The sequence below is a fragment of the Artemia franciscana genome, chromosome 15 (genome assembly GCF_032884065.1).
Source record: "Artemia franciscana chromosome 15, ASM3288406v1, whole genome shotgun sequence".
Classification (NCBI taxonomy): Eukaryota; Metazoa; Arthropoda; class Branchiopoda; order Anostraca; family Artemiidae; genus Artemia; species Artemia franciscana.
The window spans coordinates 348,542-420,630 of NC_088877.1; the positions used below are offsets into that span (position 1 = coordinate 348,542).

The 72,089-nt window shown below is 35.2% G+C and overlaps 2 protein-coding genes across 3 annotated transcripts in view; one reads left to right on the forward strand and one right to left on the reverse strand.

The window, feature by feature from the left end:
• Nucleotides 1-14,199: 14,199 nt before the first annotated feature.
• On the reverse strand, nt 14,200-53,495 carry LOC136036669 (probable phenylalanine--tRNA ligase, mitochondrial). Of its 2 annotated transcripts, XM_065718977.1 has the most exons (7): nt 53,197-53,492; nt 52,901-52,986; nt 42,653-42,815; nt 33,366-33,497; nt 29,494-29,654; nt 23,228-23,353; nt 14,200-14,423 (listed from the first exon to the last, which is right to left on the reverse strand). In XM_065718977.1, exons 1-7 carry the CDS (start codon nt 53,453-53,455, stop codon nt 14,256-14,258), a joined length of 1,095 nt encoding a protein of 364 aa, XP_065575049.1. In that variant the 5' UTR covers nt 53,456-53,492; the 3' UTR covers nt 14,200-14,255. The 2 variants fall into 2 exon arrangements, with proteins under 2 accessions (XP_065575049.1, XP_065575048.1); XM_065718976.1 differs by having other exon boundaries at nt 52,901-53,495.
• A 7,011-nt stretch (nt 53,496-60,506) lies between these two features.
• The window catches only part of LOC136036672 (spermatogenesis-defective protein 39 homolog), a 16,733-nt gene continuing 5,150 nt past the window's right edge, over nt 60,507-72,089 (forward strand). Inside the window, exon 1 of the mRNA XM_065718979.1 lies at nt 60,507-60,634. Within this exon, the coding sequence (XP_065575051.1) occupies nt 60,595-60,634 (40 nt within the window). The 5' untranslated portion in view covers nt 60,507-60,594. The remainder of the gene's footprint in view (nt 60,635-72,089) is intronic.

The following is a 72,089-nucleotide window of genomic DNA, read 5'->3' on the forward strand; positions in this document are numbered from 1 at the left end:
ACTAAGAGTAATGAAGATAGACTAGTAAGAGTGGCATATGAAGAGAAGTTGAAATGTGGTTTAAAAACCTCGTAGACATCCCAAATTAAATCATTACTAGAAAAAGTAGGAATGCCTTGTTTATGGAATAATGGTCTTTGCTCTCGTGATGTACCAACAAATTTAGAAAGCCAGGTACGATTTATATTAGAGAGTCAGGAAATTCAGCATTGGCAAGGGCTAGTTTTTGATTCTACAACCCTACAACATTATAATCAGGCAAAACCTAGTTTTGGGGAGGAAGTTTATTTTAAATTTAATTTACCGGCTATGATTCTACGTCGTTGGATTCAGCTTAGGGCAAATTGTCTTCCAATCCAGAACAGGCAAAAAACTTTCGACAAAAATAAAATGATAGTTGGTCCTGATAGGCGGTATGTTTTTTCCCCTTTGTAAAGATGATGATGAAGACTTGGATCATTTTCTCCGGAAATGCCCGGTGCTCTTGGATTTACGGGAAATTTATTTGCATGGGATTAATTTGATGCTTCCGGGTATTCTACAAAATAGTAACCCAACCACAATATTTCGAGTGGGAGTATATATAGATAAATCTATATCTATATTTTTGAATTTAACAATCGAGGGAATAGTTGTGCGAAAAGTGGAAGTCATGGCCCATTGTAGAAAAAAGCCAAGACAGATTGTTGAATTAAGTGGGCAGCCCAGTCAAGGGTTAATTTTATCCGTTGGATTGCCGTTGTTACTGTCTGCCATTTTATGCTACACCTTTCCGTGCAAGAAGAAAAAGTTTCATATGATTAATTTCTTTTGTAGTTAGATTAGGTACTTTTTGCGTTGAATTCTGTTTTTTTGTGCGTGTTCGTACTGTTGTTAATTTCCTTGCTTGTTTGTTATTTATTTATATTTTTGTGTGTATATGGCCCACGGGTTTTTGAAATACACCTATCTATCTATCTATCTATACTATTTTACTGTTTTAAAAAGTAGAGCTGAAAGAAAGAGTCAAACTTTTGCGTAAAGAACGGTGCGTTGAGGAGGGAACAGCCCCTTTCACATACGGAGTAGTTTCTGTTCGTTTGAAGTTTTAATCTCGCTCCTTACTTTCAGTTAAAAAAAACTCTTTTTTTTATTTAATTTATCTTACTGAGACTAAGCTAATTATCTCCGAATGCAGACAGAAAAACTGATTTTAGTCAGATTATTAACTTGCAGTTCGTGGTAACAAACTAAAAGTAAGGATCAACCCGATTCAATAGTAACCGAAACTCTATATAGATACCAATAGATACATCAAAAGAATTGGATTTTTGTGGTGATTTCAAATATATAAGTTTCCTCAAGTTTAGTGTTACCCATCAAAAGTTGCGAGCCTAAGAATATTTGCCTTATTTTCGAAAAAAGAGAGGAAAGCCCCTCTTAAAGGCATATAACCTCAACGAGAATCACAGCATTAGATTTAGCGTATCAGAGAACCCTACAGTAGAGGTTTCAAGTTCTCATCTGCCAAAATGTGGAATTTTGTAATTTTTGCCAGAGGAAAGATCACGGATGCGTGTTCATTTACTTTTTGTTGTTGTTGTTTTTTTTCTCAGGGGTGATTGTACCGACCCAGTGGTCCTAGAATATCGCGAGAGGGCTCATTCAAAAGGGAATTATAATTTCTACTGCTCTTTTTAAGTGACCAAAAAATTGGATGGCAACTAGGCCCTCTCCCAGGCTAATTTTTCCCAAAGTCGTCCAATGAAAATTTGAGATCGCCATTTTGTTCAGCATGATCGAAAAATATAATAACTATGTCTTTAGGTGTAAAATGATCCCCCACAGTCCCCGAGGGAAGGGCTGCAAGTGTGAACTTTGCCCATTGTTTACAGATAGCATTTATTATTGGGAAGTGCAAAACTATTTTTTTTGGGGGGGGGCTACGTTTGGGATTGATTTCTATGGGGAGAATTTTTCTTAAGGAGGAAAATTTTTGTGGAGTGAATATTCCAGGGGAAATGTTACAATGGGGGTTTTTGACAAAATTACTACACGAAATTCTTTTTAATTGTCTTACATTCTCTTTGCCAAATTTTTAGGCGAAGATACTCCACGGGAATTATCCAGGTTGTATTGCTTTCTGGTAAATAATTTTCATGGAAGGGGGCATTCCTGGAGCAATCGAGAAACCGATTAGAAGTTAAATCTTATTCTAACGAAAAAATGCTAAGGAGAATTTTTCAGGGTGAATCGTCCACAAGCAGTTTTACAGGGAGGGGGGATTCTCAGCGATTATGGAACATTCTGGAGGAAATTTGGCGAGGGAGGAGGTGCACTTTACGTTGGATAAAATTTCCACGGAGGGTTTTCTGTGAGGGAGAGAGGTATATTTCATAGAGGGTGAACCAGATTTGCCGGCATTTTTGGAAAAATAAACAGATATTATGCCATATGTGAAGGGTTAAACCCTCCTCAATACCTTACTCTTTATGCTAAAGCTTGACTCTTTAATAAAATTGAAACACAGGGGCCGTTTAATTAGAATAGGAAGCTTTTTAAAAAGTCTTAACAGCTTTAACGTGAAGAGCAAGGTATTGAGGAGAGGGCAACCCTTCATAACCGGAATGAATCTACCAAAATTAATATGCAAATTTTGTTTTAATTTTTCTGGTGCGGTGATCCAAATTTGAACCTGCATTAGTTGAAAAACGTTCAGAAATTAAATTTAAAAAACAAGTTTTTATAGCTGAAAGTAAGGAGTGACATTAAAACTTAAAACGAACAGAAATTATTCTGTATGTGAAAGGGGCTCTGCCCTCCTCAACGGATTTTTTCTCAATGAGGATTTAATACAATGGGGTTGAGCTAAATGGGGCTAAATTTTACAGTCTTCGTCATTAGTATAGTATATTTGCGTGTTGTTTCAAGTAAACCCCTATGTACGCACTTGCCTAAATATCAATTTGTTAGGCACGTTTGTAGGAAAGTTTAACATATTGGGATGCGGATTATTCCGAAACCTCCTGAGTACTGTGAATAATACGGAAAATATAAGAGCTTCTGGGGATCAACGCAAAATAATGAACACGTTGAGGAGGAAGGGGAGATCACAAGATTCCAACCATTCGTACATTTTCACACTTTTTTAAATTTTTTACAGCCTAAGACAGTGGTGTCAATTGGGTTGAGAGAGGAGGGAATTGCCGCCCAAAAGTTTTGCTTCCTTCCCATATTTTAAAAAATACTTTTTTCTGGTACTTTCACTTAAAAAATTATAAGATTCGTTATAAGAAAAAAAATTAAGACCTTTTTAAGATTTGTAGTGATTTTTGGGATGTAAATTATGTTTGAGGGCTTATAGGGATACTCACATGGTAAACTACCATTGATTTTACGGGAGTGTCTTATCAATCTACGGTGAATTGTATTATTAATAAATTAAATAAGATACCCATTTCCGAAAAGTATGCCCCTGATAAAGTTTAGCTCTTCTGTGATGTAGGAATCAAAACAAATGCTTAAGGCACGATCGACGAGAGGGATTACGGTAGCTCTTTTAACCTGTGGGGAGGTGGTTTGATTTAAAATGTAAACATCTATTGTTTTGTGTTAGTTTCTGTAAATAGTACAATGAAGTTTATCTAAGCTAAGAATAATAAAGACATCTAGGAATGAGATTTTATTTGTAATTTAAATTTCTCGGGTAAAATTTAAATTTCTATCATACGTATTAAGGTGACCTAAAAAACCCCTAAGCTCATTTTTCCCATAATTCCAAAGTAAAATTACGTCATCCATGTAACGTGGTACCCCACGTGGTCCCCAAGTGGTATGTTTGAAGAAATATGAATTTATCGCCCAATTTTTAATATGCTCTGCACAAATATTCACCAATACATTGAAATGCATTGAATACTTGTTACAGAGTTTAACCAAGGTCATTAAGACCTCGCAATCTATTCCTGCTGCTGAGACTTCTATTAAATGAAAATTTTCGTTTATTTTATTTTCTAAAAATTGCTCAGATACTGCTACATCAATATTTGTATACATAGAAACAACGTTAAAACAACTTATAATTGTATTTCCGAGATACTTACGTTTTTGAGTTTTTCCAACTAAATCAACCGAATTACACATGCATAATTTTTGAGAATAAAGCAAAGGTTTGAAGGCTGTATATATTGGAGCGAATTTGACCGAATTTGACCGAGCTAAATCGACCGAATTACATATATAAGATTTTTGAGAAAAAAGCAAAGGTTTGAAGGCTGTACATAACCATTTTCCAATGTTGGAGGCGGGGGCTTTCGTACAAGCTACGGTGGGCCTTAAGGGATCGCCTTGTTTATGTAATTTTGATAGACCATAAAATTCTGGAAAAAAGCTACCCCTGGGCGGGGGGGGGGATTTACTATATAATTGCGAAGTAATTTTACCATTTTGTTTGGATTTTTTAATTGATTTATAATTTTGTTAGCAAACTTATCAGTATGATTTTGGGTTATAGTTGTATATGTAGCTTTGTCATTTAGATGTGAATAAATTGTTGTGTCATAATCTGTCGTATCAATGACTACCAGAGAATTGCTTTTATCTGCTTTAGTCAAACAGTTCGTGGTAACGAACTGTAGTAAGGAGCGATCCGGCTCAATAGTAAACGAAACTTTAAAAAATGGGATTTTGATATTAATAGATGCATCAAAAAAATCTAATTTTTATGCTGATTTTAAATATATAAGTTTCATCAAATTTCTTGTTACTTATGACAAGTTAAGAGCCTGAGAAAAGTTGCCTTATTTTGGAAAATAGGGAAAAACACCACCTAAGTCATAGAATCTTAATGAAAATCACACCATCGCATTCAACGTATCAGAGAACCCTACTGTAAAATTTTCAAGTTCCTATCTACAAAAATGTAGATCACGGGTGCGTGTTTATTTTATTTTTTTCCAGGGGTGATCGTATCGACCCAGTGGTTATAGAATTTAGCAAGAGGACTCATTATAACGGAAATTAAAAGTTCTAGTGCCCTTTTTAAGTGACCAGAAAATTGGAGGGCACCTAGACCCCTCCCACACTCATTTTTCCCAAAGTCAACGGGTCAAAATTCTGAGCTAGCCATTTTGTTCAGCAGAGTCGAAAAACCTAATAACTATGTCTTTGGGACGACTTACGCCCTCAAAGCCGCCGGGGGAGGGGCTACAAGTTACAAACTTAATGTTTATTGAGAAGTGTACAGACGTTTTCAAGGGAACTTTTTTCTTGTATAAGAAGAGGGTTGAGGGGAGGGGGCTACGTGGGAGGATCTTTTCATGGAGAAATTTGTCATGGGAGGAGAGAATTTCCATGAAGGAGGCGCAGGATTTTCTAATATTATTTAAAAAAAACAATGAAAAGAAAAATATGGAAAAGTTTTTTCAACTGAAAGTAAGTAACAGCATTAAAACAAAACGAGCGGAAATTATTACGCATATGAGGGGTTCATCTCCTTCTAAATATCTGCTCTTTACGCTCAAGTATTTTTAGTAATTTCAACTATTTCTTCAACGGCCTTTGTGATTCAGGGGTCATTCTTAAAGAATTTGGACAAAATTCAAGCTTTAGTGTAAAGTTAATTCGGAAGTTAAGTATATTTTTTTATTAATAACAAGAGCTAAGAGCTCATATGGCACTTGTGACGAGGCAAGAAGAGCTAAGAGCCAAGAGATCATATGGCATGAGCTCTAACAAAATTCTATGAATCGATAGATTGAATTAAAAGGAAAATCAGAGGCTTAATGCCGGTCAGGATTTAAAATAAGAGCTCTGAGTCACGATGTCCTTCTAAATATCAAAATTCATTAAGATCCGATCACCCACTCGTATGTTATAAATACCTAATTTTTTATAATTTTTCCTCTCCCTTTAGCCCCCCAGATGGTCGAATCTGGGAAAATGACTTTATCAAGTCAATTTGTGCAGCTCCCTGACACGCCTACCAATTTTCATCGTCCTAGCACGTCCAGAAGCACCAAACTCGCCAAATCACTGAACCCCTCCCCCCAACTCCCCCAAAGAGAGCGAATCCAGTACAGTTCCGTCAATCACGTATCAAGGACATTTGCTTATTCTATCCACCAAGCCTCATCCCGATTCCTCCACTCCAAGTGTTTTCCAAGATTTTCCCCTCCAACTCCCCCCAATGTCAAAAGATCTGGTCGGGATCTGAAATAAGAGCTCTGAGACATGAATTCCTTCCAAATATCAAATTTCATTAAGATCCGATCACCTATTCGTAAGATAAAAATACACCAATTTTCACGTTTTCCAAGAATTCCGGTTTCCCCCTCCAACTCCCCCCAACGTCACAGGATCTGGTCAGAATTTAAAATTAGAGCTTTAAAGCACAAGATCCTTCTAAATATCAAATTTCATTAAGATCTGGTCACCCTTTCGTAAGTTACAAATACCTCAATTTTCAAAATTACCCCCCCCCCACCAACTCCACCAAAGAGAGCAGATCCGGTCCGGTTATATCAGTCACGTATCTTAGATAGGTTTCTATTCTTCCCATCCAGTTTCATCCAGATCTCACCACTTTAAGTATTTTCTAAGATTTCCGGTACCCCCCCCCCCAATTACGCTGGATCCGGTTGAAATTTAAAATAAGAGATCTGAGTTACAAGGCCCTTCTAAATATGAAGTTTCATGAAGATCTGATCACTCCTTCGTAAGTTAAAAATACGTCATTTTTTCTAATTTTTATGAATTAACCCCCCCCCCCCCAACAGAGCGGGTCCATTCCAATTATGTAAATGAGACTTCTGCTTATTTTTCCCACCAAGTTTCACCCCAATCCCTCCAATCTAAGCGTTTTCCATGATTTTAGGTTCCCCCATCCCAAGCACCTCCCAATGTCACCAGATCCAGTCGGGATTTAAAATAAAAGCTTTGAGACACGATATCCTTCTAAATATCGAATTTCATTGAGATTCGACCACCCGTTCGTAAGTTAAAAATCCCTCATTCTTTCTAATTTTTCAGAATTAACCCCCCCCCCACCCAACTACCCCAAAGAGAGCAAATCCATTCCGGTTATGTCAATCATGTATCTAGGACTTCTGCTTATTTTTCCCACCAATTTTCACCCCAATCCCTCCAATCTAAGCGTTTTCCATGATTTTAGGTTCCCCCACCCCAAGCACCCCCCAATATCACCAGATCCAGTCGGGATTTAAAATAAGAGCTTTGAGACACGATATCCTTCTAAATATCGAATTTCATTGAGATTCGATCACCCGTTCGTAAGTTAAAAATACCTCATTTTTTCTAATTTTTCAGAATTAACCCCCCCCCAACTACCACAAAGAGAGCAAATCCATTCCGGTTATGTCAATCATGTATCTAGGACTTGTGCTTATTTTTCCCACCAAGTTTCATCCCGATCCCTCCACTCTAAGTGTTTTCCAAGTTTTAAGTTTCCCCCTCCCTACTCCCCCCAATGTCACCAGATCTGGTCGGAATTTAAAATAAGAGCTATGAGACACGATATCCTTCTAAATATCAAATTTCATTGAGATCCGATCACCCTTTCGTAAGTTAAAAATACCTCATTTTTTCTAATTTTTCAGAATTAACCTCTCCCCCCCCCCAACTACCCCAAAGAGAGCGGATCCGTTCCGGTTATGTCAATCATGTATCTAGGACTTGTACTTATTTTTCCCACTAAGTTTCATCCCGATCCCTCCACTCTAAGTGTTTTCCAAGAATTTAGGTTTCCCCCTCCCAACTCATCCCCCCTTCAATGTCACCAAATCCAGTCGGGATTTGAAATAAACATCAAATTTCATTAAGATCTGATCAACCCTTCGTAAATTGAAAATACTTCAATTTTTCTATTGTTTCCGAAATAACAGGCCCCCCAATCCCCCCCTCAGATGGTCAAATTGGGAAACGACTATTTCTAATTTAATCTGGTCCGGTCCCTGATACGCCTGCCAAATTTCATCGTCCGAGCTTACCTGGAAGTGCCTTAAGTAGCAAAACCGGGACCGACAGACAGACAGACAGACAGACCGACAGAATTTGCGATTGCTATATGTCACTTGGTTAATACCAAGTGCCATAAAAACGTTCGTAAAAAATTAAAAGTTCTAGTTGCCTTTTTAAGTAACCAAAAGATTGAAGGGCAGCTAAGCATCCTCTCCCCCCCCCCCTCAGAGCCAAAATCAAAACATGCATTAATTCAAAAAAGTTCAGAAATTAAATAAAAAAAACAAGTTTTTAACTGAAAGTAAGGAGCAACATTAAAACGAACAGAAATTACTCCGTATATGAAAGGGGTTGTTCCCTCCTCAACGCCCCGCTCTTTACGCTAAGGTTTTTCACTGTTTTAAAAAGTAGACTTGAGAGAAAGAGTCAAACTTTAGAGCAAAGAGCGGGGCTTTGAGGAGGGAACAGCCCCTTTCATATACGGAGTAATTTCTGTTCGTTTTAAGTTTTAATGTCGTTCCTTACTTTCAGTTAAAAAAAAACTTGTTTTTTTATTTAATTACAATAATGGACGGGTCTTTGCGGATCTAAACTTTTTCAGGGACACATAAAATCAATGGTAGTTTACCATGTGAGAATCCCGATAAACCTTCAAACATAATTTACCTCCTATACATCCCAAAGGATGTATTACTTTATCAGGGGCATAATTTCTGGAAATGGGTATCTTCTTTTATTTATTAATAATACCATTAACCATAGACTAAAAGACAATCCCATAAAATCAACAGTAATTTACCATGTGAGAGTCCCGATAAGCCCCAAAACACAATTTACCTCCCATATATCCCAAAAATAACTAGGAATCCTTAAAAAGTCTGCACACAAAATAATCTGTATGTAGTATTTACTAGTAATTCTAAAATCAGAAAATTTCTAAATTCTGGTAAAGATAAAACCTTAGTTACTCGCCAAAGAGGGGTCTATCAAATACCATGCGACTGAGGGAAATACTATGTAGGTAGAGCTCACCAGAATTTAGAAAAACACCTACAGCAGCATAAAGTTGATATCACTAAAGTTCTAAATTCTAATATTGCTACTGTTTCTTTTAATTCTGCTTTAAGCAGCCATGTATTTGAAAATCCTAGCCACAAAATACTTTTTGAAGAATCTGCCCTAATTAACAATGACCTAGGCATAAAGCAAGTAGTTCGAGAAGCAATTGAAATCAGACTTAAAATTAATAATAATATTTTCTTAAATAAGAACTTCGGAGAATATTCACTAAATCCTCTATGCACAAATTTAATTAAAACGATCTTGCAAAATATTTTATAAAACCAGTATCACAAAATTAGTCACAAATCGACCTTTGAGGTTAGCAGCCAAAAAAGCAAGATTAGCACTGAAAACGTGCTTTTAATTATTCTTCTTTCATTTCAATAAATTACCTTGTTTCATTTCTATTTATTTATCAGTCCTAGTTGAACTTCGCTGAATTAAAGATGCTGGGACTATTTTTTACAAAATTTTCATTTTAGTTTTATTGGTCGTATGTTGTTGTAAATTTCTTCTTTTATATATTTATGTTTTCTTGAGGACGGCCCTTGAACATAGGGCCGAAATTTTCATCAGATTGGAATTACACTGTCTTACGAAAATAATTCCCTATTGTTCTTCCAGTTTTTGATGTTTGTAGTGGAAAGGCAGTGTGGTCTTCGTCATTACTTACATTACGATAAGGTTCAAATATACAACAGGCTGCTTGGAGGGGAGGTGATAATATAAGACACTTTATTTAGAGTGTTTACAGCATGAGGATCCCTGTCTGGCAAGATGAGGTCAATAAAGGGGTTAGATGGGGGAATTTTCTGGTCGTACAGAGAGAATATTCCAAATATTCTTGTTTCAATTGTTGCTGTATGATTTGACACGGGAAATTAATATATTTGACTTTATCACCATTTTTTGTATCTAAGAGATTCCGAGAGGGGTGTGTTGGAGGAGGGACAAGTTTGAGCATTATAGCATGAGGAGGGGGAGGTAGTAATATATCACGCTCCGTTTAATGCGTCTATAGCACGTGTGGCCATCTCTGGTTAGAGAAGGTGTAGAAGGGATGGGCAACTTTTCTGGAAAGGGTAAGATGAAGGGGGCGGAGAGATACATGTTCCAATTATTTATCTACGAGTTAACAAGTGAAATTATTATCCTTTGTCTTTTTTTTAACGCTAAGCCTAACACAGGCGAGGCTATCTTAATAATTTTTGCCCTTTCTGTCTTTTGGGGGAAACATTTTTCTTTTGTGGCAGAAAATGACAGGAAGTGGCCGAAGAAATTCAAGAGTGTTGGGTAGAGTTTCTTCACGGGGTTAGATAATTGCAGCAGCTTAGAATCATGAAGTACTAAAAATTTGGCGACTCGGTGCTAAGACATATAATAAACCATTATAAACACCTCAAAGTTATTCCGGTTGGTTTCAGGTAGTCTTTATATAAAATGGAAATAAGTACAGTTGATAATAATTAAAAACTACAATAACTATTAGAAATGCTTTTAGTTTAGGCCTCACAATAGTACAGATTGTAGTTAAGTCTGTCTAAATAGACCCTATTATGGGATGTCTTGCATTCAATTTTTTCAGCTTTAATTTATTATTATTTAATAATGAATCAATCTATTATTCTTTTATAACCATGTTTCATGTTCTTGAAGCAAACAGCTACTTATGGAACACACTCATCCAGGGATGTACATGGCGGGGGGAGGGAGATAATTCTCGATTTTTCAATCGTGACAGGAGTAAAATTTGGCTTCAGCAGCCAGATTCTCAGTCAACCAGCATGAAAATATTCCAGACAAATGTTCCTTTCTGTTCTGTTTGAGATTGCAGTCAAGGATTTGCTTCCCCCAATGGTAAAACTGTGTTTAAATTAAATATCTACTAAATGCCCATCAAACAGTTTGTGGTAACGAACTGTGAGTAAGGAGCGATGCGGCTCAATAATAACCAAAACTCTAAGAATCTGAGTCTTGATAACAATAAATACATGAAAAGAATCAAATTTCGACTCTTATTCAAAATGTATAAAAACCACTGAGTTTAATGTTACCCATCAAAATTTGAGAGCCGGAGAAAATTTACCCGATTTTTGAAAAGGGGGAGATAATGCCAAAAATCAAGTGATATTGATGAAAATAACACCATCAGATTCAACATATCAGAGAACACTACTGTAGAGGTTTCAAGCTCTTATATACAAAAATTTGGGAATTTGTATTTTTTTTGCCAGATGAAAGATTATCCAACAAGTGATCCTAGAGTATCAGGAAATAAAAAGTTCTAGCGCCCATTTTAAGTGTACAAAAAAATTGGACGGCAGCTTTTCTCCGTAGTCGTTCGACCAAAATTTTGAGATAACCATTTTGTTCAGCATAGTTGAAAGATGTAACAAATATAAATTTGAGGATGACTTGACCTCCGGGAGCCACCGGGCCTGAAAGCTATGAACTTTGCCTATTGTCTACATACAGTATTGGTCGTGGAGATGCACACAGCTAATTTTTTTTGTTAGGGGGGTTCCTGGAGGAGGGAGGGGTGAAGTTGGGGAATCTTTTCATAGAGCAGTTTTTCGTGGGAGAAGGAGTCTTCCCTGGAGGAGGAGCCGCATTTCCCGGCAATGCTTAAACAACGGTCAGAAATTAAATAAGAAAAACTAATTTTTCAACTGAAAGTAAGAAACAAAATTAAAATTTTAAACAAATAGAAATTATTAAACATACGAGGAGGGCTGCCCTCCTCAATGCTTCGCTCTTGACTTTTTGTCCCAATTTTTTTACTTTCAGTAGGAAAAACTTGTTTTTTATATTTAATATACATATAAAAATATACAGTATTGGTACTGTTTCTTAGACATAAAATGTCTTTTAGGCCTAAAATACAGATCTAAGATATTATTCCTATTTCGAAAAATTCCCTATTTGAAGACTCCATAGAACCTCTTTATGGTTATTAAAAAAAAAGTGTTCTCAAACCCTAGTGGTGGCAATTTTGTCCTTCTTTCAACTTTTTTTCAATGAAAATATGAAAAAAAAGTTTTTTTACTGAAAAAAGGGCGTTCATCAACATTTATGAGGGGGAGCATAGAATCTAGGGATCAATGAACCATCATCCACCAATTGGCACCTCTGATGGGCAATCATGACAATTATGCTTGAAATTTGACCACGGTCCAACTCACCAGATTACAGACGAGAGACATCTTTGTCACTGAAGCTGTGCAACTACAGTTTGGTTTGGAGGACATTCCAAGGAAATAAAGAGCTCCACCCTTCCCGTCATCAATGGAGAGCAGAGCATTAAAACTGCCAGAGCATCAATTGGTAACAGCCTTTTTTCTTTTATTCTAAGGACTTTTCGTATCAATACAACCATTCGGTATGAACACATCCCATGGGTCTCCATCACACAGGTATGAGTATGGTTATAATACTCGGTCACAAACAAAAGAATTCTGGCATAATGGTGCTTCGGATGAACTCCTTTTCTGGCAGCGTTTTTCAATAACAGCGAAGTGGAGGTCCCTAACACTGCCATTTTAACCTCTATTTATGGTAGAATGGAACATATTTATATGTCACTTCCAGTCGGGATGTAGGAAAGCCCAATCCCCGAAGTCACCGTTGTTGGAAACCTCATATTATATTAGAGCCCACATATGCCAGTGACCTGCATGGCCTGAAGGCTTCACTTCAAACAGAATGGGGAGATTACTACGCAAATTTTAGCCTCAGTCTATATTGGTGACAATTCATGGACATCCTATTTGCCTCCGAAGGCATAGGTGGGTCTAAGCTAACCTCCCTTAAATACATTTTAGGATTCATTGAATAGGCTATAGCTAAAGAGGTAATGTTTTTCAAAGTCATCTTATAAGACTGTTCACCATCATAGTTCTGATTAGGGATGGAAAAGTAGACATACCTGTGTCTGTGTCAAGCAGCTTTGTGTCTTTGAGAGGAACCTGACTAAGACCGACCGACTGACTGACAAAGATATAGCTCAAGGGGCAATGTTTCTCAAGCTCATCTTATAAGACTGTTTACCATCATAGTTCTGATTAAGGATGGAGAAGTAGACATACCAGTGTCCGTGTCTAGCGACTTTGTGTCTTTGAGAGGAACCTGACAGAGACTGACTGACTGACTAAGATATAGATAAAGGAGCAAAGTTTCTCAAGGTTATCTTATAAGACTGTTCACCACCATACTTCTGATTAGAGATGGAGAAGTAAGACATACCTGTGTCTGTGTCTAGCGGCTTTGTGTCTTTGAGAGGAACCTGACTAAGACTGACTGACTGACTAAGATATAGCTCAAGTGGCAATGTTTCTTTAGGTCATCTTATAAGACTGTTTACCGTCATATTTCTGATTAGGGATGGAGAAGTAGACATAGCTGTGTCGATGTCAAGCGGCTTTGTGTTGGAATAAGTTGTTAATAGTTTTTACGCGAATACTGAAACAAATAATCTAAAATTTTCAAAATTGAACGTCCTCGATGATGCTTTCTGACTACAAAGGTCATTCCAACCACTGCCTACACAGATATCTCTAAATTTAACAACATTTTAAGGTCGCAATACTGCACAAAAAACTCAAAAGCAAACTGGCCATATGCTTCACATTTAAAATAAATACATAAATTTTTATTTTGTACATGAACCTAACCAAACTAGCCTACTAACTATATTTGCAAGGCCACATTTTTGTAAAAATTGTCTAATACTTGTGCGACTGAAGTAGTGTCACCTAACTGATCATAATTTAAGCTTTCAATCGGCTTTCGATTTCGCGACATACGGGCAGAATTTACTAGGTCCGAACTTTCATCCGGAATCGTCAAAGTGATTCCGACACCTTAGTCGGACTATTAAAATAAACTATTAAAGGTCCTTCTTTTACCACTGTAGTTGGTTGAAACCAATTAAGTTCGAATTCCTTGTCCTGTATTACCAACCAGACATCAAAAGAAATGCACCACCACAGTCTATATATGAAGGTATTTTATACTTTATATCTTACACTTCATATCTAGAACGTATATTTTAAAAGTTCAATACAGTAATATTTTAGATTCGTGCTTGTGCATTATCACCCATAATTTCAACAGTAGAAGGTGGCGCAATGGCATAACTTCACGCCAGTCAAGATATGCTCTTTAAATACACGACAACAGATGTTTCAACAAGTTTGACTGGCAGTTTATACAACAATATCATTACAAAAAGGTTTAGCTTATCTTATTTTTACTTCTAAACTTCTTTCTGCGGCTTCTTCTACGAGACGGTGTACTTTATTAACTTCTTCTTGAGTTAAGGTTTTTTCCATGTGCCTATAAACTATACGATATGTACGACTGTAGAGTTTCTTCTTTGGATGGTAGAACTTGTCAACCAAATTAACCTATAAAAAAAATAATCATGGATAGCTGGCTAGCCTACACAATACTTACTTTCGACTTACTCTGATACTATTTACGGTAAAAATTCAACATAAACAACTATATAAGTAACTAATAATATAACTTTAACACAAGCTATTACAATAAACGACTATCATATAATTATAAGATATATGATAAATAACTATAAAATATAAACAGTCCAAACATTTCTTTAACTTAAGTACATGCTAATTTATAGTACATACTTACAATTTATTTTACTTCTTTGCATATGATTCATTTTACTTCTTGATACTTCTTATTAAATTAGATCGATATCTACAATCACTTTTGACTCTCAAAAAGGTCACTAGAAATTCGAATTTCCAATCAAATGAACACCCTTCAAAGTTTCTACGACAACTCCTTCTATACGAGGTTTCTTGGTCGGATAAAAAAAAATTAATACATTGTGCCCACATCGTTTTTTAAGTAGGCGGTGCTATTTAACTTGCTCTTTGCGATTGTTACTTGATTAGCCATAATTCTGGATCATCAAGATGTGACAGATGAGTAAGGCATTTTTCCTACGGGGGAGGGGTTGGTGGTCAAAATCTGAAAAGGTTTCTATTAGGTCACCATTCATCAAATTTTAAGGATAACGACGTCTATAAGTGAATATGCTTTCGATGAAAAATTAAGTTCCCGACTGTTCCTTATATAACTAGCTGATTCTCCAACTAATACAGACTTGGCTAGTTGGGAGTTTCAAAGGCCACTTGCAATCTCGAAATACAGAGCAATTTCGATGTCATTGACAGTTTCATCTCATAATATATATAGATATATCAAGTTCATTATCTACCCTTGTTCAAACCAGTGCTGCAACAAGTACTCCGAATTTTTACTTAAGTATCAAGTATTAAGTACTCATTGATATTTTACTTAAATATCAAGTAATAAGTACTTTCCGAATTCTTACTTAAGTATCAAATATCAAGTACTTGCCAAAATTATACTTAAGTATTACTTCAAGTACTACTTCAAGTATTTATTCTATGTATATATATATGTATATATATATATATATATATATATATATATATATATATATATATATATATATGCCTTTTTTTAATATATACCTTTTTTTACCCATGCTACCTTTTTTTTAAAGCCGTTCTGAAAGCTTCTTAGCCCCTTCCCTTACCTATAAAATGTCCCCTGTCATTCCTCTCTTGGAAATCTTAATCAAGAACCAGAATTTCCGTTTTATCGTTTTTAACCGTTTCCCTTGTTCGGCTGGTACACACCCAATGAAGTCCAAGAAAATAATCGTAACCAATTTTCAACACAACGGCTTGAAAGGAAAAGACTATCAAAACAATTAAGTGCAGTCAAAAAACTTCTGATTGGATCAGACAGGTCACATGACAGGATTAATACAATACACGTAGAGTTGAACTTCTGGCGATTAGTGTTCAGTCAAATCTGGCACGTTTGAAAAAATACAGGGTTATTCTGAAACATGCCGGAATGGTGGGAAAAATATTGAAAATAGAAAAACAAACTTTGGATTGGCTTTAAAACAGATAAAAGGTAATAAAGTAGTTCATTCTCTGATTCAATAAGTAAAAACCTTAGCAACAAGAAAACTCAAATTTAAAAGTAAGGAGCAAAGTGAGTCAGTTGGAGACTTTTTTAATAACAGAAATCAAAGCTCAGTAAAAAGGAGTAGCGAAAATCCACACTTTTGGCAGCTAGCTCAAGGTCGCTGGCTCTCAACGTGCTGAAAGAAAAGAAGAGTATGAAAATGAGCACCTTTACAGGGAAACTGCCTCAAGTTTTCAAGTTAAATTTCAGATACTCTATGAAAATGTACGGCATCTATATCCTTTGGCTGGTTTTCACTCAAGCAAGCCGCGTGCTGTGTAATCAATTTGGATGGTTGGTAAAACTCCCTATAAACATATATTATAAAATAACGGGCCTGCAGCAAACCCGCTGATTCAGACGCATTGCATACGGCTGGTCAAACTGCAGAATGAATGAACGAAGGAATTTTATTATCCGTAAAAGTATGAAAAAAAAACAAAGTACGGAGTATTATAAATAAACAAAAACAAAAACGATAAACAGCAAAAAAAAAATTCAAACTGACAAAAGACAACATGGACTAATTAACCAGTATCAAAATGGAAAAAAAGGCTGCAGAGGGTCGTAAACGTGAATAAAGTAGAAGCTCTTTTTACATGAATCATCACTGGAAGACCGAATCCAAGAAGGCATATCTATTAAACCAAATCGAGCAATTATTTTTCTGTTTTGGTGTCATCTAGGAAGCCGGAGGGGGAATTTGCAATATCTGAAATAAGCCGCACGTAGAGTATGGCGATTTTTCTTACGAAATAGATGAGCCATGCCTGATAAAAACAAAAGCACAGGGGCGCAATAAGCGTTATAAGTCATGCACAAACTGCTGCAGTTGTAACGGCTTTTGTTTGGGGATATTTTTCCGTAAACGACGCGTAGGTTTTTCACAGCTTGATTCACTAGGGATGAAATGGTAGTGGAAAGTGTTGGACCGACACACAGACCAAGCCAACTAACTAAAGAAGAACATGGCAGAATTGCAGTCCCAGCAACGAATGGAGCGACCGCAGAATGGCTGTTAAAACAAATAAACTCGCATTTAGACGCATTAACTGACAGTCCAATCTTAGATAGTTCATTGGTTAATATAGTAAAATTGAACAAGCAAAGCAATCCACAGCGAGTCCGGGCAACAAGAAGAACGTCGTCTGCATATGCAACAGAAGACAAACCAATATTACCCTAAGAAACAAAACTTTTAAGGGGACGCAGGCACGATGCAACACACATTTAAATATACTAGAAGACAATACGGCAGAAGTTGCAACCTATCTATTTCTAGCAGCAGTTTTCACAGCATGAAGTGGCAAAAACCATGAGACGAAGTCGAAAATCTTCTGAGAAAAAAGGAATAAAACAAGAGCTAAGAGCTCATATGGCACTTGTGACGTGGTCGGAAGAGCCAAAAGCTCATATAGCATGAGCTCTAGCAAAATAATAAGAATCAATAGATTAATTTAAAAGAAAAATCAGAGGCTTAATGCCACTCGGCATTTAAAATAAGAGCTCTGAGATACAAGGTCCTTTTAAATATCAAAATTCGATAAGATCCGGTCACCCACTCGCAAGTTAAAAATACCACATTTTTCTAATTTTTCCTCTCCCTTCAGCCCCCCCCCAGATGGTTGAATCGGGGACATCAACTTTATCAAGTCAATTTGTGCAGGTCCCTGATACGCTTAACAATTTTCATTGTCCTAGCACGTCCAGAAGTAGCAAAATCGCCAAAGCACTGGACCCCCCTAACTACCTCAAAGAGAGTGGATCCAGTCCGGTTTCGTCTATCACGCATCTACAACATTTGCTTATTTAATCCACCAAGTTTCATCCCGATCTCTCCACTCTAAGCGTTTTCCAAGATTTCCCCCTCCAACTCTCCCCCAATGTCACCAGAACAGGTCGGGATTTAAAATAAGAGATCTGAGACATGTTTTCCTTCTTAATATCAAATTCAAAAATACCTCACGAACGGTCACCCGCTCTTAAATTAAAAATACCTCAATTTTTGTAATTTTTCCAAATTAACACCCCCTCCAACTCCCCCAAAGAGAGCGAATCCATTTCAGTTATGTCAATCATGCATCTAGGATTCGTGCTTATTCTTCCCACCAAGTTTCATCCTGATCACTCCACTCTAAGCATTTTCCAAGATTTCCGGTCCCCCCCCCCAAATCGCCCCAATGACACTGGATCCGGTCGGGATTTAAAACATGAGATCTGAATTACGATGTCCTTCTAAATATGAAATTTCATCCGATGAAATTCAAGATCTGATTTCTCCTTCGTAAGTTAAAAATACCTCATTTTTTCTAATTTTTCAGGATTAACCCTCTCCCCAACTCCCCAAAAGAGAGTGAATTCGTTCTGTTTATGTCAATCACGTATCTAGAACTTGTGCTTATTTTTCCCACTAAGTTTCATCCTGATCCCTCCACTCTAAGTATTTTCCAAGATTTTAGGTTTCCCCTTCCAATGTCACCTGATCCGGTAGGAATTTAAAATAAGAGCTCTGAGACATGATATCCTTCTAAATATCAAATTTAATTAAGATCCGATCTAATCTTTGTCCTCCCACTCCCCCCTCAGATGGTCGAATCGGGGAAACAACTATTTCAAACTTAATCTGGTCTGGTCCCTGATACGCCTGCCAAATTTCATCGTCATAGCTTATCTGGAAGTGCCTAAACTAGTAAGACCGGGACTGAAAGACCGACAGAATTTGCGATCACTGTATGTCACTTGGTAAATACCAAGTGCCATACAAAAGTAATTTTTCTCGGGTATGGAATATTTGGTTGAAGGTGTGCTTCAGTATAACTTATTTTGGAAAAGGGTTATTTCCAGGCCTTGGGCAAGCCATGGGTGGAAGTAGTTATAGGCCCTACTAACCTGAAGGAAAACTCGACTTTCTTAAAACTTGAAACCCCCTCCCCCTCGCCCTATTTTAGATAGGGCTTGTGATATCAGAGTTCGATATGAGCCCTGATCCTAGTCATCTTTGGTTTAGCTTTCATTTGGATCCGTTGCTCCATCTGCAAGCTATACTAAATTAAACCAAAAGCTTGACTTTTTTCAGCAATTAAAACCCACTCCCCCTCGTTCTATTTGAGCTAGGGTTTTCATCTCAAAACTTGATGCCTGTCACGGTCTTAGGCACCTTTGGTTCAATCTTCGCTGAGATCCATCAGTCTCTCGCAAGTTACACTGAAGTAAATGGAAAACTCGACTTTTTTTTAGCACTTAAGGCTCCCTCCCCCTAATTAAGCTAGGATCTTCATGTCCAAACATTATATGTCTTATGGTTTTGGCATCTTTGGCTTGACTTTCATTAAGATCCATTACTTCATTCACAAGTTAATTTGAGTCAAACAAATAACTCAACTTATTTAGCAGTTAAAGCCCCCTCCCCCTCGCCCTAATTAAGCTTGGGTCTCCATCCCAGAACACAATGCATATCATACTCTTAGGCATCTTTATTCAATTATCATCGAAATTCATCTCTCCATTTGCAAGCTACAGTGAATTAAATGAAAAACTCGATTTTTTTTTAACACTTAAAGCCCCATCGTCCTAATTAAGCTCAATTTTAATCCAAATAGTTCATTTTTTATACAAATCTGACTGGCGGATCTCCCGCTATACTCGATTGCACAGACGGGCGGACAGACAGACAGATCTCAAAAACCTATCTTGATGGATATTTTCCACTATCCAAATAGGTGATGATGCCTGGATGATGATATGCTAATGTTTTCCCTTTTTTTGGATCCCATAAGCCAACATGGCTACTTAAGCCGTTGCAAAATCCGTCCGTCCGTCTGTGTAATCACGTATAGAGAGAGAACCGCTGGTTGGATTAGGATACAAATTTTGATGGCCAGATTTGGTGCCAAGGATCATGAGACACATCAAGTTGAAAGATGAAGACCCTAGCTCAGATAAAACAGGGGGGAGAGGGCTTTACCTGCTAATAAAAGTTTTTCGTTTAATTCAGAGTAACTTGCGACTACAGTGATGGATCTGAATGAAAATTGAACCAAAGAGGCCTAAGATCGTGACACATATCAAGTTTTGAGATAAAGACCCTAGCTCAAATTTAACAAGGGGGAGTGGGTTTTAATTCCTGAAAAATTTAAGTTTTCTGTTTAATTTAGTATAACTGGCAAATGGAGTAATGGATCGGAATGAAAACTAGACCAAAGAAGCCTAAGATCAGGGCTTATATCAAGTTCTGGTATCACAAACCCTATATCAAATAGAGCGAGGAGGAGAGGGTTTCAAGTCTTAAGAAAGTTGAGTTTTCCTTTACTTTAGTAGGGCCTATAACTTATGAATGGAGTGACAAATCTGAAGTCAGATTCGTCTGAATACCTGAATTTGCTGGAACGAATTTGACAAAATACCAATGCATTGGATCCAGCTAGAATTCCCTAGACTTGTTTATTGCAGACAACATTTAGATGGGCAAAGATTCATAGCTTCAGTAGTTTTACCAATAATATGGTCCTGAAGATGATGAAATAGTAGAAAACTGATTCAGTTGACGAGATGACAAAACTTAAACACTGATGTCAGAAATATAAGCCCAAATGGACTACAGTATGCAACATTTAGCACAAAACAAGGGATTCTAGCTCACTGTCGACCAGTGAACTGTGAAATAATTTCAATTTTCTTTGTTATATAACTTTTAAACAAAAATTAAACCAAGTGTTAATGATACTATAATTTTTTTTCGTCAAAAACAAATACCTTATTTCATATCCAAAATTAGGGCATGGAGCTATATCTGAGTTTACTCTAAATCTAAAGGATGATGTTTTCTTGTACATTGCCAAAGCACACACAAAATTTTCGTGTCAAAGGTAAAGTATTTGAAAAAAAAAGTACATTAAAAGTATCTTAAGTAATAAGTATTTCGTAATCTTGCCTAAGTATCAAGTAATAAGTAAACCCTAGAGTTTTTACTTAAGTACAAGTACAAGTAATGGAAAATTTTACTTAAGTAGTACTTCAAGTAAAAGTACTTCAAGTAAGTGACAGAACTGGTTCAAACCATCCGAAGCAGCTTAGGGGTCTTTGCAATTGTTTATTATATGTTTTAGCGCCAAAGCCCAGATTTTTAGTACTTCATGATTCTACACTGCTACAACTAACTAACACCGTCAAGAAACTCTCCCCAACACTCTTGATTTCCTTCGGCCACTTCCAGTCATTTTCTGCCACAAAAGAAAAATGTTTGCCCCAAAAGAAAGAAAGGGCAAAATTTTTAAGATGGCTTGGTCTGTGTTAGGCTTAGCGTTCAAAAAACAGAAAAGACGGATGATAATAATTTCACTTGTCAACACGCAGATAAATAATTGGAACATCCATCTTTCCGACCCCTTCATCCTACCCTTTACAGAAAAGGCCTACTTGCAATCTGGATTTACAGAGCAATTTCGACGTCTGTGACGGTCCATCTCATTATATATATATAAATATATCATATTCATTATCTACCCTTGTTCAAAGCATTGTAATACAAGTCTTCCATGAAAAATCGTAACTTAAAACTCTTTATTTATTATTAAAAATTTGTTTTGGAAACAAAAATTTTCAGACGAAAAAAAGAAAATAACGAAATAATCTGGTCATAATAGAAGATTACCAGAAAGCCAGAAGTGGATTAAAAATAGATTTGCAGGAAAGTGCGTTTGCTTAAGGATTGACTGTGAATGACTGTGAAACTGATGACTGTGAAATGACTGTGAAACTGAAACCTCGAATGACTCCTCACGAATGACTGTGAAACTGAAACCTAACTGTGTGAACCGATAAGTGGAAATTTATTCAACTTACAACTTCAAGAAAAATTAGCATTTTACAACTTCAAGAAAAATTAGGAATCAAATTTTTAACATCAAAGTACTTCCATATGCAGTCATGCAGTTTTTGGTAGTAGAGGGCATCAAATTAAAAAAAAACGTGGATAAACAGCAAAAAAATAGCCCAAAATAACCCAAGAGGGTATCGCTTTCCTTTGAAAGTGATACAGTCATTGGGAGCCAGCAAATGTTAACATTTGAGATATATAACAAAATGTCAAATTTAAATTCTTAGTTATTTATTTTCACGGTTTACCGTGGCAACACTGGCAAAAATGCAGTCCAGCCTTTAAAAATTCATGATGTTGGAACAGACCAAAATAAAATGTTAAAAAAATCACAGTTTTCTGGTATGAATAGACCTAAGATGATTCCAGGGCGGGGGAGATATTTTTAATTTATACCGTTAGGACTGTAAATGCAAACATATAAGTGTAAAGGGCTTTAAAAAAAAGAAAACGAAGAAGCAGCAAAGTTCAACAAAGTATTTAAAAACTCTATTGCAGTTGGCTGTCTGCCAAACGCCGAGGTGTGTTTACATTTTTTAGCCGAAATAATTCAAAATATTTTTCCAATTTTACTTAATTTACAACATCGCTACAATATATCCATAGATAGCCTTTTACCTATCGTTTTAATTGTTTGTAATGTAACTCCGTAGCTTTACAGACAACACAGCAACAGATTTTTTCTCTGTGTTTGGTAGCGCTGGTACATTAAATTTAAGAATTATTTCACATTATTGGATTCGGCCTTGCGGTACCCGTTATTACATAGTAATTTATTATCCCAGCTAACACTTTTTGTACTCTTTTCTATTACAGTGCATGTATTTTTAATTATTGAACAGCTAATCTTTTTAAAATTTGTTCAATTAGCATAGAAATATTCCACCTTTCTTTTTTCTAAAAAAACTGAAAATGTAGTCATTTATTAACACCTATCTTAACGTTATTAACACTTAATCAAAACTCTAAAATTCAGATAAAACCATGTTTACTGCTGCTGTTGCTGGCTAACTCGACAGATATTCGTTCCCTAGCCTATAGTTAAAATAATCTATAACCTACAGCTGAAACTATATTAAGATATTTTTCAAAAATATACTGTCTGTAGCCCCCAGTCTACAACTAAAAATATATTATAATATTTTCTTTACATGACAGGAATTTTTTTACTGTTAAAACGATAACAACCAAAACCAAACACCCCACTGTAGGGATTTCCCCTCTCTCTTGTTTAAGAATAATAAATTATTGGGATTTCTGAGAAGAAAAAAATATCTGGCGATTTTGATAGCTCACCTGTTCAACTACGTCTCCTGCTACTGTCCTTACCAAATCATAAAAGTCGTTGTCTGAAAATTCATCAGCGTTGCCAGGCAGCCAGAAACTGATATCATTTGGACACGGCGGATAAATACTGATTGGCTAGAAGGAATGAATATATATGTAATGAAACATCTATGGTCTGACTTTAAAAGCCTCTCTAAGTGGAACAACAACCAATTTTCACAATGCACCAACAATATAATTTTTGCTGCAAAAAACAAATGAAGCCAAGACATATGCCTAATTCAAATACAAAGGCACTAAATAAGCTTTTTTTGAAAATGCCGTAAATATAAAATATTTTAAATCAGTTAATCAGTTGGATACCCTGTGATACCCCGATCAATTAATGCTCTGCTTGGCAACATTGGACCCAAGGCTCGATCCCGTTTGCAGCAGAGTTGGCCTCAACCCTCAGACAGGGTTGGCTCTGGAGTATACTATACTGCATTCTTATAATATATAACCAGTTGAATGTGTAACTTGTGGGTCTTTGTGGTAGGATACTGAAAGTCTACCTAGAAAAGCTCAACCTGAGCCAAGACTCACCACATTAAAAAACTCATTCTAAAATAGACAAAATTCAACTCAGAATTACTTCACTCATAAATCAACGGATGTAAAATTTCAGCTCAGGTGAGCATTCGAGCAAGGATAATCGGGATGAGTCTTATTGGGTTCACTTCTGTAATCTCGAGAGAAGTTATTATCTGTTGGAGTATTATCTTTGGTGGAATTTTCATACTTTTAGCAAAGGGCAACAAATTTAGCAATAACGATTATTGCATTGATTATATGGATATAGTTAGTTAATTCTATATTTAATTATATGTTAATATGTATATCTTATCTGTTTGAACAAGCAATAATCGTATTTCTTTTTATTTATGTATAAACAAAATTTTCTTAAAAAACGGTTCTTTATTCCTTGTTTGGAAAATTAGTAACCTGGAATATCTTGTCTGGAATATTTTGGCCTGACAATTAATCTAGATAGATCACAAGTTTGAGAAAATTTATCAAGTCTTAAATCTAAAAAAAAAATAATATGAGTGATGCCGTACCCCCCCCCCCCATATTGGTTGCATCGTTTTTAGTGTCTATGACGCACGCAAAGTTACACAAGTAACACAGCTCAGTATAAAGTACCAAGTGTAATGAGTCATATGCAAAAGGTGTTTTCAACAGTTTCATAATGCCTAGAGGACAAACACGTAAATTATCAATTGGTTAAAATGAAAAAAACTGGACCATCAAATAGGACAAGATCAAGACGACGACCTGAGAAATACAAATTCACAATGGGCGAAAATGGACAACCTAGACCATCATATGTGACAAGACCAATACAAGCAAAGGGGCGAAGGGCATTGAAAAATCTATAAAATAATGATAAACGAAAATGAAGAACAAAGAAATTTACGGTTGGAATACTTGCAAAATTTTCAACGAGTCCAAAAAGAATGAATAACAAAGAAATATGCGGTTAAAACATAAGCGACCTCAAAAATTACAACGAGTTAAAAACGAAAGTGAAGAACAAAAAAAGTGTTTTAAATAGTTTTATAATACCTAGAGGACAATATCGTAAATTAAAAATTGCTCAAAATAAACAAACTAGACTGTCAAATGAGTCAAGAACAAGAGGATGACCTGAAAAATATAAATCCATGGATGAAATTGAACAACCAAGACTATCAAGTGTGAAAAGATCAATCTGAGCAGCTAAGGCAAAGGGCGCTGAAAAAATGTCTGAAGTAATAATAAACGAAAACAAAGAAATATGAGGTTAGAATAATTGCGAAAAAGACAATTATAACAATTTAAAACGAAACAGAAAAAGAAGAATATGCGGTTAAGAGATAAGCGACAGCAGTACTTTACAAATAGTCAAAATAAATGTAAAAAACAAGAAAATATATGGTTACAAAACAAGCGATACAGGGGTTCAGAACGAATCAAAAAAATGATAATGAAGAACGAAGAAATATGTGGTTAGAAGATATGAAATAGTGACGACAAAAAAATATGCAGCTAGAAGATAAGTGACAGAGAGAATTGCAAGCGATAACGAAAATCAGAATGAGTCAAAATGGAAGTGAAGTACAAAGAATTGTGCAGTTAGTAGACAATCAAAAGCACAATCGAACATCGAAAATCGAAAGACAATCGAAAACATCAAAAGGCGTCAAAAATGAAAGTGAATAACAAAGAATTGTACTGTTAGAATAAGAACGAGTCAAAAATAAAAGTGAAGAAGAAAGTGTCTTCTAACCGCGTGTGTCTTTGCATTTCGTTTGATTTTTGACACATTTAAACCTTTTTTTGATGTGGCAACGTCCAAATGACCTTAAGTTAGATGTAGCGCCTTTGTATAATAGCCTAAAGTATGCGTAAATGTCATTCAATAATTTTAGTTTCGGCAGAAGAAGTATCTGCAGCAGTGGACCTGATAGATTGCGAGGGGTTAGCCCACTTTTCATCTTTTCAGTAAACATATCGAAGAGTGACGTTTGCAATTCCAACATGAATGACAAAGCCCTTTGAACGCTTGGCACAGTTCTGCCATGCTGGACACACTTTGGCCACGCTTGCCACTCGCCATCTGGTGTAAATGATACATGAAAGTTGGCGCCCCCTCGACAGATTTAATTGAGCTTTTTTGCCTTAAGAATCTGCCTGATATAGATCCCCGTTTTGTAATCGTAGCTCAAAGTACCTTATTCATGAAGGAGAGTATAGATTCAAACCCAACTACTGGCAGATAAAAAAAAAAGACTGACTATTAAGGCATTATACTTGCAGATTCTTCAGCACTGAATCCTGACAGACTCACTCCTTTTTTCCCTTGAACTTCTACCTTAAATATTCCCCTTATAGAGATTGCTCTTAGTTACTGTAGCTCAGGGTACCTTCCTAATGATGACCTCTAGTCCCACCATGGGCAGATTTTATTTCTGAAAAATTGTCATTATGGCTGTGAAGGTACTGAAATAGATGTCTGTTTGGCACTGGAAGTACTAACTATTAATTGCATTATTAACTAATAATTGATCAAATAGCCTTAATACCTATTAAATATACATTCTTCATGCTGGTAGACTTAAATGAGCTATAAAAGTAAACAAGAGCTAAGAGCTCAAATGACACTTGTGACAAGATCAGAAAAGCCAAGAACCCAGAGCTCAAATGGCATGAGCTCTAGCAAAATTCTAAGAACCAATAGATTAATTTAAAAAGACAATCAGAGGCTTAATGCCGGTAGGGATATAAAATAAGAACTCTGAGACACGATGTCCTTCTAAATATCAAAATTCATTAAGATCCGATCACCCACTCGTAAGTAAAAAATACCTCATTTTTTCTATTTTTTCCTCTCCATTCAGCCCCCATGATGGTCTAATCAGGAAAAACGGCTTTATCAAGTCAATTTATACAGGTCCCTAACACGCCAACCAGTTTTCATCGGCCTAGCACGTCCAGAAGCACCGAACTCGCCAAAGCACTGGAACGCCCCCCCTCCCTAACTCCCCCAAAGAGAGTGGATCCAGTTCGGTTACGTCAACCACGTATCTACGATATTTTCTTATTCTACCCGCCAAGTTTCATCCCGATCTCTCCACGCCAAGCGTTATCCAAGATTTTCGGTTTCTTCCTCCAGCTCCCTCCCCCTAATGTCACCAGATCTGGTCGGGATTTAAAATAAGAGCTCTGAGACATGAGTTCCTTCTAAATATCAAATTTCATTAAGATCCAGTCACCCATTCTTAAGTTAAAAATACCTCAGTTTTTCTAATTTTTTCGAATCAACACCCTCTCCAACTCCCCCAGAGAGAGCGGATTCAGTAGGTTTATATCAATCACTTATCTAGGACTTGTGCTTATTCTTCCCACCAAGTTTCATCCTGATCTCTCTACTCTAAGCGTTCTTCAAGATTTCTGCCCCCCCCCAACTCCAACCAATGACACTGGATCCGGTCGGGATTTAAAATAAGAGATCTGAGTTATGAGGTCCTTCTAAATGTGAAATTTCATTAAGATCCGGTCACCCGTTCGTAAGTTAAAAATACCTGAATTCCTCTAAATTTTCCGAATTAACAGCCCCAACTCCCCCAAAAAGAGTGGATTCATTCCCGTTACGTCAATCATGTATCTAGGACTTGTGCTTATTGTTCCCACCAAGTTTCATTCCGATCTCTTCATTCTAAGCGTTTTCCAGGATTTCCCGTTTCCCCCTCCAGCTCTCCCCAATATCACCATATACGGTCAGGATTTAAAATAAGAGCTCTGAGACACGAGGTCCCTCTAAATAGCAAATTTCATTAAGATCCGATCACCCATTCGTATGTTAAAATACCTCATTTTTTTTAATTTTTCCTCTCCCTCCAGCCCCCCTGGTGGTCGGATCCGGGAAACGACTGATCTCAAGTCAATTCGTGCAGGTCCTTGATACGCCTACCAATTTTCATCGTCCTAGCACGTCCAGAAGCACCGAACTAGCCAAAGCATTGGAAATCCCCCCTAAATCCCCCAAAGAGAGCGGATCCGTTCCAGTTATGTCAATCACGTATCTAGAACTTCATCCCGTTTCTTCCCGATCTCTCCACTCTAAACGTTTTCCAAGATTTTCGGTTTACAAGATTTCTGTTTCCCCCCTCCAACCCCCTATGTCCCCGGATCCGATTCGAATTGAAAATGGAGCATCTGAGACATAAGACCTTTCTATATATCAAGTTTCATTAAGATCTGACCACCAATTCGTAAGATAAAGATACCCCAATTTCCACGGTTTCAAGGATTTCCGGTTTCGCCCTCCAGCTCCCCCCAGTGTCACCGGATCTGGTCGGGATTTAAGATAAGAGCTATGAAGCACAAGATCCTTCTAAATATCAAATTTCATTAAGATCCGATCACCGTTTCGTAAGTTACAAATACTTATTTTTTTAATTTTTCCAAACTACCCCCCCCCAACTCCCCAAAAGAGAGCACATCCGGTTCGGTTATGTCAGTCGAGTATCTTGGACTTTTGCTTATCCTTTCCACCAGGTTTCATCCTGATCTCTCCACTCAAAGTGTTTTCCGAGATTCCCCCCCCCGACTCCCCCAATGACACTGGATCCGGTCGGTATTTAAAATAAGAGATCTGAGTTACAAGGCTCTTCTAAATATAAAATTTCAAAAAGGTACGATCACTCCTTCGTAAGTTAAAAATACCTCATTTTTTCTAATTCTTCAGGATTAACCCTCCCCCCAACTCTTCCAAAAAGAGCGGATCCGTTCCGGTTATGTCAATCACGTATCTAAGACTTATGCTTATTTTTTCCACCAAGTTTCATCCCGATCCCTCCACTCTAAGCGTTTTCCAAGATTTTAGGTTTCTCCCTCCAACTCCCCTCAATGTCACCAGATCCCGTTGGGATTTAAAATAAGATTCTGAGACACGATATCTTTCTAGATATTAAATTTCATTGATATTCGATCTCCCGTTCGCAATTTAAAAATACCTCATTTTTTCTTAATTTTCCAAGTTGACCGCCCCCACCCCCCCCCCCCACATGATCGAATCAGGGAAATGACTATTTCCAATTTAATCTGATCTGGTCCCTGATACGCCTGCCAAATTTCACCGTCCTAGCTTATCTGGAAATGCTTTAACTAGCAAAACCGGGACAGACAGACAGACAGACCAACAGAGAGACCGACAGAACTTACGAGCGCTATAAGTCACTTGGCAAATACCAAGTGCCATAAAAAGTGGAAAAAACTACAGGTTTATAAAATAAATTAAATCAAACCCAATTATAAAATAAATTAAAAATTAAATGGTTAAAATTAAAAATAGAACAAATTAATACCAGCGCAACTACTACCCTGCAATACCAAGTCCCCTAGGACCAAAAGAGTTGCGCACCCCTAAATCCCAATCTGTTCAAAATTCCTTGTTCACCAATTCCCAAAAAGTTCCGAATTCCTTTAATCCTTCCTTGTAATCTCTTCCTACCTCATTCGGGGACAACCTTATTTTGGTTTGGTCCTAGATGGATAGCCGAAAACGATTATCTTTGACAATCCATCATCATCAAAATGTGTTTTAGGCCATCTTAAACTTTCTGTCATTGTAACCCAAGAAAGTCAACTTTTTTGTAACAGCCATAAAACCATTCGCCTTAAAAAATAGGAATAATTAAGTAGGCTTAAAAATATTAAATTAAGACTCAAAGTTAAAAACAAATTACTACCTTATATTTCACGTTAGTGTTGATATCCGAGACATTGAATTGATTTAAGAAGCCAGGATCTGTTGACCAGAAGAGTCGTATATCAGGGATATTATACAAAATCATAGCCAGCCTTTCCAATCCTATGCCAAAGGCCCAGCCAATCTTGTCCTCTACACCAGCTGAAAAAAAATGAACCAATAAAAATTAAAATAAAAGAAGAAAATTTATTGAAAAGAATAAGAAGAATACACAAAAAATAAAGAGTAAATGAAAAACAAAAAAATATTAGAAAGTCTACGTAGAGTAAAAAGCAAATTATTTGAGCGAGAAATTACGAAAGAGTAGGCAGTTACAGACATGGAAGCTGTGAAAAGTGGTAGTCTGCTACGCACTTTTGTATTTTATTAATTTTATTTTATTGGTGATAGCTTCATTTATATTTAGTTTATTTTAGTTTTACTGGCACTTGATATTTACCAAGTGACATATAGCGATCGCAATTTCTGTCGGTATGTCGGTTCTGGTTTTGCTAGTTTGGGCACTTTCAGATAAACTAGGACGATAAAATTTGGCAGGCGTATCAGGGACCAGACCAGAATAAATTAGAAATAGTCATTTCCCCGAATTGCCCATCTGAGGGAGAGTGGGGGGGGGGGAGAGTTAATTCGGAAAAATGAGCTATTTTGAACTTATGAACGGGTGATTGGATCTTAATGAAATTTGACATTTAGAAGGATATCGTGTCTCAGAGCTCTTATTTTCAATCCCGACCGGATCCGGTGACATTCGGGGGAGTTGGAGGGGAAAACCTGAAATCTTGGAAAACACTTTGAGTGGAGGGATCGGGATGACACTTGGTGGAAAAAATAAGCACAAGTCCTAGATACGTGATTGACATAACCGGCACAGATCCACTCTCTTTGGGGGAGTTGGGGGGCACCAAATTTGGTAATTCGGAAAAATTAGAAAAAATGGGGTATTTTTAACTTACCTGTATTGCCTCTTAGTGAAATTTAATATTTAGAAGGACCTCGTGTCTCAGAGCACTTATTTTAAATCCTGACCGGACCCGGTGACATTGGGGGGAGTTGGAGGAGGAAACCGGAAATCTTGGGAAACGCTTAGAGTGGAGAGATCGTGATGATACTTGGTGGGAAGAATAAGCACAGGTCCTAGATACGTGATTGACATAACCAGACAAAATTGGCTCTCTTTGGGGAAGTGGGGGGGGGTTTAATTAGGACAAAATAGAAAAAATATGTATTTTTAATTAATAATGAGCGATCAGATCTTAATGAAATTTGATATTTAGAAGGACCTCGTGTCTCAGAGCTCTGATTTAAAATTTCGATCGGATCCAGTGACACTGGGGGGAGTTGGAAAGGGAAACCGGAAATCTTGGAAAACGTTTAGAAAGTTTAGATCGGAATGAAACTTGGTAGGAAGAATAAGAACATGTCCTAGATGCGTTATTGACATAACCGGACCGGATCCAATCTCTTGGAATGAAGGTTAATTCGGAAAAATTAGAAAAATTAGGTATTTTTAACTTACAAACGGGTTATCGATTCTTAAAGCAATTTGATATTTAGAAGGACCTCGTGTCTCAGAGTTCTTATTTTAAATCCCGACCAGATCCAGTCACATTGGGGGTAGTTGGAGGGAGAAACCGGAAATCTTGGAAAATGCCTAGAGTGGAGAGATCGTAATGAAACTTTGTGGGAAGAAGCTCTTGGTTCTTGGCTTTTCCGACCGCGTCACAAGTGCAATATGAGCTCTTGGCTCTTGTTTATCTTTATTTCTTCTGTGCTGAAGACGCCTCGTTTACTTACAGGGGAAATATCTGCGTCGTTTTAGTTTTTTCATCTTTTCTCTCTAATGGCTACGGTCTCGTTTTGTTGTTTTTCATTGAGTTTTTCTCTCTTTGTTGTTTTTCGAAAAACTAGCGCTTTACTGAAAACTTAAATAAAATATTTTGTTTTGTAGAGTATAGACAAAAAACGGTTTAGGAGGTTGTTTTTTTTTCGCAGAAAGAATTATGCATTTCAGGATGTTTTTATGTGAATATTAATCGTTTATTTTGGTAGGAATTGCAAATTATTATTGTGTAGATTAATCTTGATTGAAATTGTCCAGTCTTTGTTAGGGACCGAAGATTAAATTCAGAAATGCGCATCAAAACTTGAAATTCTCAAATGTACAGACAGAAAAAACTGGCATTTCTTGATAAAAATATAAATTCTTGATTAAAAAAAAAATACAGGGTGACAAAGACCCACAACAATTCAATAAAAGCAAGAATAAACAATTCATAGTAGCTTAAAACCTTATGGTTGAACTTTTCTATTGGATTGCCAGTCCTCTGTCTTGACATTATCTAGATGCATGTACATATGAAACAGGACTATCTAAGCCGATACAAATTGGGTTTATTGAATTATTAAATTCAATAAAGAATTTTTAAAAAAAGACAAGTCAAATAAATAAAATCCCCCTTGTCCACAGGAAAATGAAAACCAAAACTAGACCCAGGAAAAAAATAATAAAAAACTACCTAAAAGCGGCAAGTAAGTAAAAATCCTTCAGTTGGATCAAATGAAAACGGTATTGCGTTGGGGAGGGAGGACGAGGGGTTAGCTCCCATGATTCATTATTGATAAAAAAAAATTCTATACAGGGAGTTGTATCGACCATGGAGTGCCAGGGGTCAGATCCCGTAAGTTTTGGAATGAAATATTGTTGATAAGTTGTTTTTAGGGGGATTTTGGTTAGGGGGGTTGATTTAGGTTGATCTCTACACCTGAACCTCAACATAGACAACTAGTCGGACAACAATTCCAGGGGAGTTCAAAGCCCGTAATCCTCTACTGGACAGGGGATTGCAATATAGTGTTAAAAAGGTCAAAAGGTCAAAAAGGGCATACCTGAAACTGTCATAGTTTTGCAAGAGAGAAAAAAAGAAGGTTTTTAAGAGTCCTTTAAAAAGGTTCGTTTGTTCAAGGAATTAGACGGGATAAAAAATTGGCTAGAAGAAATTACGCAGCTGAAATACGTGGTTTTAGCACACAAAAGGATTTCCATAATTATATAAGGTTGTTTTTCAGACTGATAATGATTGTAGCGTTAGAAGCAACTTAGTAGATAACAAACTTTAGCCCATAGTAGCCGAAAAAGAAGAAACCTATTTCAAATAAAACTGCCAGATGACGAAGAATCCTCATTTAAAGCTGATTCAGGAGTGGTAACTGTTATTTCCGTTCATCCTAATGGTAAACGATTATTGTGGAAACAAATTTGTGAAAATTTCAAAAAATAGCGTTATAGTCCACGAAAATGCAGTCGAATTAAAATAAAATAAAAAATTCTATTTGAGATTAAAATAAATAAAGCACAATTGGAATCACCATAACCAAAACCTCATTTAGGAGTATTAGAGAGCCCCCCTCCCTCATCTTGAAAAAAAAGAAAATCACTTTTCCTCATCGAAAGGAAAGATGATTCTTCCCTTTTTTGTCACCTCTAGTGAGGCACTGAAGAATTATAGAGAGGTGTTTAAAAAGCTAGCGGCTTTGAGTTTTTTCAACAAAATTAATCTTACACTTCTATGATAGCATCAAACCTAGTTTAGAGTTGCAACACCCAGTAGCCTAGAAGTTTCATCAGGCTTAAACAGAACCTTATAGAAGTTCCAAATATTTTTCTATCAAGTTCCTTTTTTAGCTCAAAACTTTCTCAAACCAGCAGTTACGCTACCCATATGTTTAAACAGATGGCGTTTGTGTTATTAAAGAAAAAATATATTTTCGATTTTACCGTTCTGCTAGCATTATACTACTAGGGAAATACCACTCCTATCATTATACAACTAGAATAATACTAAACATCGCTACCTTTCACTAATGTTTGATGTTCTAACACCCCACAGCCTAGAAGCTCCATCCATTCTCCATTGAATTTCATCTCGAGCTCAAAACTTGGGTGGGTAAAAGGGAAGTATGCATCAACCCATCGAACTTCTGCATCTAAAAGAAAAAGAATATATAGTTGGTAAAAAAAAAAGAATTACTAAGTACAAGAATAACCAAGTATTATTTTATGTACGTAATTTAGTTGAACGTAAAAAGAGGAAAAACAAGAAGAAAAAACCGGGCGTACTACCTTGTTTATTGGCGTATCACACCATTCAGGCAATGGTCTTCGAGCCACTCGATGCATAGTATCCGACAGCTATTAGCGAATTTGGCTCTATAGAGCTTGTGATAGCCTTTTGAAAATAAATATTATCTTATCTTATTAGGTATAGACGCATTAGAGGATAATATAAGAACTGTCATGTCTATATGTTCATTCATCTGTCTAGATCACAGGCCCATATAACCAAATATTAGCACAGAGGATCAGAGGATTGTTTCTTCTCTAGGCGAAAATTGTCACCTAAAAATAAATTATTTTGACATTTTCAAAAACCAGACAAGATCAAGATAATTGGTCTTGAACGTGCAATTAGTTTAAATTCCTCCGCGGAACATGTTTTCTTTTGAAAAGTCTCCCTGACATGAGTTTCTGAAGCCCAGCCTGTGTGCACCCCTATACCATGGAATTAAGAAGGAATTGGTTATGAGTATTACTTGGAAATTATTTCCAAGGAGAAAAATAACTCTTTGATTCCAAGTCCAAGAATGTTTTTCTTGGAGAGTCCTAAAGTCTTCAATTTCTAAACATAACTTATAGGATCAGTATACCCTTTTTGCATTTTAAGCTGTTTACAGGCTCGTTAAAAGAAAATTCCAACATCTACTCGCTTTTGTAATTGACAAAACAATATTTAAAATTCTTACTTTTTACCGAAACTTCATCTTCGTGTACAAGATGGTGAATGACGTCATATTTGTAACTTAAAGCCAGAGACGCCGTTAGTAATATTAAGTTGTTGGTGCTCAGTTGAGAAAAGTATTGGCTAAACCGCATACACACAGTTAACATTTTATGCTGAGCCGTTGTCATGATTTTGTCTTGTGAAGGGTGTTTACGGAGAGGGGAGGGGATACCCGACAGTTTATGCTTGAAGATCTAACTATATTTCTATATTCAGCGAAAAAAAATCAAAAGAGACCATAAGACGAGACTTAAATACGGTTAGATCTTCACATTATTGAGTAGAGAATGAGGCTCTGATAAAAGTGGAGGGAAGGATGAACATAGGCATCTGCGGTGGTTTCATACGACAATGCGATTAGATGAGTGAACAGTAGGTACCGTAGTCTTATCAACTGTGTGCTAACGTTTTCTTTTTTTCTTGAGGTCTTGTGACCTTTAAGAACCAAGGAACTCGCCTCTTATCTCCCCTTTATGTGGCCAAGCGTTGACCGAAACCGAAATAAAGAAATAATAACTAAAGATCCAACAAGCCAGCTGCAAACCAGCAAAAAGTTTACGTTAGACATTTTCCCTTATTATAAGTTATTTTCACCTTGACTGAATCTTTGAATTTGACTGTAAGAATTGAACTTTCCTGGGAATCAAACAATAAACATATGTGTTAAAATCCCTGGACTTTAACACAATCTCTGAAAGATTTAGATAACGAAGCCGGCTTACACTAATTTTTCTCAATTGAACTATATTCGTTTGCTTTTTAAGATTTTTCACCGAATTATTTATAAAATTAATTTTATAAATTAATTTAAACAGAATTAATTAAAATTAATTATGTTATAATTAATTTGACTGATCGCTCTTTGCAACTATCAGGATAGGGAACGAAATGTTAATTGCATTTTACACGATAAATAAAAAAAACTATTATTTTTCATGTGCAAGCAATGAGCAACATTAAAACTTACAACCTCCTCAATCCAAGTTATCCTCCTCAATCCCTCGCTCTATATGCTAAAGTTTGACTTTTTGGCAAAATGTGTCAAGAACAACTGCTGAAACACAAGGGCCGTTGAATTGGAATAAGAAACTTTTTTAAAGCACAAAAGAATTTAGAATAACGAGCGAAGGATAGAGGGGAGGGCAGCCCCCTCATAAATGGAATACTTTGTGTTTGGTCTAATTTTTAACGCTGCTCCTTACTTTCAGTTAAAAAACTTGTATTTATTTAATTTCAGGTCGTTTTTTAAATCATACGGGAAAACACTCCCTCCCTCCATGAAAAATTTTCCCCGGAAAATCCCCTAGAAAATTTTCTTAGTGTGAAACCCCCCACCCGAATAATTTATGCATGAAGGCCTTTCTCCAAGGACTGTGGGTGGTAATTTCATTCACAGAGGCATACTTTTTGAACCTTTAAACTTTGATGAAATCCGGGATCTTTCCTCTGGCAAAAAATAAAAAAATTCTACATTCTTGTATAGAAACCCCTGGAACCTCTACAAAAGGATCCTTTGATATGCTGAATCTGATGATGCGATTTTCTTGAAGATCACTTGACTTTTCAGGAATGTTTCTCTCTTTTTTCAAAAATCTGGCAAGTTCTCTCAGGCTCGTAACTTTTGATGGGTAATATTAAACAACAATAAATTTTGCATATTTGGGATCGCTTTAAAAACCTGGTTCTTTCGATGTAATGATTGTTGTCAAAATTTCTTTTTTAAGATTTTCGGTTACTATTGGGCCGAGTCCTTCCTTACTTACAGTTTGTTATGACAAACTGTTTGACCCATTGTACAAAACCGACTACGTGAATTATTCTTCAGGAAATCATTCATGTGTTTACAAAAGTCATATTTCTCATTTAAGCTTACATTACATTTTCTTTCCTGAAGATTCTTTTCATTTAGAGCAAGGGCTTTACTTAGGGCTTTCACTAAGCCCTGCCAGCATTTTCTTCTCCTTTTCTCGAGGGATTGTGACCTTTGGGAGCAACGAGGTTTGTCTCTTATCCCTATTGCCTCCTCCAGATTTTTTTTGTCCGCCCCCCTCCACCTTGTTCTTCAAAAAGACACTTATTTTTTGTGTTTTCATTGATAATAAATATTTTTTTATTTTCATTGAAGAAGTTAAAAAAAAATTAAGAAAATGAGTATTATTTATTTCAGACCATAAGGTGAGCCTAAATTTATTTTGGGTCAAATTGTGACAGAGGTCTAGCAAATTCTAACATCGCCACTCCTTGGAAATCCGCAGCGCGAGAAGATCTCATCAGTGGCAATTCGCCAAAAATTTTTACTCCTTATTGGGTAACGAGACAACACTACCGAAAAGGAAACAGTGTAAATATAAAGCGACAGCCAGGGACTTTCTTACTTGTGTTATATTCCTTTTCTTATCTTTTTTTTTTGGCTTCAATCAGTTCGTGTGGGAGTAACGAGACCTAAATAGGATAAGCTACAGATCGTTCTTAATTTTAGTCCCTGAGGTAAATTTTACGAATTGAAACGTAATGGCAATCGAAAATAAACTTTGCTGCTCTAGCCATCAAGATTTTTTCTCATATTATAGTCGAATCCAAAAAAAAAAATCCGCTACGTTTTATAAATTTCATCAGAACTTCAATATCTTTATTATCTTTATCTTTTTCAAAATAAACTAAACAATGTAAAAAAGTGATACCAAACCTTTCACTTTTTATCCCAAAATTAAAATCACCGTTTAAATTACAACTGCTATTAGCTACTTCTTGGCATAGAAATAGTATAGAAAAATTACGACAATTGTATTTTTATCCCATAAAACCTTTTCTATGGTTATCTCCAACTTTTTTTTAAACTGATCTAAAACCACACCCAGGACTATAATTATTCTTAAGTTTAATTATCTTATGTCATTCTTGTCAAAGTAGTGTTCATGGTTGTCAAGATACTGATAATAAAACAGCAATGAGTCAAACAACAAACTGATTTGATGTGACAACATTAATCTATAACTTAAACTTTAAGTTACACATGAAACATGCTTATATATATTATATTTTGCTTATTTATTATATTTTGCTTTTATATACGAGATATGATATATAAATTTATAAAAAAAGAAAACAAACACTATTCGCCATTCGCCTGTCAAGAAAGACAATAAGCTCAGAGGGGCAAGCGAGGTTATGACCACCAACTAATTAAAATCATATTAATATCAGACTACTCAACACAAAAGAAACTCTACTAATGAAGGAAGAAAGGAAAAAAGAAAAAGAGGAAAAGACAAGAAGAACACAAAAAAAAATAACAACAAAAAAAAGTCAGGGATATGCCTTGAATAGAATGACAACCTGGAGCGGGCTTCACATTAAAATCACTCACGAGGTAAAAGAAACTTCTTTGCCAGTGCCTTGAAGGCCGGAAGACTGTGACAACGCGTTGATTTGACAACATTAACCTATGACTTAAAGCTTAAGTTATACATGCAACATGCTTATATATATTATATTTCGCTTATTTATTATATTTTGCTTTTATTTTTGAGATATGAGGTGCATTTTTTCATATTTACTTAGGCATGCTTAAATATTTCATATTGTTATATAAAACATACTTAAATAGTATATTTTGCTTCTATAATGTGCTAAAGGTAGCTAATTGGTTAGAAAAAAGGAAACGAAAGAAGAAGAAAAGAACTGTTTTCCTACTTTAGGAATTGAGATCAACAAGGACTTGAATAATGTCTTGACCTTACTCACCAATCCAATTACCTAATGGAACAGTATAACCAAACATTCAACTAAATCACAATGTCCAAATCCATGCAAAGATATCATTAACAAATGTAAGCGGTTGTAAAATTAGAAGCAAAAGCACCTTAAATCTACTGAAATATTCCAGTTATTACCTCCCATTAGGGCTCCACAGAGGAGTACCACCTGCCTAAATCGGTTTCGACGCATTAAATTCCTCACCTGGCAAGATGGAGTGCCTACCATAAAGCTCTTTTATGGAATCCCCATGCTAAGTAAAACTTGTGAAATACATGTCAACTAGTAAAATTATTCAAAATTACATACAAAATAACATTAGCTCTATTCTTCTTACGATCCCACACATCAATAAAACCTAAATACAAATCTAGAACAATTCCAAAATCTACGGGCCTGAGGTGGGTTATAAAACAAAGTGCTTCTTTGGCTTCTAGGATCAACTACAAAATTGAGGCCGGAAAATCTCATGTTGGTCTGGAGACCATAAATATGTAGAACAAACCCAAAAGACGAAAAAATTACATTTAAATATCCTTCAATATTCTTGACAATTCTTTGTATATTTACCGAAAAGTTCATTATATCTGAAAACAAAAATTTTAAAATGCCGAATTATATGTTTTGTGTATATATTATATTTGCTTATTCTTGCATATATATTTCATATTTTTATATGAAACATGCTTATATTATGCTTTTGAAACGTACAATCTTGCGACAGAGGCCGACAAAAGGCGAACATACTGATCACCAAAAAGGCGACCAATGATCGCCAAAAAGGCGATCATTGGATTCCTTAACCTCAGATCTATCTTTTCATGTAGCCTAGTTTCAGTCCGGAGGGGGATGCTATAATTATTTTTTTAACTTTGTTTTCTTTATTATAACTTGCTTAAAATAGGAAAATTATCTTCTTTTCAAACAATGTTCAGTATATTTTTTCTATCTAAAACAATTCAAAAGCAGAGTTTAAAGAAAATAAAATTCTATAAATGGATAAAGCTGAATTTAAGCAATCAAATAATAGCAAAACTGCCATCTTACGTTAAAATCTAATAACTGCAAGACTGCACACAAGAAACATATTAGAAACTTACAAAGGGAATATAGAACTTAAAGGGAAGAAACATAGCCAAAACCTGAATATGAGGTCTATTGGGATAGGTAAATTAATATGAGGGAGCCAAATGAGAGTTCTCTCAAAAATGTAGATGGCAATGTAAAAATTTGTGATTTGACTCAGTAGCCTTTATTCATACAGAAACCATTTTTTTACAGATTAAATAAAAAAAACATGTTTTTTCAAGTGCAAGTAAGGAGCGACATTAAAACTTAAAACGAACAGAAATTATTCCGTATATGAAAAGGGTTTTCCCCTTTTCAACCCCTCGCTCTTTATGCTAAAGTTTGACTCTTCCTCACAACGCTACTTTTTGAAACAATAAAAAACTCTAGCGTAAAGAGAGAGGGGTTGAAGAGGGGAAAACCTCTTTCATATACGGAATAATTTCTGTTCATTTTAAGTTTTAATGTCGCTCCTTACTTGCACTTAAAAAGGAATTGTTTTTTTTTATTTAATTTCTGAACGTTTTTGAATTAATGCATGTTTCGATATTGGCTGACCGCACATGAATAATTAAAACGAAATTTGCATACTATTTTTTTTTTGCTAAATGACTTTCTCATAGTTTTGATCGGAGGATTTTGATAAAAAGAAGGGGTGGGGGAGGAGGCCCAGTTGCACTCCATTTTTAGTTACTTAAAAAGGCAACTAAAGCTTTTATTTTCATTACAAACGTTTTTTTTAGTAATAAATATACGTAACTTACGAATTAGCTTACGTAAAGAATTTCTATATTTGTATATTTTTATTACGTATATGAAGGGGTTCGCCCCCTCGTCAATACCTCGCTCTGTACACTAAAGCTTGAATTTTGTCTCAATTATTTAAGAATGACCCCTGAATCACAAAGGCCGTCTAATAAAAAGTTGAAATTACTAAAAAAAATTCAGCACAAAGAGCGAGTTATTGTTGAGGGGAAGAACCCCTGTATACTTAATAATTTCTGTTCGTTTTAATGCTGCTACTTACTTTCAGCTGAAAACACTTTTTTTCATTTATTTTCTCACTTTTTTTTTTAATAATGCTAGAAAATGCTTGGGCCCCTTAATGAAAATTCTCTTCCCTCGTGATAAAGTCTTCCATGGAAATATCCTCCCACGTAATCCCCTCCCCTCAACGCAAGAAAGTCCCCCTGATAACGTCTATACACTTCCCAATAACCATTACTATATGTAAACGATGGTCAAAGTTTGTAACTTTCAGCCCCTCCCTCGGGGACTGTGGGGGATTAAGTCGTCCCGAAAGGCATAATTACCAGGTTTTTCGACTATGGTGAACAAAATGGCTATCTCAGAATTTTGATCTGGTGACTTTGGGAAAATGAGCATGGGAAGGGGCCTAGGTGCCCTCCAATTTTTTGGTCACTTAGTAAGGGCACTAGAACTTTTCATTTCCGTTATAATGAGCCCTCTCGCGACATTCAAGGACCACTGGGTCGATACGATCACTCCTGAAAAAAAAATCGACACGCATCCGTGATATGTCTTCTGGCAAAAAATACGAAATCCCACATTTTTGTAGAAAAGAGCTTGATACTTCTACGTTAGGGTTCTCTTATACGCTGAATCTGACGGTGTGATTTTCGTCAAGGTTCTTTGACTTTTAGGGGGTGTTTCACCCTATTTTCTAGAATAAGGCAAATTTTCTCAGGCACGTAACTTTTGATGGGTAAGACAGAACTTGATGAAGCTTATATATTTAAAATCAGCATAAAAATGAGATTCTTTTGATGTAACTATTGGTATCAAAATTCAATTTTTTTTTAGTTTCGGTTACTATTAAGCCGGGTCGCTCCTTACTACGGTTCTTTACTGTTTGAATTGAAGAACATTTTATAAATTTTCACAACAATGCTTTAAAATTTTAACTCATTCCCCTGAAATAGTATATCCACTCCTAACAACTAGTCGTAAGATCGGGCCACATGAGCCCATCACAGCTGCATACATTCTTTTCCATCCTACTCTATAATTCTCTTTTTAAGCTCACTCACAAGCCTACTTTCCAGATTCATTATTGTTTTACATACAGTCGCTCTAACGATTACCTAAAGTTGTCCTTAGATGCCACCTCTAGATAACATCTAGTCTAATATCTTCTTTAGCTCCTCAAACCTCTCAAGTTTTAGAACCGTTTGACAACTGCCATTACCGTGATCTTTACTGTTCTAAGCTTAACTCTAAACTTAACTTTCTATTCTTTCCATTTTTTGCACTCTGATAAAACATACTGCATCTACTGCATCTACAATGCAGCTATCCTTTTGTATCTTCACACCATCTTCTTATTAATAATGCTACATAACAGCAGTCAACACTCAAAATACCAAGGACAAGAAGCTCAAAACAGTTTTTGTTTACCCTGACCCTTCTCAGGTCATGTCGGCCCTTATCCTGTCGGGTCGACCCTTTAGGCCTTATCATGCCTAAAAACTGCATCATTTTAAAGTTTTTCTTTTGGTTGTTTCAAAATTGAGAAGTTTTCAACGCAGTATCAAATTTTGGTTGGTAGTGCGACCTTGACCCTAAAAACAAAGAAGTGAAACTAACTAGTTGCATTTAACAACAAAAACAGCTATACCTTCACAAAAAGTTGTACTTTCTCGAGCTCTTTGGTGCTATATATTTTTACTTCATTTTTTGTCAATTGTTCACCTATCGCTTCTCTTTAATTTGAATTAAATAAAAAAAAAACTAGTTTTTTTAACTGCAAGTAAGGAGCGACATTAAAACTTAAAACGAATAGAAATTACTCCGTATATGAAATGGGTTGTCCCCTCCGCAATCCCTCGCTCTTTACGCTAAAGTTTTTAATTGTTTCAAAAAGTAGAATTGTGGCAAAGAGTCAAACTTTAGCGTAAAGAGCGAGGGATTGCGGAGGGGACAACCCACTTTCATATACGGAGTAATTTCCGTTGTTTTAAGTGCTATAGGGTTCTCTGATACACTGAATGCGATGGTGTGATTTTTGTTAAGATTCTATGACTTTTAGGGGGTGTTTCCCCCTATTTTCCAAAATAAGGCAAATTTTCTCAGGCTCGAAACTTTTAAATCTGATGAAACTTGTAACTTTTGATGACAAAGACTAAATCTGATAAAACTTATATATTTAAAATCAGCATGAAAATCCGATTCTTTTGATGTATCTTTTAGCATCAAAATTCCGTTTTTTAGAGTTTCGTTTACTATTGAGCCGGGTCGCTCCTTATAGTTCGTTACCACGAACTATTTGATCTAACAGCTTCCAAAAACTGCAAAACTGTACATGGAATTTTTTGGTTAAAAATTGAATTCCCAAGCTTTTGCAATATTACAAGACATAGAAAGTTGCCAAAGTTTATATTATAGTAATCAAAGCAATGAATATCATTCTCACTGTCCTTGGTAATTGTTTCAAGCAATAAATTCACTTTCACTTACTTTGACCAAATAAATGCCTTACAAGGGCAGTAAGAGAAGATTTTAGGCTATATTCGACTACTCTTGCAGCGTCATAAGTGTGAACCTCTTGTTTTGTCTCTGTTCGCACTCCTTTTTCGAATACGTCAATACTACCTTCAGCATCTGGGTTGAGGCTGAACAACTGGAATCCAAAAATACTCCACATAAAAAATTGAATTACATTTTGAAATATACTTTGTCTAAAAATAAAAGAGCGAACAAGTTAAAGAGGTTGAGAGGCGGAAAGAGATAAGGAAAAAAAGAAAGATTGAGAGAGAGAGGGGGAGAGACCGACAGAGAGACGGGTTGATAGGATAGAAAAGGAGAAAAGGTAAGAAACAGCAAAGTATAAGAAAAGATGACTGAGGAGAAAGTAGCTAACACACGATGCTAAACTTAACAGAACAGAAATGCTATGAATGAAGAAATAAAACCTAAAACGAACAAAAACTATGGAAAGAATCTGATAGTTTGCCCAGTTCTTTACGCTAAAGTTTGACTCTTTCTCTCAATTCTTCTTTTTAAAACAGTAAAAAACTTTAGCGTAAAGAGCGGGGCGTTGATGAGGAAGCAGCCTCTTCCATATACGAAGTAATTTCTGAGCGTTTTAAGTTTTAATGTCGCTCCTTACTTTCAGTTAAAAAAAAACTTGTTTTTTTTTAATTTAATTTCTGAACGTTTTTGAATCAATGCATGTTTTGATTTTGGCTCTCCGCAGAGGAATAATCAGAACGAAATTTGCATATTTTTTTTTTTTTTTTGGCTAAATGGCTTTCTCATAATTTTGATCGAATGATTTTGCGAATAAAAGAGCGGGGGACGAAGCCTAGTTGCCCTCCGATTTTTTTGTTAATTAAAAAGGCAACTAGAACTTTTAATTTTTTACTAATCTTTTTATTGGTAAAAGATTTACGTAACTTATAAATTAGCTTACGTAAAGAACTTTTGTATTCTCATGTTTTTATTACATATATGAGGGGATTTGCCCCATCGTCAGTACCTCGCTCTTTACACTAAAGCTTAAATTTTATCCCAATTCATTAAGAATGGCCCCTGAATCACAAAAGCCGTAGAATAAATAGTTGAAATTACTATAAATACTTTAGCGTAAAGAGCGAGGTATTAGAAGGAGGTGAGCCCCTCATATGGGTAATAATTTCTGTTTGTTATAAGTTTTATTGCTGTTCCTTACTTCCAGCTGAAAAAGTTTTTTCACATTTATTTTTAAATTGTTTTTTTTAAATAATGCTAGTAAATCCTGCTCTCCCTTCATGGAAATTTTCTTCTCCCATGACAAATTCTCGATGGAAAGTTCCTCCAGCATATCCTCCTCTTCTCAACCCCTCCCCCCAACCAAACAAATCCTCCTGAAAACGCCTGTATACTTCCCAATAACCATTACTATATGTAAGCACAGGTCAAAGTTTGTAACTTGTTGCCCCTCCCACGGGGACTGTGGGGGAATAAGTCGTCCCCAAAGACATAGTTATAAGGTTTTTTGACTACGTTGAATAAAATGGCTATCTCAGAATTTTGATCCGTTGACTTTGGGAAAATAATTAGCGTCGGAGGGGGCCTAGGTGCCCTCCACTTTTTTGGGTCACTTAAAAAGGGCACTAGAACTTTTCATTTCCGTTAGAATGAGCCCTCTTGCAACATTCTAGGACAACTGGGTCGATACGATCACCCCTGGGGAAAAAAAACAAAACAAAAAAAAAACAAAAAAACAAATAAGCACGCATCCGTGATCTGCCTTCTGGCAAAAAAAATGCAAAATTCCACATTTTTGTAGATAGGAGCTCGAAACTTCTATAGTAGGGTTCTCTGATACGCTGAATCTGATGGTGTGATTTTCGTTAAGATTCTATGACTTTTAGGGGGTGTTTCCCCCTATTTTCTAAAATAACGCAAATTTTCTCAGGCTCGTAACTTTTTGATGGGTAAGACTAAACTTGATGAAACTTATATATTTAAAACCAGCATTAAAATGCGATTCTTTTGATGTAGCTATTGGTATCAAAATTCCATTTTTTAGAGTTTTGGTTACTATTGAGCCGGGTCGCTCCTTACTACAGTTCGTTACCACGAACCGTTTGACAGAGAATCAAAAGACTGGTACCTTCACTACACGGGCCATTGGCCAGCATCCGAAAAGTAAAGAACAAATTATAAGAGAAAAATAACAGCTTTCTCCCCGGATTGTGAATAAAAAAGGGAAGCTTCATATATGTCGAATAGATTAGCACAAATAAAATCAATTAAGCAAATAACGCGATGATTATGCTAATCAAAAATTAGAGAATGAAATATATACAAACCTGCCACGTATCGAGTGCCAGTGAAGGCGTTACATATAAACAAAATGACTTTTACAAATACATATAAAAATGACAACTATTTATTTACATATAAAAATAAACATACTAAAAATGACTTTTATTTCAAGTAGTGTGCTTTCTTTGTCCCATCATCAACATCAACACAACATAAAATGATATGGGAAACTTAATCAAGATCTACAAATAAAAACGGTGCTAACTGTCCCCTCTGCCCTCTCCTCCCCTAACAGCTTAAATATAATTTGCAGTTCTTTTAAAATGACATGTATTTTTAACAGTGTGGTTTTCACTCGTCAAGACAACAGCAACAACAAAATGAAAGAAAATCACCAATACAACTTAGATTGTTGAACTAATCCCTGGAATTTTTTGCAATTTATTATGTACTAACATTATCAAATAGTAATAATAATAATAATAATTTATTTATCACCCACTGTACAAAACAGAGGTTAAGTGGAGTAAATACAAAAGAAAAACAGCAAAAGAAAAACAAGAAACAAAATTAATCACATACAGAAAAAGATGGATAAGGCGATGAAAACACCCTAGCCTATAAGGCGCTTCAATAGCTAGCTTGGCACATAACTTTTTGAAAACACCAGTAATATCTTTCGCACAATACTTTTTAATTATTGTTCTATTCCGGTAAGAACGAGGCAGACATAAAAGAAATTTGCAGTACCGGTAATAGTTTATACGAATATTTTTTAGATCACCGGTCAACAGAAGTGGCCGAATACAAGTACAGAAGAGTACCGAATGATCACAAAAATTTGAATAAAGCCGAGTTAGCGCTCCTCTCCTATAATGTCCATGATTTGCTACAATCTTAGAGTAACCGAGCCTCAGCTTATCACTAATGTCTGTACAGCACGAGACCGGAGAGCAATCATAGAATCGCAAACTGTTATGCTAAGCCAACGAAACGATTTAACACGGGTAATACTAAAACCACCGCAGTATACTGATTCTGAACAATTATTACCGTTGATAACAAGAAACTCGCACTTGTCAATACTTAGGTACAGGCCGATATCACGGAAAGCAGAAGAAACTGACTTCACTGAACGGGCAAGACCAGACTCAGTTTGACTAATCAGAAGAAGGTCATCCGCATAAGCCAGATGTGAGATATAAGATGGTCCTAGCAGGCACGAAGTCGATATTTGTGATAACACATCTTCAATACAAGCTTTGAAAATATACGGAGAAAGAACTCCCCCTTGTCTTACTCCGCAACGAATAGGGATGTGACCAAAATAATAATTATGTAATGACTTAAGGCAAAGGTAAGAATGGTAGTACCAAAAACGAAGCACGTGAATTACCGACGGATTTACTCCTCTCTGGCGTAATGCTGTCCATGCTTGAGTATGACAAATACTGTCAAATGCTTTAGACAAGTCTAGGGTTGCGAAATGAAGTACACGACGAGTGCGATGGGCATCTTTTAGTAAAGAAGTCAAAGCACGGTGAGCATGCTGATAGCCTAGCCCAGATCTAAAATCAAATTGATTATCATCTTTTAGAGCAAGCTTAGTGATATAAGGATTTAGAGCAAGCAAAGAGACAATGCTTATAACAAATTTGTTTTCAGCAAAGCACAAATGATATTCTGGCCTTTCGAGGGCATAGGAGGAGTTAGTCATATTTCTGTTTGTGGCACTTCCAGTTGGTTGTAACTCAACTTTTATTTGTGGCAATTTCTAACCACAGGTATTAATTAGCTCTTTTTAATAGGCCTACATTGCCCTTTACAGACTATAGAGCCTTTGTAGAGATTAGTGATTTTATTTGTTTATTGATTCCTTTTATCGTTGTTTGACATACACGATATATCTGTGTATTATATATCTATCTGTTGGCTTCAAGTTGAATTTTCATTGTGATTTTTGTTAGTTTTTGGTCTAATTTATTCATCGATACTAATTTCTATCTGTTCTGAGTTTATTCTTAATAGTCTTCGGTTAGCAAAACTCTTTACTTTATTTCAAAGCTTTCTTTTTGAACACGCTGCTTTTTAATTAATTTTTATTCGTTTTTAAATGGTATTTTTTTTCCCGGTTAACAAAAGGAAAAAATTGTAAAGTTTTTATGGTTGTTTTGCTTAAAAATAAACGTTTTGGCTTGCTATTTAAATTTTGGACAAAAAATTCCAAGCAATCTTGACGAGAGTTTTACCATGCGATTTCCAGTAAATTGGGAAGGGGGATATTATTAAAATGGATTTAAAGTCTGCAGAATTGTTGGCCTTTCATAGGACAAGCGGCATTTTAATCCCATCCTGTTTCAACTTTCAATATAGGCAAATATTGATTTTATAGATCATTTATTTCTATCTGTTGGCTTTAAGTTGAATTTTCATAGTGATTTTTGTTTGTTTTTGTTCTAATTTATTCATTGATACTAATTTCTATCTGTTTTAAGTTTATTCTTAATTGTCTTTGTTAGCAAGGCTATTTACTTTTTTTCAAAGCTTCCTTTTTGAACAAGCTGCTTTTTAATTAACTTCCGTTAGTTTTTAACTGGTATTATTTTTTTCCTGGTAAACAAAAGGAACATTTGTAAAGTTTTCTTATGATTGTTTTGCTTAAAAATAAACATTTTGGCTTGCTATTTACAAAAAATTCCAAGCAATCTTGACGAGAGTTTTACTATCCAATTTACAGTAAATAGGGAAGGGAGATATTATTAAAATGGATTGAAAGTCTGCAGAATTGTCGGCCTTTCATAAGACAAACGGCATTTTAATCCCTTCCAGTTTCGACTTTCAATATAGGCAAATATTGATTTTTCATTTTATCATAAGAATCTTATAGTATCGCATTATTTTGTAACTGCTTGCTTGTTTAAAAATAAATAACAGTACGATATCAAGATTCAATATAACCATATATTTTTTTTTTTTACTGAAATTCTCTCGGTTTTGATATTTTATTTGGTGTGTTTTCATGCCCTTAAATTTTAGATAGACCAGTCTAAAAAAGAAGACACAAGAAGTTACACATTTTTAAATTCCTAAATTCGCTGCGTGAGTGTAGATAAATATTTAATTTCCCAGTAGCTTTTATCAAGGTTTTAGATGATTTTTTGAATCTTCTTTTGAAAAAGTCAACTGAGAGACTTTTGGGCATAATTTCACCAGGAAGTTCATTCCTGGTCAGAGTGCAATGTCGAATGAAGCTGTTCTTCAAGTACTCTGTCCCTGTTTTGCCAAACTCAAGACAACTCGAGCAAGCTGTATGCCTTCATGTCTGTCTTGTCGGTTGGACTATTAGGGGCACAATACACGAAAAAAGCTCCAGAGAGGCAGGGAATGCATAAAGTTGTAGAAAACAGGCATCAACACAATATCAAAACCTCTCACTAGCAGACTGGAGGGATTGGAGGGAACAACAAATCCTGCCCTATTAACCCCATTTGGGATCTTTTGAGTGGTGCAAACGCCGTTTTTGGAGCACCAGCCTACCGAAGGTATCCATACTTAGAGATGGGTCTAATGCAAGACTTGCGAAATGAGATGATCAAGCTGAGCAGCAGAAGGCTTTTGCAGTTAAGGGTGATCCTAGCTTTTTGCACATGAGGTCCTTATCCAATCAGGGTGGGATTTTTGAAAGACATATGTGGACAAGTGGATTCCAAGGAAACAAAGCTCGTCAACTTTCTTTATAGCTTCGTTCATGAAGATGAATTTAAGGTGTATGCCTGGCCCTTTTTATTGAAATTTCCAGCTCTTTCGTTTTTGATGCATTGAAACTTACTATCTGGGTATCAGACGACTTCAAGTTCCAAAAAATCCATCTTCAGGGGCAATGAAGCTTTGGTTGGATATTCATGTTTTGGGATGATTTTTTCCTTACAAATCTCATTGTTCTTTATAAGCTCCCCTTGGTCTCCCCCCTGGTCAATTAACTTACTTAATAGCCCCCTCACATCAAATACTCTCTCGAAGTTTCAACTGGGCCCATTGATAATTTTTCCAAAATAATTCGTTTATGTTCTCTAAATAATACAGATATGTTATTTTGATAGCATGGTTGTACATAGCACACTTGTGTTTAGATCAAGTTAAAATTCAATTTATACCGGCCACCCCCTTAACATCTATGTAAGTTTCAATTTAATACCTTATGCTGTTCTTGAGAGACTGTATATATACCATTTTTACAATCTGGCAGAACATAGGCTACTACATTTTGAAGTATCTTGTTCCTTAAATGAACAAAAATTATAAGTCCAATAAGAGCTCATTGCACAAAAAATGTTTTTTTTTTTTGTTATTTTTATTGAACAAAAAAATGTTATTTTATTTTATTGCACAAAAAATGTTTATTAATGGTGAAAATTCGCTAGCCTGGTTCGAAAAAATCATACTTTGCATGGAGGACGGGGCCTGGAAAAGGACAAAAAAAAATTGTTCTTCAAATTTTAACTTATGAAAGGTCTTCAGCCAAACCGGCCAGCCATGACAAAAAACAACAAAGAGAGGTAAAACTCAATGAAAAGACGTCAAACGAGACTCCAGCCAGTAGAGAGAAGAGATGAAAGACTAAAGCAACGCAAATATTTTGCCTATATGCAAACTAGGTGCCCTCAGCACAAGACAAAAATAAACTAAACTAAAATCAAATAAAACCACCACCAATATTAATAAATATAACTGTCGCAACTGATCCACGTAGGGAAAAGAAACTATTAGAGTTACTTCAATGAGAACATCAAAGCAATTGAGAAAAAATTATAAAAATTTAAACTAAGCTATCTATTCTGCCGTGAAATAAACCTCTTGTTAGCTAATATTGAAGCAACTCTTTTTGGTCCAGTTGACTATTGGTTAATTTTTAAAAAGACAATCATAAATTGGGTCAATATTCAAATTTCCCATGTCTCTATTTATTGAAAGATTAGCAAACATATGTTTTTTAATTTCTATAGCCTCCCTCGCCCCCTGAGAAAAACCCTTGTCACAAGAAACAGCTGTAGCCTCATCAAATTGTACAAAATGTTCAAGATAAAAGAACGTATGTTCAACCAACGCTGAAACAAAACTTTCAGGAGGAGTGCTTAATTGTAGGGTTTTTTCTATTGAGTTGTGGTGCTCAATAAATTGTTGGTGAGTTCTACCAATATAAAACCATATAAATTTGGAACAGTGTTGTCTTTATTTGCCAAGACATCAACAAAAACAAAAAAAGAAAATAATCACAATAATCAAAATTAGAAAAAGAGCAAATGAAAGCAGATTGAGTGTTTAATATACAATGGTATTAATTCCTAAAAGTACCAGCAGGTCCAATATATTGATGTTATAAAAATAAAATGTTCAAAATATGTTTTGTTTTTCTGTAAAGCACAACCAATAATCAGACACCAGATTTGTCACTTAGTACATTATTGTCCTATAGTCCAATTAAATTTAAAAAAAACACGATTTTTGACTGCAAGTAGGGAGCGACATAAAACTTAAAACGAACAGAAATTATTCTGTATATGAGAGTGGTTGTCCCCTCCTCAACGCCTCGCTCTTTACGCTAAATTTGACTCTTTCTCACAACTATACTTTTTAAAACAATAAAAAACTTTAGCATACAGAGCGTTGCGTTGAGGAGGGGACAGCCCCTTTCATATACAGAATAATCTCTGTTTGTTTAAAGTTTTAATGTCGCTCCTTACTTGCAGTTATAAAACTTGTTTTTTTAATTTGATTTCTGAACGTTTTTTAATTAATGCATGTTTTGATTTTGGCTCACCACACTTGAATACTTAAAACGAAATTTGCACATTTTTTTGGGCTAAATAGCATTGCCATAGTTTTGATCAGACGGTTTTGATTAAAAAAGGTGAGGGAAGAGGCCTAGTTGCACCCCAATTTTCGGTTACTTAAAAAGCCAACAAGGACTATTCATTTTTTTACAAACATTTTTATTAGTAATAAATACACGCAACTTACGAATTAATTTATGTAACAAAATTCTATATTTTTATTACATATATGAAAGGGTTCTCCCCTCGTCAATATCTTGCTCTTTACACTAAAGCTTGAATTTGGTCCCAATTCCTTAAGAATGAATCCCTGAATCACAAGGGCCGTTGAATAAATAGTTGAAATTACTAAAAATACTTTAGTGTAAACAGTGGGGTATTGTGGAGGAGACAAACCCCCTTATATACGTATTAGTTTCTGTTCGATTTAGGTTCTTATGCTGCTCCTTACTTCCACATGAAATAAACTTTTTTTTAGTTATTTACTCATGTTTTTTTTTTAAGTAAAGCTAGAAAATCCTATAGCGCCTTCATGGAAATTTTCTTCCCATCATGATGAATTCCTCCATGGATAGATCCTCCCATGTAACCCCCTTTTAACATGTAAAAGCCCCCTGAAAACGTCTGTACACGTCCCAATAACCATTAGTATATAAACAATGGTCAAAGTTTGGAACTTGCAGCCCCTCCCCCGGAGACTGTAGGGGATTAAGTCATCCTGAAAGACATAATTATTAGGTTTTTGACTATTCTGAACAAAATGGCAATCTCAAATTTTTGATCCAGCGACTTTGGAAAAAACTGAGCATGGGAGGGAGCCTTTGGTCACTTAAAAAGAGCACTAGAACTTTTAACTTCCACTAGAATAAGCCCTCTTGCGACATTCTAGGATCACTGGGTCAATACAATCAACCCTGGGAAAAAAACAAAAAATGAATAAACACGCACCCATAATCTGTCTCCTGGGAAAAAAATACAAATTCCACATTTTTGTAGACAAGAGCTTGAAAATTCTATAGTAAGGTTCTCTGATATGCTGAATCTGGTAGTGTAATTTTTCGTTAAGATTCTTTGACCTTTAGAGGATGTTTGAGGATCTTTAGAGGATTTTATAAAATAAGCGAAATTTTCTCAGGCTCTTGACTTTTGATGGGTAAAACTGAACTTGATGAAACTTTTATGTTTAGAATCAGCATAAAAATACGATTCTTTTAATGTAACTACTGGTATCAAAATTCCATTTTTTAGAGTTTTGGTTAGTATTGAGCCGGATCACTGCTTACTAAAGTTTGTTACCCCAAACTGCTTGAAAGAACAATGCACTTCTGGCAAAGTATTGTTAAGTTAAATAATGTTTTAATTTGTGAAAATTACTAGACATGAATACTGTGTTACTTTAAATTATAACTAGGGGCATAAGAGACATGACTATGTTTAAGACAAAAGTGCAATTACTTTGGACTTCAAGTTTAGGCTTTTTTCTGAAATCTGAATGTTATCTAGCAATTTTCTGCTAATTGAAAGAAACAGAACAACTAACGTCTCTGGGAAATATATAAATTAGTCAGAAGGTGAAAAAAAAAATATCAGCCTTGTTTACTACTGAATATAAATAGGCTAACAAATAGAATATGTTGAGTATAGAATTGATATTCTGAGCTGACAGTCCTATATATGATGTATCATTCAGAGATAGAACCAATTTTGATTATCTGCTGCACCTGACTGCGTTCTTCCATGTGTCCTTCATGAATGTCTAACAGTCTTGTGCCAACTGCTTTACAACTTATCATTAAATTTCAGACTAACACTCGATTTGAAAACTACCCTTATTATTCCAATATTTAACAAAGGTAGAAATGACCTTGTTGAAAATTATTGATTTATGACAGTGGTCTGAAAAGTTTCTAACCTAATATAGATACAGGAACATTTATCTTCAAATTTATTTTTATTTTTTTGCTGAGTTTCTTTGTAATTTTACACTAGTGTTGTGACTTGTAAGATTATTCTTGGGAAAATTGAACATTTAACTTAACCTATTTTAGGCCTACTCTATTTTTCTGGAGAGGTCAACCTCTAAAGAAGTAGCCTACCAAGGAATCTAGAACTCATTCTTTACCTCATGTCTCAGGAAAAGCCTTACACCTTCTACTTGATGGAAAACTGGATAATGTGAAGAATCAATTTGATCTCTCCTGTATACATCTGAAAATATTAGGAAGTTATCTAAACCTGATTGAATAAGTTCATTTTCATGAGCAGAAGAGTGACCTCTTAAAAGGTACTTAGAATTCAGGTAATAGCAATCACTTTTGTTTCTGCTAACATGATCTTCAGGTACTAGCAAATTGTCAAAATTCTGTTCTACAGTAACTATAGGGTATAAATTGTCATACACTGAAAATAATGGATTACCTCTATTGTTTTTATAGTGAAAATAAAAGAAATTTGTTATTCGTTCTCTTAATAAACTCAAAGGATGGCTTTTCTGAAGATGCAAGTTCTTTCCAATGTAAGATATAATTTTTGGAGTCACATTAGTCCAGGAGTCAACTTCATATGACTTTCCATTAATAAAAATCTGGTTGGAATTTGAATATTTTCTTTTAAAGAAACAATGATACACTATAATTCTTGAGGTAGTAAATTTCCCCAACACAGATGCTATGAACATTGCTGGAAAACACTTCTCGTGATCACAGTTTAAATATTTTGCTTAAAGCAAGTTTCACAAATTTCTTTTTAGTCGGAATAAGCCAAAATGCGATCTATCCTCCATCAAAATAAACATAAAACCAACATAACAATAAATTTTTTATTTGTATCTTCAATGATATTTTTTATTTGTTTGCAAGGGAGTTGAGATATAAAAATTTCAGTATAAAAACTTAAATGATTTTTCATAAAATGTATATGACAGTCGCTAGAGATTCTCATATAAATCATTCCGAATTGCGCGCGTGCGACAAAATTAACCTAAAACATTTAATAGGATTAAAATCTGTTTCGGTGCGCTATTGAACAAAAATAATTTCAATGACGGAATTCAAAAAAGCACCTTCTGACAATAAATATGTTTATCATAATTTGCAATTTCTTATAATTTGCAATTCTGCCCAAGTACTAGTCACTCCTCGTTTTGGACTTTTCGAAGTGTAGTCGTCTCAACTAAAATTTCTATCTGACATATTCATGCTTCTTAGGTGATATGAAAAACTATTTGCTAAGTTTTAAAAAGAGAGCATTTGCAAAGTAAAGTACTTTCAATTAAAGTAGAATCCATTTAATTTACATAACAGACGAAAAGTAAATGAAACAGATATCCAGCCGGGTAATTTTTGGCAACCGATAAATTAAGTGCTTACACAAATATGCCTGTATTTTTTTTTTTTTTTTTTTTCGATAATGTTTTCATGACTAGTAGAATGTTAAAAGTCAGTTCTCTCTGAACATTTTATCTTAAAAGGAGATACTCAAGAAAATTAAAAATAACTTGTAAAATGGCTATGAATCTTCCTAGAATTGCTTATCAGCTTTAATCCTATGGTCGTTTAATTTAATCAATAAAAAAAAATCAACAAAACAAGCTTAAAAAAAGTAAAGAATTCAACTAAGCCAAAAATGGGCAGAAATAAATTCAAATAGCCTTCCAAGCGAAAAACTACCACAAATAACTATCAATAAATAAACGAAACTCAAAACGAACCAAGTTACAATAAGTAACCAAGCCATGCTCAAAACAAAGAAAAACTTAAATGAGTAGGACCGAAAACCCTTCAAGTCTTCTCAGAAACAGAGCAGAATTTTTAATTTACTAAAAAAAAACAAATCACCTTGGATGGTGATTTTAACATGTACTAATATTTATTCCTCAGAGTTTTGATCATTTTTTATTTATTAAATTGAAAAAAGAGAAAACCTTTTAAGGTGCTTTGCTTTCAGTAAAGTGTAAATTTTTACCTGCTCGTGCTGAGTTTTGTTGTCCATCTTTTGATAGACTTAAGAGCCATCTGGTCCATTTCAATAATTGGCTCTGCAACCCACTTTCTGAGCTCTAATCATCATCTCACCAGGATCTTGTAAATCTTAGTTAAATTTTTAGGAGATCTACTTGTAATTTTGCGTATAGAAATATGTATATAAATATGTATATAAACTTATATTAAAATGCGAAAATCAAAACTAATGATGTTAAAAAAAATTTTTAAACAAGCCTAGCATCTTTACTTCAATGAAGTTCAACCAGGTTGAAGTAAGGATGCTAGGGCTGTTTTAAAAAATTTTTAAACATTATTATTTGTTTTAATTCTCGCATTTTAATGTAAGTTTATTTATATTTACATATTTTTTTCTCTCTCTTTCTCGTATTGTGCTGAAGACGGCCCTTGGACATAGGGCCGAAATACTCAGAGAATTGATTTCCGCTGTCTTGAAAAGATTTTCCCTATTGTCTCAACTTTGTATTTGAAAGTTATATTAGTTTGGTTTGGATTTTATTTTCAAACTCAATTTTATGGAAAAAAATAATATTTTACATTATTTTTCTTGTTTTTCTATAAGAATCCATAATAATAATAATACTTTATTATTAACCCACGAATAAATACAAAGAGAAAAGCGAACTAAAAAGAAATAAAAAAGGAAGAGAAAACACACAACAGCAACAAATTTTACCTTTCTGTCAATTGATCTTATGATGTCCTTAGGATTTTGATCTTTACGGTATCCTGAAAGTTCCAAATTAATATACTCAGTCATTTCTGAGTTATACCCTTTTTAAAGCCAGTACAACCATAGCTTGTCTTAATTTAGTTTAAAACTCCCCTCAACCTTCTCTGAAAAGCTCATCTGAATGCACTTTGCTTTTTGGAAAGTAAATGTCAAACATACATACCATTCTCAATAATATATACTAGAAATACCTATATTGCGGATATTGTCAAGAGGACTGTGTGAAGATTGTGATATCCATAAAACAATTACTGAACCTTTCAACAATGCTGAAGAAAATGAATATCTTCAAATTTCAATTGGATGTATTTTGGGGAATGGTGGGCTTTGGGCGGTGGACTGGTTGCCGCTCTATCACTTTCGACTTTTCAAAAGGATACTAGGACCCCCAATTTCCCATTGAATGAGCCATATTCAAAGTTTATGCGATCACCTTTTCCATAAAAACCTTAAATGCTAAGAATGGGCAACTAACATAACTTATAATGCTTATCGTGAAAGACATAAGGGGGGGACGTCATGATCCCAAAGAACAAAATAACTGGACCTTTCAAATATACTTAACAAAATGACTAACTCAAAATTTTGATTGGATATGTTTTGAAAAATGACTGGCGGGGAAGGGGGGGGGGCTCGCCCTCCATTCACCTTCGAGTACTAAAAAGGGTACTAGAATTCTCAACTTCCAATCCAATGAGCCCCCTTTGTAGTTTATGTGACCCCTCTTTCCATAAGAACCCTATATAACCCTGGGGCATAACTTACAACCCTTGCCCTGAGGGTTCTAAGGAGGGTTAATCTTTAAAGACATAATTACTGGACCTTTCAACAACGCTGAACGAAATTGCTAACTAAAAATTTTGATTGGATATATTTTGGGAAATGAAGGGCGTGGGAGGGCTGGATGGACTCCAATCACTTTTGACTATTAGAAAGAGCAATAGAACTTGCGATTTCCAATCAAATGAGCCTCTTTAAAATTTTTAAGACAACTCCTTCTATACGAAGCGCAATGGTATAAAAATAAAAATACTTTGCTCAAATTTTTCTTTACGCACGCTGCCAATTGCACTGCCTATGATCTTTGTACTATAACTCTTCCTGTTCGCCTGTGAGTTCAGGAGACTTGTTGGTCATGTTTCAACCCTAAAACCCAGTAGTCCACCTGGAATTCTAAGCAGGCCAACCTATTCGTCTTAGGTCACTTGCTCCAAACGAATTCAGTCCCCCGTTTTGCATAGGTCCACTGGACATTGTGTGTCATGCGTTAACCCAGAAATCTCGATCACCCCATTGTGCTAATACTATCTACCTTATATCTGCTCTTTGATGGATGGATTATAGACTGCCATTCAACAAATGAGAATGACATCATTTCATACAATCCTAAAAAAGGATTAGGCCAGCTGTGGCTCTTAATTAGCCTATCTGTCTTAGCTTTTCCTCCAATTAGTCATGGCTTGATGGCAACTTGACTTTAATTAAATTTATATCAGATGTATTTCAGGAAAATACTACGCGTGGTGGGGTTTATAAGCATGCATAATTCTTGCATCCAGAGAAATAGGTCTGTTTTTTAGTATATGTTTGCCCTTATGGTACTGTATGTGTCATTTTACTTTGCCATTTTCACTTCATTTGGGAAATTTGGCTCCAACCTTGCCCTCCCGAGATTCTGACGAAATTACACCAGAAGATTTTGACAAATTTTTCAGTAATTAAAGTATCGATAACCTAACAATTGAGGTGAAGTCCCTTCCCGATTTTTCAGCGGTGCTTGAAGCAGATAATTAAGGTGCTTTTAGCAGATAATTCATCTTTTTCTCTAATCAAGAAAGCTTCTGCTTTCTTAATTAGAAAGAAAACTTAGAAAACCCTGGCCAGAAAGGTACGAGGAAAGGAAGTGGACATGGGTATTTAAATAATATATATCAACGCCAGCGTTACCGGCTTGGCTTGTTTCAAGCCCTGGTGGCTTAATTCTCTGGGCTGGGGTGGGCGTTTTTTTTGCGGGCTTGGGGCGGGAAACTGGGCTTATTGTTTTTCAATTTGGCTTGATTTCGGCTTTTTCTACTCCAAAGAATAATATTTATTATTTTTTTTACAATTTTTTTTTTCAAGTTTATGTTCATTCTTTTACAAGACTTTCGAGGAAAAAAAGCGAACGGATTTAAGGAAAAGTTTAACTATACCCAACGATTCACTAAAGAAGAAGAAGAAAATAAGTTAAGTGAATCACAAAGAACTATTTATTACGGCAGATTACTAGTTACAACTATTGAATAGAAACGTTTCATTTACAAAACATGGATAAAGGTGAGACGCCAAATACTTTTTTCTTGAAATTATGTTTGAAACAGATGAAGATGGATTTCATAACCCCCGAGGATGGAACACTCAAAATGTTACAAAAGAATACCTTGCAGTCCTAATTTTGTCCTAGGTCATTTTGAATCTGCTTCTTGTCAGCTATGATTTAGTTTGTCACAATTTTTCGTCAGCATTTTATGTCAACTTGCATTACAAGGTTCCAGGTTATTTTTGTAAATTGTAAATATTTCTATATTTGCAAACCTTCAATAGACTGAACAAGCACCGTAGAGAATTAAAATACAAAAGTTCAGTGCTTATCCTCTGTAGGCTGATTCTCTATTAACGTTCTTTATAGTTAATGCAGGTTTCTTGAAATTATGTTTCAATTTCAATCCCTCTTTTTTATGCTTTTATAGTATATGTACAAGGAGATAGAGTGTAAGGAGGCAGATAGTTACCAGAAGGCTGAAAAGATCCACATAGCCTCAAGCTTCATTTAATATCCAGTGCCTCATTACATGCAGAACTAGTAGCCTGTCTCTGTGGTTTGTCAGCTCAAACGATTGAAGTAAAAAAAAAAATATCACAAACTGGATGTTACAGTCTCAAAGCTTTTTATTCAAAGTCGATACCTGAAAATATGAGGCTTTCCTCAAGCTGTCTGTACTGTCTCAAACTGTCTCAAGCGAGTCTGTAGGGCGTCTTTACTCTTACGTCAAATGCTTATCCAAAGCTCGCGCAAAAAGTCACTTTAGTCTTCTTCCAAATTGTTTCTCACTTTTAGAAGTGAATAACTCTCGAAAGCGGTGCAGGATATATTTGACACTTTGCAGATTAACCTGCTGAATCAAAACCCCATTCTTTTTCTAGGAATTACTCTGCTCGATGTCAAATCACGAAAAGCGGAACTGAATTTGGCAGCACATGCCGCATGTTATTCGTCGATTATAACTATTGAATGCCTATCCACCATTGTCACGAGCGCTTTTCTTGGACCAGTTTCCGAGGCAACGAAATTGAAAAGAACAAAATGTTCAACCCTTATCAAGAATGTTCTTGGACCAGAAAGTCTCCAAGAGATTGTCGCTGATATTGGTGACAGCGGATATTCCCTTATTATGGACGAATCGACTGATGTTGCCACCATAAAATTTATGTGTATTTGTGTGAGATACTATAGACCCAAGATGAAGAAAGTGCTTTGTGCTACTTTGGGCAAGATCGAAGTACATTCGACCACTTCTGTGATTTTACATCAAGAACTGAAAGACTTCTTAGCTTAATGTGGAATTCCCCTAAAAAATCTGATAGGTATCAGGACAGATGGAGCAAACAACATCTGTGGTGGGAAGCATTCACTGTTTACATTATTACGAGATGACGGGTTGCCTCAACTCAAACTCTTCATTTGTGTATGTTACTCCTTACATCTGTGTGCTTCAGAGGCTGTTGGAGAGCTTCTAAGCAATTTGGATTTCATGCTCTCAGAGACTTACAAGTGGTTTAGCGTTAGTCCGCTATGAAGAGAGGCATATCAGCAAATTTTCAAGCTCATAAGTGATGGGAATACCATGTTGAAAATCATTGCTCCTTCCAATATTCGTTGGCTGTCTCGATATAGAACAGTCGTTCACGAACTCGAGCAGTATTCTAAGCTGTCAGCACACTTTCGATTAGCTAAGGAAAAGGAACGTTGCAACACCACCCGAATGCTCCATGATATGTACCTCGATGAACGAAATAAGGCATATATTGTTTTCTTGGAGCCATTATTGGCCGAATTCCAGAGTGTTAACCTCCTTTTCCAACACACTAACGCTGATCACTTTCGTTTATTTGAAGAGCTAAAAGAGTTTGTATTAAGTCTTCTGTGGAGAATATTGCACACGTCTGCAGTGTCATCGACAGTGAATATGGACTTCGAAATTTATTACCTTCCTACAGCCCAGGTTGACTACGGATACGAGTTCCTTTTGGAGCTTGAAAGATCTAACCTGACCAGTCATCAAAAGGAAGAAGTAAGGTTGTGTTGCCTCAAATTTCTCAAGGCAGCTACTAGAGCAGTTTTAAAGCACTTGCCCCCAGCTCTTGAACATATTAGGATCTGCCTCAAGGGCTCGGCTGGGAAATGGCCCCTTTGTCCTTTTTATTTAGCTTTCATCTAAAATAGCAGCAGTCACATTTAAATCGTCCAACTTTGATCCTAAGTCTGAACACATGTTCTTTGATTTCAAAAGTCTCGAGTTTGAGAATTCCGTGGACGAATTCGTTTCCAAGTAAACAGTTTTATTTTCGCACCATAAGTTTTTCAATGCAAAGGCTTGGCGTCAAAAAAAAACTTGAGTTCAAAATATTAATCTGCCATACAGATTAAGGTAATTCTTTAAATTTCAAACTTAAAAGCAGCAAAAAATGTCAAGTATTCCTGTCTGCCAGGTAGGTTTAATCTTCTTCCCCGCGAATGTTGATGGGAGATCAACAAAATTACGACTTTTCTGAATTTTAAGGAAAAACGATGAGAATAGCTTAAGGACTGAAAATTTAGCATTAATGGTGCATCCAGATATAGCATTCTCCGTGAAACAAGCTTTCGGAAACGCTCACTATAAAATGAAATCTCAAAAGTGGATTATTTCGGTAAAATTTCTTGGGGCTTGTTTTGAAAACCCTAGGGCGTATTTTCTGCGTTGACAATCTGGCAACACTGCTTGAGCTGTCACTTTGGAAACAAATTCAAATTTATTACATGCTCCTTATTTTGAGGAAGGTATGTTTGAGGAGAAGTACCCATTAAATGCTGATACACAAGGTATGCTTACTGCGTTGGAATTCTCCTTCTGACTAGCTATGATAAAAAGATGCTTATTCTCATTCTTGTCAGAAGAATTGTACTTAGTTTAGTTTTACTGTTATTCAACTTTTAGTTTAGGCTACTAATTGTATCATAGCCCCCCTGCTCTGGTTTCTGGATTTAAGCCCAGTATAAGCAGTGGTTTAATTCTAGGCCAAAATCAGATAGATATCCTATCCAAATGAAGTCATCATTTCAAGGACAACTTCTATTTTGAGCCCTTAAGTGGTCTGCATTTAGCCTATTAAGAAAAAAACTGTCTAGCAATAAAAAATTGCTGTGAAATTTTAGTTTATTGACTTCTTGCTATCTCAGAAAGGGTTTAGGTTAGGAAAATGAAATTTTCAGGGATGAATCTATAGAGTAAAGTATGTCCTGGGAAGGTATTTTGAAGCTACTACCTATAGCCTACTCCTTCTTCCTCTAGATGGCCCTGACCTTTGATGACCTTTAAAAATATGTGTGGTATAAAAATGAAACCTTGCAAAATAGATCTTCTGCTTAATTGAAGTACAGCAAAATTGTTTTCAGCTTCATAACTTTGCTCAATTCCATTTTATAAGGTTTTAAAGATATGTAAATACATTTCCTAAATTTGAAAAAAAAAACATTGATATGGCTTAGAATTCTACTCAAATAACAGGAATTGTATTTTCAGAACTAAAGGCAGAGAAAAAGCAACTAGTAACTGAAAATTAAGGTAAAATATTGTTTTGTCAAAATTTCAATAGGTGTAGACCTATCATGTAGGCAAATTTCAGGGCCCTCTAGAGAGAGAAGGAGTAGAGGTGGGTACTTTAAAATACCTTCCTGGGACATACTTTAGCCTGTAGACCCATCCCTGAAAGTTTCATTTTCCTAACCTAAACCCTTTCAGAGATAGCAAGAAGTCAATTGACTAGAATTTTACCATAGGCCTAGTTGCCAATTGTGGTAAAATTCTAGTTTATTGACTTTTGTTTATCTTAGAAAGGGGTTAGGTTAGGAAAATGAAACTTTCAGGGATAAGTCTAAAGGCTAAAGTATGTCCTGGGAAGGTATTTTGAAGTACCCACCTCACTCCTCCCTCTAGAGGGCCCTGACCTTTGATGACCTTTAAAAATATGTGTTTTATAAAAGTGAAACCATGCAAAATAGATATTCTGCTTGAATGAAGTACAACAAAATTGTTTTAAGCTTCACAACTTTGCTCAATCCCAATTTATAAGGTTTTAAGTATATGCAAATACATTTCCTAAATAAAAAAAACAAAAAAAAACATTGATATGGCTCAGGATTCTACTCTAGTACCAGGAATTGCATTTTCAGAACTAAAGGCAGAGAAAAGGCAACAAGTAACTGAAAATAAGGTGAAATGTTGCCCATCTCTGAAAGTTTCATTTTCCTAACCTAACCCCTTTCTGAGATAGCAAGAAGTTACTAAACTAGAATTTTACTGCCAATTGTAGCTAATTCAAGGAGGGTAATTATTATTCCAGTATAAGTCGAGAATTATGGCTGTTGAGAACAAAACATGTTGAGAAACAATTCTTACTTCATTTTGTAAATTAATTGTAGTTCACACATTTTGACAGCAGCTTCACTCTACTTAATTCCCAATTCCTCTAATATGCAAATATAGCCCAAATATACACTCTGATGTAGTCCAAATTGTATACATCTGGTTTTTGATTTGATCACTTTTGATTCAACTTACAGTTACATGAGTTGAAAAAAGAGTGGTGGGTGACATTATGGGTAAATGTTTAGTTTTGTCTAAAGTGTGTAGTACTGCATATAGCAAGATTCTGATGATCATATATTGTTTCTTTGTCATTATTAAAGAAGTGCATCCATTTTTGGTTGACCTTCCTCCTCCATGGGACAAACTAAAAATGCATAAAGTGGGCTTGCTTACAGGTAACATTACCTATAGAGCAAAGCATATTAGTTCATGAGCCCTGTGGGCAGTAGTGCAAGGTCTCTATTCTATATTTATTCAATAAAGAGTGATAAAACTAAAAAAACCTCAAATGAGGTTTATTAAATAAATATAGAATACAGACCTTGCCCTGCTGCTTGCAGGGTTCATGACTAATACAATTTGCTCTATAGGTAACGTTACCTGTAAGCAAGCCCACTTAATGTATTTTTAGTTTGTCCCATGGAGGAGGAAGGTCAACCAGAAATGGATGTGCTCCTAGAATTAGCATTTCTAAGTACTATAGTATAGAAAACATGCTGCTTTGCTGCATAGGCTAGTTTTCAGTGTAGACAGCTTCTGATGAAAGTAAACATTTACCCAAAATGAATAGGAAATACAGAATTTGGGCTGTATATATGCACATAAGAGGAGGGGGGTAAAGTTTAGTTGAGCTGCACTTAAAATATGTTAACTATATTATTCTGTAATCATGAAGTAACAATTATTTTCTCAATTCCTAATTCTAGACTTCTATCATTGTTTCATTTGCTCTTAATACTAAAGTATCAGTTTAGAAACCAATTTTCAAGAATTTTATAAAGAGTCTAAAACTCTTGTAAACAGCATCACAGCAAAACTAAAAGTAAACCATCAGAATCACCAGTATTGCATTGCCTATTCTGAATAGAATATTCAGAATAAGGCTATTCTGAATAGAATATTGAATAGCCTAAACAGAGAACTTTGCAGCTCCCACCTTGAATGTAAAGAAAAATCAAATTTTTCATAGTCAGCACTGATGTGTCCTCTTTTCTGTTTTTTTCTTTATTGCTGACAGGGCACTTGAAACATAATAGAGGGCTGTTTAAGGGCTCATTTAAAAGCTAATTTTTGTATCTACTTAGTTTATAACCATTTTTTCAACTTTACATCATAGTCTTACCTATAGACAAGGTAATAACTTACTTCTTGGGCCCAAATAAGTGTCAAAAATGAATTTGTCCCAGAAGTGGTTATTAGGTTTGAGAAATAAGGCATCAAATATTATACCTTTATCCTAGCAAAATTAGATGAAAAGTATAAATTTACCAGAAATTGAAGGTAGCCTATGCACATGTCTGAAGAAAGCACTGTAGGGTAAAGGTATTGATGAGTTGACAGTTTTGTGGAAAACCACTTTTTCTACTCCAGAACCATTAATTTAAAGACTTGGTTTTAAAAGGGTTTAATTAGGCTATGTTGAAAACTATCTGTGAATCTAACTGTTTGATTAGAAGTTTAAAGTTTTATCAGAAAAGGGTACAAAACTTCAATTTTCTTGAATTGGAACATTTTCACCAAGAAATTTGACAGAACAAAAAAATCACCTGTTTTCAACATAAGTCAGAACCCAATTTGACACATGTTGAAACACACTTAAACCCTAGGAATTTCACTGTAATTAGGGTAGATTTCAGAGAGAATCTTTTGTATTTTATGGATTGGGATCTTTTTGAAGGAAAACATGTATGAAATTTACTAAGAGAGGCTTTATTTCAAATTTTTTTTAGTAATAAATGAATTAAAGGTGTTGTGATCAACCAAGTCAAATGCTTAAAAATATGAACATAGCATGAGCCCAAGAAGCAGTTCCATAGATGGTGGAAAAATCTAGCATCCAATCAGTTAAACTACAATTAAAAAAAAGAAACTATGTTTTTTTCATGTGAAATATTATTATAAATAATAACTAGATCCACATTGCATGGGCAATGTGAAGTGTTGTGGGAACCTTTGTTCAGCTTCCCCAAGTAAGTGTTGTAAGAGCAATACTTTGGTTTTGTTTCCTTGCTTTGATTAAATGCTAAAGTCGTTAATCTGTAAGGATCTTAAAATAAATACTAGGTACACCAACTCACAAAAGTTGCAAACCCCTCATTGCAACTAGCAAAATTTGCAAAGCCTTCATTGCTAAAGATGATTGTAGCCTAACAGCCGATTATTACTTACATGTCTTACCACTTGAATTAAATTGGTCTTACCATCAAATAAACTGGAAACAAATAATAGGTACATTAACTAGCAAAAGTTACAAACCCCTCATTGTTGAAGATGATTATGAGCTAACAGCTGACTGTAGCTTAAAACTTCCCTATATGTCTCACAATTGCTATTGGCCTATTTTTGGTTTCAGTGTGTACCTTACTATTGAAGTTGTCAACCCCTTTAAACTTTCAAACTGGTATATCTCATGGAGGAATTTTTCTACCAAAAAATGAATATGATAATATATACTTTGATCAGCTCATCAAGAGCTATTGACTGTCGTCAAAACAAATCTATCTGTCTTAGTTCAAAAGTTGACTTTTTTGCCATTGGCCAAATTTCTAACATCCTCACTTAGAAAGGAGCAAAGGATAAACTCTAATTTCTTTAGCAATGGGAGAAATTTTAAGGTTTAACAGGCATATTTGATACCATTTCTGTATCAGCCTATTTTTGGTTTCAGTTTATACCTGACTATTGAAGTTGTCAACCCCTTTAAACTTTCAAACTTATCTCATGAAGGAATTTTTCTACAAAAAACTGGATGACATGTGCTTGGATCAGCTCATCAAGAGCTATCAAATGCCACCAGAAATAAATCTTTTAGTTCAAAAGTTGACTTTTTGCTGTAGGCCAAGTTTCTAACATCACCACTTAGAAAGGAGCAAAGGATAAACTCTAATTTCTTCAGCAATGAGATAACTTTTAAAGTTTAAGAGTTACATCTGATACCATTTCTCTACTGCAATCCCAAGTGCAAAAAACCAAGTGATAAACTCAGCTGAAATCACAAACAGAAATGGGTAGAAACAATAGATGACAGCACTTTTGGTCCCTCCCTTTTTTATTTCTGTAATTTTTTCTATTTTTTCTATTTTATCACTCAAAGAAGATATATTGGCTGTGGGGCCGGGTAGCTACTGCATAGATTTTAGTCCGTCTTCAATTTGAAACTGGTGCCTGTCTGCTTCTCTGCTAGAACAGAACTTTCCACTTGAAAGCAGAAACATGGTTTGATGAAATGAAAGCTTCACTGCATAACTTCAGATAGTTCTCTCTCACATAGGCTATAAAACTTCAAATCACTTCACACACTATAGGCTCTGGCTCAAGACAAGCAAAAACCATCCTTTTGGCCCTAGACAAGAGCTCTGTGAAGCTTTCTAAAATGCAAAGTCATATTCATTAATCCAGCCTAAGGTCCACAGTTTTTGTAAAAACCACAGAGGTTAAACCCTTACCACTTTTTAGGAATAAGCTGAAATCAGGGTGGTTGGAACAAAAAGAAAAAAGAAACGCAACAAAACCAAAGTGTTGCTCTTACCTTACCTTAATTACCTTAATTCGTACTTCAAAGCGAATTAGTTGCGAGAACTGTGATGCTCCGTAGTTGATGATGGCGATAGATCTGGTTGCTGTGCTAAGGTCAAGCAACAAACCATAGGGACTAGAGAGTGCTGGAGAGATGCAATTTAAGCCCACTTGGTAATGGTGATCACATGGTAGGTACGGTAGGTATAGGTTCGGATCTACAACTGTTATGGTAGTAAGGGCTGGGAGGGGTTTTCCCACTGGAATCTTCATGGTTTGGCCTCCCATTCCTTGTCGAGCCTCTTTTTGAATTCCTTGGGCGAGGTTGCAGAGACTGTCTCTTGGCTTAGTTGGTTCCAATCATTCACCATTCGCTGGCTTGCAACACAATTTAGGTCTTGCAACACAATAACCTAAATCTCTTGTTGTTGAGAAAGTACCCATAGTTTAACAACTATGCTTTTGTCAGAAGACCCCTTTAATTTTGACATCAATCATCTCTCATCTGTTTTACATGTCCAGTGAAGTTTCAACAGAGTCACCCATATTTCGACAGGGCCTGTTGCTGTCTGTTGAAAATTTCAACAAGGTTACTAATAGATATTCTCAAAAGAAATGTATCTCATAATAGAAGCCAATGTCTTCATTTGGATTTGGCTGAAGGAACATTTTTAGTTGGTCTGGTATTCCACTACATCAAACAAAAATTTTCAACACTTGGAAGATTGTTTTGTCAATATAATATTAGCTGTCATTTTAACTTAGTTTTATCAAGAAAAAGTCAATATAAGAAAAAGTCAATATGGCTACATTTTGGAGAAGATCTAAATTTATCATGTATCTTGATGCATTGGTACTGATCCCAAATTTTTTTGTGCCAAAAAATAACCAAGTAATGACAGTTTGAACATGACATAGCCAAAAAACTGTTGGGGGTCCATTTTGTGTTGAAAACAGGATACTGATTGAATATTCTTTTCTTATCTGATTGTATCAGATATAGTGTCCACGTTTTACATTGTCTAAATATGACATAGGCTTCAAGAGATAGTATTTCAAGTCACAACTAAGCAGAGTTATCCTGTTTTGAAAGAAAATTTCAATATTGGTTCCAAAATTGTACTCATTGGTGCCTTTACCCTAGTAACAAAGTTTTTACTTTACAGTGTTTATAAAATTTATATTAAATAGACATTTTGGGCTTCTTCCACATTACTTTACATTTTTTTTCTTTTTTTTTGTTCAGTGGAATTAGCTTATGCTCAGTGGAAAACAAGTGACAGGTGACAGAACACATTGGACTTATGTAATTTGGGCTTTGTATTTGTACATTAGGGGGTATGGGTAAAGTATCTGGACAGCATGAAGTTAAAAAAACACTGCTTACTTCATATTATGTAGAATAATTGTAGCTAGCATATTTTTCATGCAGACCTGCTATACTTTACCCTCCCCCCTAATGTGCAAAAGTATAACCCAAATTTGTTTCTAAAGTATTATATTTTCATTAAATTCAGGTATAATTAATTATGATTGACCTAACTTCACATCTTGAGTGTGTACCATAATTTACACAAGTACCAAAAAAAACCTTGTGTTAGCACCATCACAATCTTCAATGCAAACAAATTGTCCAAATTCTAAAGTATTATATTTTCATTAGATTTTGGTATACATCATTATGATTGACCTAACTTCACTTCTGGAGTGTGTACCATAATTTACATAAGGACCAAAAAAAAACATTATGTTAGCACCATCACAATTTTCAATGCAAACAAATTGTGGTTAAAAACCTAAAAAGATTCTGTAAACTATGCAAGTGCTATTTAAAAGTCATTGGGACCCTTCAACTCTCTATTTATACACTGTTGAATCCTCTGTCATCCCACAGGAAAAGTAGCAAACAAAGAGTATTTACTTAGGAGCTGCTGCCTGCTCAGTCAAATTGTAATGCTGCATAAATTATTTCCAAATGAATTTGTTTTGGTGTAATTGGATATCATTAATTAATAGTGGTAGTTTAAGGGCGTGTGTCGAAAATATGCATAAAACTTGCATTTTAAGACAAGATTTTTCAGCCTAGGGAGAGGGGAAAATCAACTCAATATATTCTGCACGATGCCTTTTCTCAAGGGGGTCTTTGAACCTGTCGTGGTAGAATCCCTCTTGTGTGCAAGCCATAATGGCTTGAAACACAGTGTATACTATTTAAAACTCAAAGAGGATACTTTAGAGAATCGTATTCCCTGGTTGAAGATAGTTTTAAATAATAGTTCTTGGCTTACCCAACATCAAGATGTTGAACTTGAATGTTTAGTTGAAAATATGGACATGTTATAGCAGGCTTGTTCAAAGTGACATTCGCATCTATTAAACTATTCGAAGTAAATAAAATAAGGAACGACTCAGCACAATAGTAACTGAAGCTCTAAAAAACGAAATTTTGACAATAATAGATAGGCTACATCTCAACGAATTGCCATTTTATGCCGATTCTAAATATATTGGCTAAAGTTCATTACGCTAAGTTTAATTTTACCTATCAAAAGCTACGAACTTGAGAAAATATGCACAATTTTCGAAAAAGGAGAGAAACATTCCTAAAAAGTCTAGGAATCTTAATGAAAATTGCACCATCAGATTTGGCTCTCTAAAGAGTTCCACAAACAAATGTAAAACTGTAACTCATTTTAGCTTCATTCAACGTAATCAAACAGTTCGTGGTAACGAACTGTAGTAAGGAGCAACCCGGCTCAATAGTAACCAAAACTCTAAAAAATTGAATTTTGATATCAACAGCTACATCAAAAGAATCGCATTTTAATGCTGATTTCAAATATATAAGTTTTATCAAGTTTAGTCCTACCCATAAAAAGTTACGAGCCTGAGAAAATTTGCTTTATTTAGGAAAATAGGGGAAACACCCCCTAAAAGTCGTAGGATCTTAACGAAAATGACACCATCAGATTCAGCGTATTAGAGAACCCTACTGTAGAAGTTTCAAGCTCCTATCTACAAAAATGTGGAATTTTGTATTTTTTGCCAGAAGATAAATCATGGGTGCGTGTTTATTTGTTTTTTTTTTTCTTTTTTTTTTTTTTTCCAGGGGTCATCGTATCGACCAAGTGGTCCTAGAATGTCGCAAGAGGGCTCATTCTAATGGAAATGAAAAGTTCTAGTGCCCTTTTTAAGTGACCAAAAAAATTGGAGGGCATCTAGGCCTCCTCCCACGCTCATTTTTTTCTCAAAGTCAACGGATCAAAATTTTGAGATAGCCATTTTATTCAGCATAGTCGAAAACCATAATAACTATGTCTTTGGGAATGTCTTACTCCCCCACAATTCCCTGGGGGAGGGGCTGCAAGTTACAAACTTTGACCAGTGTTTACATATAGTAATGGTTATTGGGAAGTGTACAGACGTTTTCAGGGGGATTTTATTTTGTTTGGGGGCGGGGCTGAGGAGAGGGGGCTATGTTGGAGGATCTTTCCTTGGAGAAATCTGTCATGGGGGATGAAAAATTCAATGAAAAGGGTGCATGGTTCTCTAGCATTACTATAAGAAAACAATGAAAAATAAACATGAAAACTTTTTTTCAAATGAAAGGAAGAAGTAGCATTGAAACTTAAAACGAACAGAGATTATTACGCATATGAGGGGTTCTAAAAATACTTTAGCATAAAGAGCGAGGTATTTAGGAGGAGATAAATACCTTGCTCTTTATGCTAAAGTATTTTTAGTAATTTCAACTACTTATTCTACGGCCTTTCTGATTCAGGGGTCATTCTTAAAGAATTGGGAGAAAAGTTAAGATTTAGTGTAAAGAGCGAGGTATTAACGAGGGTACAAACCCCCTCATATACATAATAAAAATATAAGGTTATGAAAGTTTGTTACGTAAGTTGTTTCTTAAGTTACGTATATTTTTTACTAATAAAAACTTTCGTTAAAAATTAAAAGTTCTAGTAGCCTTTTTAAGTAACCGAAAAATTGGAGGGCAACTAGGCCTCCTTCTCCACCCCTTATTTCTCAAAATCGTCTGATCAAAACTAAGAGAAAGCCATTTAGCCAAAAAAGAATTAATATACAAATTTCATTTTAATAATTTATGTGCGGAGAGCCAAAACCAAACATGGATTAATTCAAAAACGTTCAGGAATTAAATAAAAAAACTGATTTTTTTTAGCTGAAAATAAGGAGCGACATTAAAACTTCAAACGAACAGAAATTACTCCGTATATGAAATGGGTTGTCCCCTCTGCAATCCCTCGCTCTTTACGCTAAAATTTGACTCTTTGCCACAATTCTACTTTTTAAAACAATTAAAAGCTTTAGCGTAAAGAGCGAGGGATTGCAGAGGGGACAACCCATTTCATATACGGAGTAATTTCTGTTCGTTTTAAGTTTTAATGTCGCTCTATACTTTCAGCTAAAAAAATCAGTTTTTTTTATTTAATCAATAATTGAACCAAAAATAGTCATAATGTTTTCAGCTGCAAAATAGCTGGACAAATTTACTGCAAAATCAATTTAGCAGCACACCCATCACTGATCACTGCAGGTGAATTTGAACCATATTCATATGGCCAAATATACTTAGTAGACCCCTATGGAGATCTTAAAGAACACCTTTCTCTAGGAAGGATCTCTAGGAAGAAATAATATATGCTAAAGGTTAAATGAAAATGCAATATATATATATATATATATATATATATATATATATATATATATATATATATATATATATATATATATATATATATATATATATATATATATATATATATATATATATATATATATATATATATATATATATATACTAGCTGTTGGGGTGGCGCTTCGCGCCACCCCAACACCTAGTTGGTGGGGGCGCTTCGCGCCCCCCCCAAGCCCCCCCGCGCGCGTAAGTCGTTACGCGCCATATTAGTTACGCGCCATTGTAGTTGTGTCCCTATGTCCCACCTGTGAATATAGATAGATATATTATATATATGTTTTTAACTACGTAAAACTTGCGAATATACAACATTCTTTGCTGTCCCATTGTCTGTGCATATATATAGATTGTCAGGTTTACCGACTCTTGAACATGCAACATATAATGGTCCATGGGAAAACAATCCGTATTCAGATCTATACCTCATGATTCTAATGATTGCCCTTGAGCTTTGTTGATGGTGATTGCTAATCGACCATTCCCTGTTCCGGTGTCCCGGTCGTCATTTATATCCCCCGTGCCCCCCGGCGTCCCCGTTGTAGTTGTGTCCCTGTGTCCCGGTGTCCCTGTGTCCCGGTCGTCATTTGTATCCCGGTGTCCCGGTCTGTATATACATTCGTTTTTTAGTTTTGTTTTTCTCCTTTATTTTTTTCCTTTTTATTTTTTTTCTTTTTTAGTTTATTTAGATTTTTAGATTTTTTAGTTTTTTTATTAGTTTTTAGTTTTTTTTCTTTTTAGTTTTTTTTGTAGTTTTTACCTTCTTTTTAGTTTTTTTAGTTTTTTTTTTACTTATGTCCTGGTCGTCATTTATACTCCCTGTGTCCCGGTGCTTTGTTGATTGCTAATCGAACATTCCTTTTGTCCCGGTCGCTTTCTCTTTGAGTGTCGACATTTATTTTTTTCTTTTTTAGTTCTTACCTTTTTTAGTTTTTTTTTAGTTTTTTAGATGAAAATTTTTTTTTAGTTTTTTTCCTTTTTTTCTTTTTAGTTTTTTATTGGTTTTTACCTTTTTTTTTAGCTTTTTTAGTTTTTTTTTTCGTTTTTTCTTTTTACTTTTTTTTTTAGTTTTTATCTTTTTTATTTTTTTTTTTATTTTTATTCTTAATTTTATTAGTTTTCTTTTTCTCTTCTATTTTTCAGTTTTTTCCTTTTTTTTAGTTTTTTTTAGTTTTTAGTTTTGACCTTTTTTTAGGTTTTTTAGTTTTTTTCTTTTTAGTTTTTTTTGAAGTTTTTATCTTTTTAGTTTTTTTATTTCTATTTATATTTTTTTAGTTTTCTTCTCCTTTATTTTTCAGTTTTTTCCCTTTTTTTAGTTTTTTTTTCTTTTTAGTTCTTTTAGTTTTTACCTTTTTTAGTTTTTTTTAGTTTTTTAGATGAAAATTTTTTTAGTTTTATTCCTTTTTTTCTTTTCAGTTTTTTACTGGTTTTTACCTTTTTTTTAGCTTTTT

Bases quoted from the DNA above. Each gene is read 5' to 3' on its own strand.
- LOC136036669 (XM_065718976.1), bottom strand. From the start codon at position 53,455: ATGTTCATAGCATCTGTGTTGGGGAAATTTACTACCTCAAGAATTATA. The intron at 33,498-42,652 runs GTAAGTGAAAGT...TTTTTCTTTTAG, and splicing joins AAGGCATTTATTTGGTCAAA to ATGCAGAAGTTCGATGGGTT. The intron at 23,354-29,493 runs GTAGTAATTTGT...CATTCCTTCTAG, and splicing joins ACACTAACGTGAAATATAAG to CCAATCAGTATTTATCCGCC.